The sequence below is a fragment of the Pleurodeles waltl genome, chromosome 1_1 (genome assembly GCF_031143425.1).
Source record: "Pleurodeles waltl isolate 20211129_DDA chromosome 1_1, aPleWal1.hap1.20221129, whole genome shotgun sequence".
NCBI lineage: Eukaryota > Metazoa > Chordata > Amphibia > Caudata > Salamandridae > Pleurodeles > Pleurodeles waltl.
Window position 1 is genome coordinate 551,702,662 of NC_090436.1, and position 72,089 is coordinate 551,774,750.

The window sequence follows — 72,089 nt, forward strand, 5'->3', positions numbered from 1 at the left end:
TTTCAGGTTTTCATAATGATGGGTTGGTACATTCTGGGAGTCATAGTGGTAAGATTAGCCAGTAGTTTACATGCCATTTCCGAGGGTTGTGAGGGCAATTGGGCTCAGTGGAGAAGTGGCATGCCAGAGATGGGCATTAGGTGATTTGGAGAGAGGTATAGTGGGTAAAATAGTTCATTAGGGTGAGTTTAGGTGGTGCGGGAGCACGCACGGCAAGACAATTGTGTGACATTAATGTTGTGGGTACTTACCAGACTCCAGTCCCCCAGGTGTGCCTGTCAGGTGCCCAGGTTGCAGTATGTCCAATACCTTCTCCTCGTATGATGTAAACGTAGGGGGAGGAGGTGGGGGTCCACAGCAAGTCTTCTGTATGGCTAGCTGGTGCTTGGATGCCATGAAACGCATCTTCTACTTTTCTTTGCCACAACTCTATTTTCCTAGCAATATATGTTCGTTGACCCTGTGCTCCGAACAGGTGTGGCTCTACACTTACAATTTCATCCACCATGATCCTCAACTCGTCATCGGTGAAACATGGGTGTTTTTTGTGGGAGCATGGTAGTGGTTGTGTAGACGGTGTGTGAGGGTGTTCTGTGTGTAAGGGTGCAGTGTTTGGCAATTGGTGAGGTATTGGGGCTATGATGGGAATGGGAGTTGGTTGTAGTGATTGTGTGTGCTAATGATGTGTGTATTATGATTGTTGTGCTCATGTGGGGTGTATGCTGAGTGAAATGTGCATGTGTGCCTATAGTGTACATATCTTATTTAAATCTTACCTTTTAGGCTTCTCGGTGTATGTGTATGGCATTCTAGATGCAAAGGATTGTGGGCTGTGTAGGGGTGTGTTATATAGTGCAGTGGGTAGGTGTGTCAGGTGTGGAGTTTTCAAAATATCCAACATGGTGTTGTTTTCCAACAGAAGTGAGTTGAGACCGCCGCATTTCGGACCACCAATTATTTTCCACCAAGGAAGAACCGCTGTATTGATTTCTGGATTGTAATTTGATGGGTGGGATTTTGCAGGGCTGGTGATGCTGGTGGTGGAACTGCCTCTTTTCCGTCCGACAATGTCCTGGAGGTTTTGGAATATTGGCAGTGTTTTGGTAAAATTCACAGTGCGACTCTTAGTACGATTGCCGCCAACATGGCACTTTTTTGGCAGCCGCCACCACGGTGGTCTTGCCAAAAGACCGCAAAACTCGTAATGAGGCCAAATATTTGTGAACCAAACTTTATGTAATATTGACACCTAGGCTTCAAGGTGGGAGGTTAGTAAACCACAGTTCCTTTTATGAGCTGTATCAGCAAATTGAATTCAGTTTGAAAGAAAGGAAAGAGCTCTAACAAGCCATGTGCACACTAACAAGATTTGTGAAATGGAAGCATCTTAGGTGCTGGAAGTAAGGGAACGGGTGGCTGCAGCACCTTCACAATGACCATGCAAGAGTTCAAAGAGTGAATGAGTATCAAATAAAGAAAATGTAAAAAATGTTTTAAGCTTGTAATATTTAAAGACAGAGAGTAAATTCCAGGCTATGTGTTCTCACAAAATTATTCTTTTCTGGAAATTGGTTTTTAATTGTCTTTCAGTGACTGCAAAGTGAGAGGCTTTTGGAAAGGGAACTATATGACAATCTTGCTTTGGAATCAGGTGCGTGTGGGAAATGTGCTATATGTGAATGACAGTGCACTACCATGAAATGCTTTAGTAATATATTTGTAACAGTGTGCTCCAAAATACACAACTGGACACTTACTACACACATAACACTCTCCTACTGAATGGGCTTGGCTTATTTACTACTTTTTTCTGTGTGACATTTGGATTTTTCTCAATCCCAATGACTTTGGTGATTTGTAACATTGATGGCAGCACCCTCACTTTGAAAATTGTTCCAGCATCACTGATAAAAACTCTGATCATAAATAACCACATTTGTGTGGCTGAGCAATGGCAGCTCAGAAAAGGCTGGCAACAGTATCACATTCTAGTAGCACAGAAAATTAAGTGTCCTCATATTTTACCTTGATTGAAACAGGGGCTGCCCTAAAGCAAATGGAGAAGGAAAAGGCCCCAGGGCTGGATGGTTTACCTGGTGACCTCTTTCTGTCTCAACCTGATATGTAGGTTTCCTATTTCAATATGTTGGGCAATGCTATTATGAGGGGTAAGAACATTCGGCCTACCTTGGTTGGAGCTATTATTATTCCAATTTTTAAAAAGGAGAGAAGAGACTTAGGCCCACATTACAACCTTGGCGGTAAATCCCACTTACCGTTGTGCTGACGGCTGTCAAGATACCGTGGCCGTGGCGGAAATCCGCTACAGGTATTACGACCCACATCTCGTAATCCGCCACAATACAGACACCCATACAAGTCTGCCACACCAAAGGTCAGTGATAAACTGGCGATAGCAAAACCTACACCGTCACGCCAACAAGAATATGCCCACACTATCACGACCCACGAATCAACGCGACGGTCATTCAACTGTGGTAATTTATTGGCGGTACACACCGCCGCGCTCAAAATATACAAACATTTACAAAACACAACCACATTGAACAATTCAAAACACACACACCTGATACACATACACACACCACACCCACACACTCACACCATTATAAAACACACACCCACATTACCCACAACCCCTTACACTAAATTTTTTGGAAGAAGCAGAGAGAGAGACAATAGCAAACACAACACCAGCACCCACCGGCACACAACACCATCACTTATACAACATCCAGCACCTCAAAGAACACATACCAACACAACACATCACACAAAACAACAAACATAACCTCACACATTACCCACACCACCTCATGGCACCCCAAAGACACCCCAAGATTTCTGAGGAGGAGCTCAGGGTCATGGTGGAGGAAATCATCCGGGTAGAGCCACAGCTATTCGGATCACCGGTGCAGCAGACATCCATTACAAGGAAGATGGAGCTATGGCAGAGAATTGTCGACAGGGTCAACACAGTGGGACAGCATCCAAGAACACGGGATGACATCAGGAAGAGGTGGAACGACCTACGGGGGAAGGTGCGTTCCGTGGTATCCAGACACCTGGTAGCAGTACAGAGGACTGGCGATGGACCCCCACCTCCTCCCCCACAACTAACAACATGGGAGGAGCAAGTCTTGGCGATCATGCTTCCTGAAGACATCGCAGGAGTAGCAGGAGGACTGGACTCTGGTAAGTCAAATCTTTACTACTATATCCCCCACACCCTACCTGCATGCTATCACAAACTCCTAGCCCAACCCTCACACCCATCACCCGAACACCCCACAGATACCCGACTATCACAATCCACACATCCCAAAAGCAAGGCCTGCATGTTACACCAATGCATGGACACCCATCACCAAAGCATGTCCAGTACAGATACTTACCCAGGCCCCAAAATCACCAATCACACAAGGTCAAAGGCAATAAGCCAAGAACAGGAGTAGAGGGTAACTCACACATTGCACAAGATGGCACACACAGATACAATAACTATGCATTTACACCCCAACAGGACCCCTACCCAACGTCACCGGACAGGAGGTGCCAGACATATCCAGTCCCCTCACAGAAGAGGCACACAGTGACGACTACAGCTCTGCACACCTGGATCAAGATGACCAGCCCAGCCCATCAGGGACCTCTGGACAGTCGGTTCCCCTGCCAATGTCACAAACCACCACTGAAACTCCTCCCTCAGGAAACACCACCACAGCACCCACCCAGCGGGCCCATCCCTCTGTCCCCAGGACACGTCAATCAGCAGTGTGTCCACCACTACAGGGACCCCAGGCAAACCCACTAACCCAAGACAATCAGGGACCTGGGGTCAGTGGCAGTGGGCACACGGTTCAGGGGACAGAGCCACAGGATAACAGGGAAGCTGGGAGGAGTGCTGTGTGACGGGGAGGACAGGCCCATTGAACCCACTCTCCATGAGGCACTCTCCAAAATCATAGGAGCAGACCACCATTCCCACGAGACCATGGGCATGGTACTGGCCAAGTTTCCGGAGACCCAGCGGCTGCAGGAGGAACTGTACCTGGGGATCAGGGAGGACTTGAAGTCCATTAACACCACCCTGGTCTCCATTGCAGGGGTGCTGGCAGACATGACCAACACCATGAGGGACACAGTGGCACTCCAACGGGCCCCTGACACTATCCTGAACGATGAACAGCCCTCCACCTCCGCTGGCGCTAGTGGACAGAAGGTCCCGCCACATGACCAACAGACCACCAGCACCTCACCCCCTGCAGAAGGAGAACCACCCCGTAAACGGTCCCTGGGATCCAGGAACAAGACAGAGAATGCTGCCAAGACTCCTGCCAGGAAATAAGACTCTCCTGATTGTCACCCTTCTGTCCCACTATGTCACCCTGACAACCTTGAACTGACATTACTCACTTCCTATGCCCCCTTGGACAATGCACCTGTGATGTCATGAGACTGGACTCTACCATGGACCTTCCTCCACCATCAACCCAGTCCCTTGCACATACCCCTATACTTATTAGCACATAAATAAACACCCTTGAATCACAAATCAATCTGGAGTCAGTGTACTTTCGCAAATGTGTTATTGCAACCTCTTTGAAAAATAGCAATGTCAATGTTCATTTCCACATACCAATGTTCGACAGTTGTTGGGCAGCAGTATACATAGCAGAAGGCAGAAAGTGGTACCCAGATCTGTGAAATGGAAAGCCAAAGTGAACTGTCAGGGTCCATTCACAGAGGTAAAAAGGCAGAATCATGCAATGTCCTACTGCAGTATGAAATGAGAGGAGCAGTGCGTGTCTCTTACATGTGTCTCACTGGAAGTATTGCATGATGATGTTGTTTCGGTTGTCTATATCTTCTTCTTCTGCCTCCTCTTCTTCACTGTCCACAGGCTCCACAGCTGCCACAAGACCAACATCAGGCCCATCCTCCTGTAGAAAAGGCACCTGGCGTTGCAAAGCCAGGTTGTACAACATACAGCATGCCACAATGATCTGGCACACCTTCTTCGGTGAGTAGTATAGGGAGCCACCTGTCAGATGGAGGCACGGAACCTTGCCTTCAGGAGGCCGAAAGTCCGCTCTATTGTCCTCCTAGTTCGCCCATGTACCTCATTGTAGCATTCCTCTGCCTTTGTCCTGGGATTCCTCACTGGGGTCAGTAGCCATGACAGGTTGGGGTAACCAGAGTCACCTGTAAGTATTGAGGGACAACTGTTAGACACACACCAACCCTTATGGACTATCCGATACCCAGACACCTATGTAAACTGTGTCGGGAACTTGGGCTCACATATTAGCCACACCCGGTGCCTCTGGAGTTGCCCCATCACATAAGGGATGCTGCTATTCCACAAAATGTAAGCGTCATGCACAGAGCCAGGATACTTGGCGTTCACATCGGAGATGTACTGGTCTGCCAAACACACCATCTGCACATTCATGGGATGGTAGCTTTTGCGGTTTCTGTACACCTGTTTATTCCTGCGTGGGGGGACAAATGCCACATGTGTACCATCAGTGGCACCAATGATGTTGGGGATATGTCCCAGAGCATAGAAGTCACCATTCACTGTGGGAAAATCCTCCACCTGAGGGAAAACAATGTAGCTGCGCATGTGTTTCAGCAGGGCAGACAACACTCTGGACAACACGTTAGAGAGCATTGGCTGTGACATCTCTGATGCCATGGCCACTGTTGTTTGAAAGGACCCACTGGCCAGCAAATGGAGTACTGACAGGACCTGCACTAGAGGGGGGATTCCTGTGGTATGGCGGATAGCTGACATCAGGTCTGGCTCCAACTGGGCACACAGTTCATGGATTGTGGCACGATCAAGTATGTAGGTGACAATGATGTGTATGTCTTCCATTGTCGACAGGTCCACCAGGGGTCTGTTTACCAGAAAATGACGCCATCTCATCATCTGCCCCAGTGGATGTGCCCTATGGAGGAGAAGGGTGAGCAGAGGGTCATACACCACATTTCACAACGGTGTTTTCAACAATTGTGATGTAATTGGTGTGTTGCGCTGTCTGTCCGTATTCCTGCACTAAAGTGATGTGACACAGTTAGTTGCCCTGCCATGTGACCCCTGAAATGGCAGCTGCCTGACCTGTAAGGAGGGACAAGGGGAAATGAGGTAACTGCGCTGGCGTTGTGCAGCGTCGCGGTAGGCGGACAAAGACTGTGGTGCAATTCGGCATTGGTTATCATTGGCCCCTAAGGGTTCCAGGAGCCAATGACGATGTATGCCGGCGGTGACGGTACGCACCACCGTGGACGTAACTGCCATTTTAGATCTGTTCACTCATTTGATACCTGACCTTCAACAGGAGAGGACCTAAACTGCAAGTGCTGCTGTGACCTGAGTCTGGAAGCGACAATGGCTACAGTGTCTGGGGAAAGGGCCCCTGCCTTCACCGCGGAGGAGTTGGACAACCTGGTGGCTGAGGTCCTCTTCAAGTACACGCTACTCTATGGTCCTCCAGACAAACAGGTGAGTACACTGTGAGCATGATGGATGGGACATGAATGTATGGAGTGGCATGGATGGAAGATACGGGGGTGGGCAGAGGCCAGCATGTGAGGATGGTCAGTGTATGTGTTTCTGGGCCAGGGTGGGAAGTTGTGGCCAATAAGTAAGAAGAACCGGACGAGGGAGTAAAATCCATTCTTACTTCACTTTTCCTCTAGGTCAGCGCCCACCAGAAAAAGGGTATTTGGGTATTTGCCGTGCCATCGCCAAGGAAGTGCGGACCCTGGGGGTCTATCATAGACGGAGCACCCACTGCTGTAAAAGATGGGAGGACCTGCGCGGCAGGAGCAAGAAGACGGCGGAGTCCTAGCTGGGGATGGCCTCCCAACGTGGAAGGGGTGCCCCTCGCACCATGACCCTCCTGATGTACCGGATCCTGGTGGTGGCATATCCTCAGTTGGATGGGCGCTTGAGGGCATCACAGCAGCCACAAGGGGGTCAGTACAGTCTCATTCAGCTGACTCTGCGTGCTTTATGAGGTTTCTGGGTGGGGGAAGTGGACTGTGGGTTCCCCTAGGCCAGGGCAAACGTGCCAGGGTAGATCCATTGTTAGGTAGGCTCAGTGGCAGTCCAACCCCAATAGTGGTAGTGGGCATCTACACGTCAGGCTCCTGTGGGTTCCAGGTGTGCATCAAATGGGTCTAGGCACAGTCCCCCATGGGCATGTGATTTTTCCCTGAACTGTTAGTGCATGGCCTAGTGCATAGGTGTTAGACCTGACATGCTTTAGGGTGGTCACCCCTAACTTTTTGCCTGCCTCCCTCCACTTTTTGGACTCTGTTTTTGCTGGCTCTTAGACTCTGCGCACTTTACCACTGCTAACCAGTGCTAAAGTGCATATGCTCTCTCCCTTTAAACATGGTAACCTTGAATCATACCCAATTGGACTATTTAATCTACTTATAAGTCCCTAGTAATGTGCACTGTATGTGCCTAGGGCCTGTAGATTAAATGCTACTAGTGGGCCTGCAGCACTGGTTGTGCCACCCACTCAAGTAGCCCCTTTACCTTGTCCCAGGCCTGCCATTGCAAGGCCTGTGTGTGCAGTTTCACTGCCACTTCGACTTGGCATTAAAAGTACTTGCCAAGCCTCAAGCTCCCCTTTTTCTACACATAAGTCACCTCTAATGGGTGCCCTAGGTAACCCCTAGAGCAGGGTGCTGTGTGGGTAAAAGGCAGGACATGTACCTGTGTAGTTACATGTCCTGGTAGTGTAAAACTCCTAAATTCGTTTTTACACTACTGTGAGGCCTGCTCCCTTCATAGGTTAACATTTGGGCTGCCCTCATACATTGTTGAAGTGGCAGCTGCTGATCTGAAGGGAGTAGGAAGGTCATATTTAGTATGTCAAGAATGGTAATACAAAATCCTGCTGACTGGTGCAGTTGGATTTAATATTACTATTTTAGAAATGCCACTTTTAGAAAGTGAGCATTTCTCTGCACTTAAATCTTTCTGTGCCTTACAATCCACGTCTGGCTAGGTTTAGTTGACAGCTCCTTGTGCATTCACTCAGACACCCCCCAAACACAGGTTGCTCAGCCTCACTTGCATACATCTGCATTTTGAATGGGTCTTCCTGGGCTGGGAGGGTGGAGGGCCTGCTCTGACACAAAGGACTGCCACACCCCCTACTGGGACTCTGGCAGACAGGATTGAACTGAAAGGGGACCTGGTGCACTTCTAAGCCACTCTTTGAAGTCTCCCACACTTCAAAGGCACATTTGGGTATAAAACAAGGCCTCTGCCCTACCACCTCAGACACTTGCTGGAGAAGAAACCTGAACCAGAACCTGCATCCTGCCAAGAAGAACTGCCTGGCTGCCTAAAGGACTCACCTGACTGCTTTCTACAAAGGACTGCTGCCTTGCTGTTGCCCTGCTGCCTTGCTGAACTCTTGTCTGGCTGTAAAAGTGCTCTCCAAGGGCTTGGATAGAGCTTACCTCCTGTTCCCTGAAGTCTCAGGACCAAAAATACTTCTCTTTTTCATTTGGACTCTTCGTGCGCTGAACATTTCGACTAACAGCTTGCTCTGCGGCGAGAAAATCGCCGCACACCGACGCTGATCAACGCGACACCTCCGGGGCGACCAGAACTTTGACGCATGGCCTCGCAAGGACAACGGCGCCCGACTTCCAGAGGGGAAATTGACGCGACGCCTGCCGTGAGAACGAGAATTCCACGCACAGCCTCCCGGAACGACACGCAGCCGGAAAACAAGCCAAAGAATCCACGCACAGACACCAGGACATCTGGTAATCCCACGAACCACAGAAAGAGACTGTCCGCGTGCCGAAAACGACGCCCGCCTTCCCCGCGTGAAAAATAACGATGCAAGTCCGTGTGTGCTGGGGAGAAATCGACGCACACACCATTTTTCCACGTATCTCTTCTTCTGCGGCCCTTTGTGGGGATTTTCCACTTTAAACCAGGTACTTTGTCCTTGAAAGAGACTTTGGCCCTCATTCCGACATTGTCGGGCACCGCCCGCCAAGCGGAAACCGCCATTTGGCCGCTCTGCGGTCACAAGACCGTGGAGGCCATTCTGGCTTTCCCGCTGGGCCGGCGGGCGCCCGCCAAAGGAGCGGAGTTGCAGGGGTGCGACGGGACAGTGAAAATCTTTATGGGGCCCAGTGGCATGGGCAGTGCAGGGGCCCCCAGGGGCCCCACGACACCCGTTCCCGGCATCCTGTTCCTGGCGGTAAAAACCGCCAGGAACAGGATGGCGGGAAGGGGGTCGGAATACCCATGGCGGCGCTGCAAGCAGCGCCGCCATGGAGGATTCCCCCAGCCGGGGGAAATCCGGCGGAAAACCGCCGGACCCGGCTGGGCGACCACGGCTTCACAGCTGCGGTCGGAATACAAAATGAAGCACCGCCAGCCTGTTGGCGGTGCTTCAGCTGGCCTCTACCCTGGGTCAGAATGAGGCCCTTTCTTTGCTTTTTAAAGACTTAAGACACTTTGGGCCTCATTCTGAGGAACCGCCATATGGCCGCTCCGCGGTCGAAAGACCGCGGAGGCCATTCTGGCTTTCCCGCTGGGCTGGCGGGCGACCGTCAAAAGGCCGCCCGCCAGCCCAGCGGGAAACCCCTTCCCACGAGGAAGCCGGCTCCGAATGGAGTGGAGTGGGAAGGTGCGACGGGTGCAGTTGCACCCGTCGCGAATTTCAGTGTCTGCTAAGCAGACATTGAAATTCTTTGTGGGGCCCTCTTACGGGGGCCCCTGCAGTGCCCCTGCCATTGGCATGGGCACTGCAGGGGCCCCCAGGGGCCCCAAGACACCCCATACCGCCATCCTGTTCCTGGCGGGCGAACCGCCAGGAACATGATGGCGGTATGGGGTGTCGAAATCCCCATGGCTGCGCCGCCATGGAGGATTCCTGAGGGCAGCGGAAAACCGGCGGGAGACTGCCGGTTTTCCTGTTCTGACCGCGGCTAAACCGCCGCGGTCAGAATGCCCTGCGGAGCACCGCCAGCCTGTTGGCGGTGCTCCCGCCGACCCCGGCCCCGGCGGTCCTTGACCGCCTGGGTCAGAATGACCCCCCTCATATCACTTTTCAGTGATATCTCTACAATTTCATATTGCATCTTTATCCATTTTGACCTGCAGTTATCCAGGTAAATATTATATATTTTTCTAAACACTGTGTGGTGTATTTTTGTGGTGCTATATTGTGTTATTGTATGATTTATTGCACAAATACTTTACACATTGCCTTCTAAGTTAAGATTGCCTGCTCGTGCCAAGCTACCAGAGGGTGGGCACAGGATAACTTGGATTGTGTGTGACTTACCCTGACTAGAGTGAGGGTTCTTGCTTGGACAGAGTGCAACCTGACTGCCAACCAAAAACCCAATTTCTAACAATAGGGTTGCTCCCTCTGTGTTGTGTCCGCCAACGGTTGTGTTGTTGCAGGCATTGACCATGTGTCTCTCCTGTCTTTCCTCCCCTTTTTGTTTTGTCACCCTGTCCTTGTGTGCATTAGCATCATCTGGTGGAGGACCATTGGCACCGGAGAAGGAGGGTGCTGCAACCCACATGGCCCAGGAGGGTGAATGTATGGAGTCTGAAGGCACCAGTGGGAGCTCCACGACGGGGACAGGAGGAGACACCAGTGACTCCTCCTCTGATGGGAGCTCACTTCCGGTGGCGGGCACCTCTGTGCCGAACAACATCAACAGGTACAGCTGCCACCCCCCTACCAGCACCACCCTCCCAGCAGCCCCTGAGCATGTTTCCCGTGCCCGCTCACCCAGGAGGGTGGGCATCTCCTTCGCCCCAGGTACCTCAGGCCCTGCCCCAGTCAGCCCTGCTGCCCTCAGTAAGGAGGCTATTGACTTCCTGAGATCCCTCACTGTTGGGCAAAATGCCATACAGGGTGTCGAGAGGCATTTGGAGCAAACAAATGCATACCTGGAGGGCATTCATTCTGGCATGGCAGCCAAACAAAGAGTATTTCAGGCTCTGGCCTCAGTACTGAGGCAGCCATTGTCCCTGTGTCCCGCCTCCCCCTCCAACTTCCACTACTCAGACCCAATACCCTGTACCTCAGCCTATCCCAAGCACACCATCAGATCAGCATGCACACTCATCAACACACAGGAGTGGACATGGCAAACATAAGCACCAAATTTCCCACAGGCACTAACACAAGCACCATCCCCATGCACACACCAACATCCACTGCCTCCACTGTGTCCCCCTCCTCGACGTCCTCCTCCTCCCTCCCAGTCTCGTCTCCACTCACACCTGCATGCACTACATCCTCAGCCACTACCTCCATCACTAGCACGCCCATCACCACACACCGCTCATGTGCAATCACCACCCCCACTACCATTCACACGTCCCCTGTGTACTCTCCCAGTGTGTCTCTGAGCCCTCCTCCCAAAGTACACAAACGCAGGCACACACCCACTCAACAGCCATCCACCTCACAATAGTCTCCAACCCATGCACCTTCACCCAAACTCAGCGGACGTACACCTCCTGCAACCACTACCTCTTCCTCCACTTCCAAACCCCCCTCCATCTTCCCGTCCCAGTGTGTCTAAAAAAGTTTTCCTCGCTAACATTGACCTCTTCCCAACACCTCCCCCGTCCTTCCCCTAGGGCCAGAATGTCCAGATCCCAGCCCAGCACCTCAGCCACGAAATCCTTGAGCACTGTGGTCCCTGCAAGTCCAGTAACATCGCGCGCAGCACACATTAGGGCAGCCAGTGTGCCACCTAGTGAGGCCATTGATCACCCTATTCCACCACCTGCCAAGGTGAAGAAGGGGCCCACATGCTGTAGGGAAAAGCGACACCAACCACCCAGCAAGTCCTCCTCCAAGACAAAAGAGGACAGTGCCAAGGTCCCAGCAGCGACTTCCAAGGTGTGGAAGGGTCACAACCATAAAGGTAAGTCAGCTCAGGGCACGGAGCCTCCGGGTGAGGGACAGGTGTCACCCCTTCTGCAAGATAGAAAAGCAACCTGTATGGCGGTGGCCACCGCCGCAACCACCGCCACCTGCACCGCCACCTGCTCCACCACCTGCACCGCCACCTGCACATCTGGTGCCTCTGCTACTGTCCCCAGCATCATTCCCAGTGGGCAGACATCCAAGGCTGCAGGAGATGTCCTGCTGTCTCCCTGACACATGCACCACCGGCAGAATCTCCACCGCAGACACCGCCGCAACCACTGCCATCTGCCCCCGACGTGCTCAGCCAGTGCCACCACAGCCGACATGAACATCATCCCTAGTGGGCAGTCATCCGAGGCTGCAGGAGACTTCCTGGACCCTGCACACACTACATGAGGCAACACAACCAGCACTGGCTGTACCAGCAGTTGGCAGGCAAAGTTGCCACAGGGTGGAGTGTGTCTCTGCCTCCATGGAGTATCATGTTACCTGTTCCCAGAAAATCTCGTGGCTCTGACACCCAGGTGAGGGAATGGGAACTGCCACACACCATGTGCAGCACTCGGGGCACAAAGCCCCCTCCAGAACCAGTGGAGAAAAGTATCCACTCACCCTATCCTTGGCAGGATGAAGCACCCTGGGCACAAAGCCCCCTCCAGAACCAGTGGAGAAAAGCATCCACTCACCCTATCCTTGGCAGGATGAAGCACTCTGGGCACAAAACCCCCTCCAGAACCAGTGGAGAAAAGCATCCACTAGAGAGACTGTGGCCTTGCACTCCCCAGGATCAATCAGTGAGCAAACCACCCACTTGAGAGACTTGAGGGACTGTGGCTTTGCACTCCCCAGGACCAATCAGTCGGCAAACCACCCGCTTGAGGGACTTGAGAGTCTGTGGCTTTGCACTCCCCAGGAGAAAGCAGTGAGCAGTGGCTTCGTCCCATCATCCGGCTGAGGTGCCCCCCCTCCACTTCTCCCTGAGATGGCTGTTTCTTTTCAACCTGATGCCCCTGCAGTGTTCTCTCCGTTTTGAGGCAGGTATCATGTGTGGGATTCGCCCATGCATTTTGGGACCACTGGTCCACGGACAATGAATGGAACAATATCCGGACTTGTGTAGTTGCTGTACATATTTGAATATATTGATCTTTTACAAACCTGTTGCCCTATCTGGATTTTCGATGATTGCACTCGTTACAATCATTTCATTTGTTCCTTGCGTTCTTCCAGAGGGTTACGGGGTGTATATGGAATGTTGATGCGTTTATTTGTATGTATGGTGTTTTGGGTGAGGGTGGGGGTGTTGTGTGTGTGTGTCACTCTCTTTTTCGTCTCCCCCTCCCCTGGGTGCCAGGTGCAGTACTCACCGTGGTCGCCGCTGCCGTCTTTGATGTTCCTGGTAGAAGAGGAGGTAAACCAACATTAGTAACGCCTGTAGTTCGGGCTCCATGGCGTCCTGGTTCCTCGTTGGGTGTCGACGGGTGAGTGGTTTCCGTTCCAAAGACTGTTTCCACCGTGCTTTTGTTGGAGGATTAGTGCCTTGTAATACAGTGGGCGGTAGATTGTCTTCCACCTGTCTGTTGGCGGTTACCGCCGCGGTGTTTGTTTCTACCGCTGTGGCAGTCGGTGTGTTAAAGTGGCTGTCTGTGTTGGCGGTTTCCGCCATGGTCGTGATTCAATTTTTTTTCCCGCCGACCTGTTGTCGGTATTACTGCCGCTTTAACACTGAACGCCAGGGTTGTAATGAGGGCCTTAGCCTCCAACTAAAGACCAATAAGTTGACTGGATAACTTTAAAAAACCTTTTTGTAGACAGGTAATGGCAAAGCTACAATCCTGGGTCTCTGACAATCATATCCTTGAGGAAGCTCAGGTGGGATTCAAGAGCAAAGTTAGTATCCCTGACCAGGGCTTTTGATTTAAGTTGCTACATTGCAAGTACATTACCCTGAAGAGGGATCATTTGCATGTAGCCTTCATAGATCTTAGGTCGGATTTTGACCTCAGTCTGAGGGATAATTTGTGGAGGGCATTGAAAGCCTATGGGATATCTGGTGATCTTTTGTGGATCCTAAGAGCTCTCCATACAAACACATAGAAGTGGAATATGGGTGGGAACTTAATTGAGATAACTCCCACCAGGCGGGGGTAAAGCCAGGTTGCTTACTGGCCCTGTGAGAAAGTAGCCTTTTTCTAGCATGGTTACCCCCATTCTTGGCCAGACAGGTTTCTTCCCTCCTGGTGCTTGAGCAGCTCAAGCCCATGAAGGCAGAACAAAGCATTTCCTTTGGGAGAAGGGTGTTACACCCTCTCCCTTTGGAAATAGGCATTACAGGCATGGGAGGGGTAGCCTCCCAGGGCTTCTATAAATGAATTCAAGGACACAGATTGTGCCCTCCTTGCATAATCCAGTCTACATGGGTTCAGGGACCCCCAGTAACTGCTCTGGCGTGAAACTGGACAAAGGAAAGGGGAGTGACCACTCCTCTGTCTATCACCACCCCCGGGGTGATGCCCAGACTTCTCCAGAGTGTCCCTGGGTTTTGCCATTTTGGATTCCAAGGTGGTGGGGCACTCTGGGAGTATCTGAGTGGCCTGTGCCAGCAGGTGACGTCAGAGCCTTCCTCTGATAGGTGCTTACTTGTGTAGCTGACCAATCCCCCTTTCAAGGTTATTTAGGGTCTCTCCTCTGGCTGTTTCATCATATTCGGATTGCAAGACTCTAGCAAGAATCCTCTGCATCCTTTACTTCACCTTCTACCAACGAAACTGCATCTGGATCCTCCAGGAACTCTAGAACTGCAACAAAGAAGCAAAGACGATTACTGCAACATTGTATCTTCAACTCCTGCCAGCAATTGCAACAGTTTCCAGGTCGTGCATCTTCCGAGGACTGTCTGTCCTCAGCCGGGCACCAGAAGAACGAAGGACTCTCCAGTGAAGCGGAGGAGTCACTTCCCTGCTTCAGCAGGCACCACTCTGCAGCAATGACTGGTGGAATAGGTCCCCTATCCTGATAAAATGCGTGGATCCAGCAACACAGGTGGAGGACGGAAGTTGTCCAACAGTCATATGGTCCAGCTGTCCAACTTTAGTGGCGGTAAGAGCTTGCCTCCCCACACAAGACAGTACCCCAGTGCATTGCATGATTTTCAGCTTCCAAGGCTTGTGTGCAACCTTTCACAAAGTTCTTTGTACACAGCACAGCTTCGGCCCCCAGCACTCCTTCCTGCGACACATTACTTCCTGAGTGGTTCTCTGGTGGCGTGGGACTCCTTTGTGTCATGCTGCATGGGCCTCCATTTCCACCTTCTTTGTCCCTGTGCTGTGGGACTCCTGTGCAGGCTGCCTGTTCTTCTGAGGGCTCTCTGAGTTGCTGAGTTTCCTCTCTTTCTCCCCCACCTGGGTAGAGGACACCCTGGTCCCTCCTGGTCCCGGGAAGTGCCATTTTCCACTAACTGCGGGCTTTGTGTATGCCAAGGCTTATTGGCAGAATCCAGCAGTGCAAACCAGACTGCAATCTTTCATCCAGCGTGGGACATCATCTGCACCAACCAGGAACCCGCATCCATCTTCTTGGGTGCAATACTTACTGTTTTTCTTCCCCAGTGGCTCTTCTTTTGTACCTTCATCAGGGTCAGCAGTGGCTCCTGTTCTCGCTGGACTCTTTAGTGTTTTTTGGACTTTGTCCCTGTCTTCCACAGGTTTTCAGGTCCAGGAATCCATCTTTGGTGTCTTGCATTATCTTCTATCAAGAATTCTGGTGTGTTCTAGGAAAACTACTGTGATTTACTCTGGTTTTCCTGGGCTCTGGCTTGGGTTCTAGTACTTACCTTTGGGGTTTTCCTACACTCCCAGCTCCTCTCTACACACTACACCTGTGTAGGTGGGAAACCAACTCTCGCATTCCACTATTTTAGCATGTGGTTTGTGTTCCCCCTAGGCCCATGCAACCTAATGTGATTTTTACTATTTGCACTGTGTTCTAACTGTTTTTACAGCTATTTCTGCATTCTAGTGGATATATTGTGTATATTATCTACCTCCTAAGGGAGTATAGTCTCTAAGGTATTTTTGGCACTGTGTCACTAAAAATATAAGCACCTTTATTTTTGTAATACTGAGTATTTACTTTCATGTGTGTAAGTGCTGTGTGACTATAGTGGTATTGCATGAGCTTTGCATGTCTCCTAGATAAGCCTCGGCTGCTCAGCTACTCGACACTGACTACCTTTCATGAATAAGGGATAACTGGACCTGGTATGAGGTGTAAGTACCTTTGGTACCCACTACAAACCAGGCCAGCCTCCTACAGGCGCCAACACTTTTCAGTTTACATTAGTCATGTGCTTATCCAACTGTATGCATGATGCAGCGAAGCTAGCCAGAGTTCCACTTCCGATATTAATGTTTGCGGATGACATTCTGCTCATCCCTGGATCTCCCTTAGGCCTCCAGGTAGAATTGGATTCTTTTTCGTCCTTTTATAAGTCGAGGTGCCTTGAAATCAATCCAATGAAAAGAAAATTCATGCGGATAAATACGTACAAGTCTTTTAAACGAATAATGAAAATTGATGGCTCCCTGATTGAACCAGTTAGACATTTTGATTATTTACGGGTTCGGCTGTCAGATACAATGATTTGGGCTCATCAGATGCAGAAGAGAAAATTGCTCTTAAGCAGAGAGCATATCAAATTATCAGGAAACATGAGGTAACTGTTGAAGGTGCAGTGTTCCAAGTTCTCAGTATATATAGAGCCACCACTTTATCGGCAGCCTCTTATGGGGCAGAGAATAACTTTATCAGGGGCTTGCTTAATCTGCCTATGGGTACACCCTTGGTCCCAATCCTATAAATCTGGTGGTGTTGTTAAAACCCCCATTGTATTGGGTGAGGATATGAACAACCGCGGAGCTGATACCCTATATGGACTCCTTAATTGATTTAATCTTCTGTGCCTCCTGGGTGGCCTCACCCGACTGAAAAATTTTAGAATGCAGTGTGAGAAACTGAGAAGGGCAGAGCTCTGGAATTTACCAGCAATAGCTGCTACAGGTGCTGGAGGGAAAGTCAAAAGAGCAGATAATGTTCTGCAACAGATTTGGTGGGATTATGACAATTAGAGTCCTACAGGGCAGTTTTTAAGTGTTGAATGTTCACCAAATTTTGAAGTGTAATTGGTACAGCCGCGGCCAGAAGCGGAAAGCCGGCGGTGTACCGCTGACTTTCCGCTGCCCATGGGAATCCGCCATGGCGGCGCAGCTTGCTGCGCCGCCATGGGGATTCTGACACCCCATACCGCCATCCTGTTCCTGGCGGGTCGCCCGCCAGGAACAGGATGGCGGTATGGGGTGTCGTGGGGCCCCTGGGGGCCCCTGCAGTGCCCATGCCAATGGCATGGGCACTGCAGGGGCCCCCGTAAGAAGGCCCCACAAAGAATTCCAGTGTCTGCTTTGCAGACACTGAAATTCGCGACGGGTGCAACTGCACCCGTTGCACCTTCCCACTCCGCCGGCTCCATTCGGAGCCGGCTTCCTCGTGGGAAGGGTGTTTCCCACTGGGCTGGCGGGCGGACTTTTGGCAGTTGCCCGCCAGCCCAGTGGGAAACCCAGAATGACCGCCGCGGTCTTTTGACCGCGGGACGGTCTTCTGGCGGTTCCCGCTTCCGCCCGCCAAGCTTAGAATCAGGCCCTTTATGTCTTAGGTCTTTTATTGATTTATATTGTATTTATAATTTGTATTAATTGTACTTTTCGTCAACTGAAATAAAGATATATATATATATATATATATATATATATATATATATATATATATATATATATATATATATATATATGTTAAAAAAACAATTCACTTTAGGGTTTGTGCTGTATGAATGGTCATCATCAATTTACTTGCACACACACAGATTTACAGATTTTCAATACATCACAAATAATGTGCTTTGAATCGACATGGTAATTTCAGAATCCAGTGTATATCTTACTGCCCCTGAGTGTTCCACAAGTATCAACACACATATGTTCTTTATTTCACCTTTGAAAAAACCTTGCCTTTCTCAGAGCTTGCTAATTAATGTTTTAGTTTCTTTTTGACTGACTTTTGAAGTGACAGGATATTGGAGGGCTAATTGATGACCCTGTGCGCCGCCAGAGCTGCACTTTTTTGGGCGCTCCGACAGCGCAGAATACAAAATCATTTCTATGTGGCCTCATCAATATGGAGTAAAGCAAGGCAGTGCATGTCGCTGCATTGCCTTTCTCTGCTCCAGGGAAGCATTCCAGGGGAATTGTGGTGGGTTTTCCCATGCAACACCCATGGATTTTGACACATTCCCAGATTTACGAGAGCCTGTAAACCCGGGGTTGTGCTAAAATCTTACGCCTCCCCTGGGCAGGCATAACAAAGAGAAATATATTTTATTATCCACATTTTTTCTCTTTATATGTGTGCTGCCTTTTGCAGCACACATAGAAAGGGGAACATATCTCTGTGGATTGTTTCAGTGCAATAATGCCTGCATTGATGCATGGCTGGCAGCGCCGGTGGAAAGGCCAGAAATGCACCATATTCCATACATTCAATGCTTTTCTGCCCTTTTACTTTGGTGTAGGGCAGCGCAGCAAGGTGATCCACATAAATGTGGCCCCAGGTGTCTTTGTTTTCACAAATGGTAACATTCAACAATGTCTCAATAGGTTAACAGTCTACTAATTTGAAAAATAAACAAAACAATTAATTTGAAAAAAAGAATAAGGAACCCCAAACTGTCAGTCATGAAAAGTGTATTGTCATTCCATAAGAATAAAAGAGAAGACAGCATCATAAATTCAGTATATAGTGTATGAATTCAAAGGTGGACACATGGTGCTCGTGCAAGGAGGAAGGCAAATGGCGCAAGTGAACCCATGTGACAAACATAATAAAAATACACAGCCACATGGCAAAAAGTGTTTTATAGGTATTAGGGATGAGATGGAGATGAGTAACTTCAAATTATGTCCTAAGCCAATGGCTACATAAACCTGCTGTGTAACTGTTGACGGCCTTTCGACTCTAGTCATTTAAAGTCATCATCAGGACAAGGAATCATTAGTGGAGACGATTGCTGACAAAAAAATCAAATGATGGTAACAAGAATGGAATGGTGACCAGGCAGATAAACACCAAAAGGATTCAATCAATCAACTGCTCCACAGAGAAATACCTGTGATATTTGTATAAATAGAACATAGGATGGTAAATGGCGACCCACAGCGATTTCTAAATCCTAAGGTGGGTGATGAAATGTGTGTGCCAGCCGGTCACATTGAAAAAAAACAAGTGACTAGAAAGGAGTGAGGAGAAATAATGTAAAGTATTGAAGGAATCCACACAGGCAGGAAAAGACTGTCACTCCGTGAACTGGGAGGAAAAAGGCTCACCTAGTAAATCAATGTATGTGTGCTCCTCAAGTTGAGAAGTAAATTGGGTCAGGGGAAAAAAAAAAGAAGAGAGCAGGCCAGCGCTTGGCAGGTAAACCAGTCAAAGTACACCAGCAGGCCATGATAAACTAGGGAACATGTTGCCTATAGGTGAAGAAAAAATAATAATAATAATAATAATGATTCAAGGGCCAAATCAGGGTGGTCAGGTCATATCAATTAAACAAATGTAGCTCGAATGAGGATTTACCTTAATAAAACAAAAGACAAGAGGCATCTAGCAAAACAGGATATGTTTTGTTTAATTAAACATTATGGCCGGGAGAGCAGTTACAGCATAGGGGTCAGAGGACTGTCTCTCATAGAACGTTGAAATGACCCATGATTTATACATCTCTCAGGGAGCAATAAACACATAAAACATTCTTTCCCTGAAAAAATATGTGAACTATTGCCAAGGAGTAGCAGATACAAATTCCAGATAGAGAATGCAGGTGGGCCTCGGACTGGCATGGCCACTATGTGGGCAAGTGAGTATGTGTCCAGATGTCCGGCCTGAGGTTCGCTTGGTTGCTGCATGTGCATCGTCCGGATCAGCTAAGTGTACCTAACTACATGTGTCATCTAACTTTATGATGTTTTGGGAATGCAGGTCCCTCTGGCTATTTGTGCTTTATTGGGACCAATCTCCGGGGACCATTGTAGTGTTGCTGCCTCTCTGTGAGATCTGATCTAAGCTTGTGTGTTTGGCTGTTGGCTAAGCCTTACCCCACCTGTGACCTGTCAATCACTGATCTTCAGGCCTGGGCTGCTGGGCCTGCCTGACAATGTACCTATGTGCTGGGTTTGACATAGAGTTCATGATGGGGAGATCCAACAGGGTTGATGTGACTTCATTTGTGTATGAAAATGTATCATTTGTGTAAAAAGGTGTCTGGTTGTCATGTGCCTTCATTGATCCAATATTAACACCCCCGTAGTTGAATGTTCAACTACACCATCAAAACTAAGGGGGTCATTACGAACTTGGTGAGAAAACCCGCCAGCCACATTACTAACATTCCGCAGGGCTGGCGGGGGAAAACAGTGTTTCCGCCAGCCGGCCCAGCAGAATGCAGGGCCTGTACATTGACGCTGGCTCCACATGAAATCCGGCGGCAATGTAGCAGTGTGGAGGCTGCAGCAGCACCCGTCACGCATATCACTGGGCAATGACATGCGCAACAGGGCTGTGCACTGGGGCCCCGAGGCACCCATTCCACCATCCTTTTCCTGGCGGGGTAAACCCGGGGTAAACTGGGGGAAAACAGGTACATTATCCGGCGGGCAGCGCTGCTTGCACCACTGCCCTGTCGGATATGTAACTCCGCCATCGCCAGGCTGCCTGGCGGCGGCGGAGTTACGCTTGTGGCGGTCATTCCATGAACATAACATGGCGGTCCAGACCGTCATGTTCATAACCACTGCCTTAATCTTGACAGTCACAGTGTCTGCACTTTGTTGTCCCACCTCCCTTGCTACTTGTACCCTACCCAATCTGGGAACTGAATTTTTACAGCACGTAACCCCAAAGTTTAGGAAGCCACACAAAAATAGAAACATGACCAAAATGGGCAGCAATGATATGCAGAAACTGGTCAGCCAATGGGGAACCAGAAGAACAAGTTCCTGAACCACTCCTGCTCAGGGACACCTCTCTCCTCATGCATGTCTCTCTGCAGTTGGTGCAGTGCTTGAATGGCAAGTGATAAAGTTTCATTGTCTATGTCATTGCCAGGCATGAAAGTGCACCAGGATTCACCAATCTTGGCACATACCCCTCCCTCCATTGCGGTCATCAAGTAAAAAAAATACAGATGTTGCATCACCATGAGGCGAATGGCTCTTAGTTTGATGGTATTAAGGCCAAGCTCAGTACAGGTCATCACTTTAAGCATCTCCTACCGTTTTGTCTGCAAACAGCGGGCATTTGCATTTGTCTTTAAGGTGAAGAAGGGTATAGACCCTCCCACTGTTACTTGGCCATCATCGAACAGTATAAACTCCTCAGGAATGTCTTTGTACTTAGCCCAACCAAAATAATCAGCAGCTCTTCCCCATCGAGCCTGATGCAACAATGCTGTCTCCTTCCTCAGCAAGTGGTGGAACAGTTCAGATAGATCTTCTCCGGGGATGACCAGGGTTGGGCTGGGTATGGTGATGAGGGAGCAGAGGCCACACCATCCAAAGATGAGCTGGTTATAAGTGAACTCATCACACTGCCCGTAGGTGTCCATCAGCGTGGAAGTGAACCATTGCAGATCCGGAATGTGCAGTATTGTGCCACAATTCTTGTTCATGCCCAGTGGAATGGTATCTTTGCCTCTGAAACATAAGGTATACAACCTGAGTTTCTGTACAATCAGGGGTTTGCCCCCTTCCCTTCTATCCATGTGTGCCTGTCTGCCTCTGTGTCCCAGATCTCCTGACATGGGCTGTCTATGCTGTTGTTTAACCCTCCCCTATGAGACTCATTCCCCTTCATGTCATTGAGGTGGATGGCCATGCATGGAAGCTCCATGTCTGAGGTCCATTTATTGGCAATGAAGTCAGCCCCAAATATGCTAAGAGTCACTCTGGGACCACAGATGGAAGCTGGAGTGGACATGTTTGAGCACCAGATAGGTGGTTTAGCTAAATCCAATAATCTCTTCTTGTGACACTACCAGGGCCAAACGGTGTTATCCTTTACAGCTCTCTTACTGCGTATCCTGTCCCGCTCAGTTTGGATGTCGCTAGGCTCGGTGAAAAGGTACAGTGCTGTAGTACTGGTCTCACTGCGAGTCATATTTACTATTACTCTATGGGACTCTACTCTAGAAGGTTGCATTGTAACCCTAATTCTACACAGGTAAAGATGTAGGAGGCAGTTTGCTTTTTCAGAAGCTACCTCTTGAGATAAGTACAATCTATCTGTGCCTACTGCATGTGGCATCAGCAAACAAACATACCATGACTCAGCTGAGATCTCATACCTCATGTAGTGTGAGAGGGTGCTGTGTAATGCTTGTGGAATGCTAGTTTTGGGTGCAGTGTAATTAAAGGTGACATGAATGAGGTGCCTGCGTATGTATGACAACTCTCAAATAGAATCCATTAGATCAGACTGTTTGTTGTAAATACATGGATTCAACAGTATCCCTAGAAACCAGGTAATGTATAAACGCAGTATTACAAATAACTTTGGTATCATTGCAGTTCTTGAGGTTGAAAAACACATTTCAGAAAGAGTCCTTAGGGAGGAGTGGTACTGAATCCAGCTGGGGTTATGGATGTAAAAAAGATCCTTGGAGTATGTTGTAGCTCTCGATCCTACTGAGTTTTCTGGTGCAGCCATTGTGAAGATGTTGGCCAACTGTAGGGGTGGTGCACTTAATGGCTTGGCTGCAGACCTGTTGGGCAAGAGCTATGTTTGGTATTTATAAGAGACAAACATTGTATATCTGTATGTTGCCAATTATTCCTTTGAGAATTTCTATGCTCTGGATGTATTTTGGTATGGCACTGGGGAGGGGCCTCAATTGAGATACCTGGTTCTGGATGAAATAGTTTATTTATAAACATTTCATTTTTACACACCCCTGGGTCTCCTCTTCTCCGTGCTTAACTAAGAATGGGGCGTAATATTGGAATCATTGCTGCCTTCAAGCAGTATGAGGTCTTGCATGCCATCCTATTGCTACAACTGTTGTGGGGGTGCTAACCCTGCGTTCTGCTCTGCTCGAGGCTATGGTGGATGTTCTGGACCTTTTCTGTCTGCTATATGGAATCCCTAAGGGTAAGAAGTAGGCAGAAGACATCACTATGTGAAGAGTCTGGAGCATAGCCGAGAAGTCATCAGAGTTATAACCGCATTATGGGAATGTACTGGGGGTGACTGGATGTCCTGGTGATCCCCCTTCCTACTGAGTGAATATCATGTGGTGCCTTGTTGGAACTCATGCGCGCATTGAGAGTGTCATGTGGTCTTGTTACACCGTTACACCGAGCCATGGAAGGTCTGGCTCACAATACTGGAGGACAGCTTTATTTTGGAACAACCATGTGGGCCTCCATTTGGCTGGGGTCTGTTGAGGACACTATTGCTGCTGGTGCCACATGACATATACATTTTGGTCCTGTCTGGGGACCCAAGAATGGGAACCTTTTGACTTGGTAATAGGAACCCATCCCACTTTGCATATGGGTTTGGGGACATAGGGTGCCTGCCCTTTAAGTGGTGGTTGGGGAGCCACCCTGCCCCCTCTCAGACAGACTTCCCTCCCCCTGGGGTGTGGCTGTCTAGCTACACCCTAGGGGACCAGCAGCGAAGCAGGGGGCCCATGCTCTGATGGGCACCATGAAGGACGAACTCCAGTGTGGGTTCCTCATTGACAGCCAAACAGCAGCTCGGGATGGCAGAACCTAGCGAGCACACCCGGTCGACAACCACGCATCAAACCGGAATTTCCCAAGTACAAGAAAAAGGTTGAAATCCCTAATGTTATTCTCATTTGTCTTTTTTTTTAATCCTACTGCAGTGATTTTCAAGGTGTGCTCAAAATGTATACTTTGTATTGGGGTGTTAAGGCTTACTGCACATTTGGGCTCTGTGTCTCTGTGAAAAGAATTGCTTCCCAAAATAGCTATTCCTCTCTGTGGTGGCTTGATCCATGATGGGCCTGGTTTTCCTGTTGCTGCTGCAGATGCTATGCACTGTCTAATTACCTGACCCCCGCTGTGGTGGTGTGGTAGTGAACTTATTTCCATGCTGATGAGTATAAGGTACTACTACATTTCCCTGGGCTTCATTCTGTGGATGGGAATTCTGAGGGGCCTGGCCTCGGTTAATTGATTTCTGCTTGAGGTTTGCCCTCAGCCAGCATCTGTGGCCATGTGACCCATTCTATGGCAATAGTAGCACTGTATGGCGTTTGGCTGCTGGCTCCTGTTTTTCAGCATTGTGGCCATTATGGAACCCTATGGGGTCCTGCGGTGTAGTTTCCTTCATGACTGGTGCCATTTGCATGTTTGCTGCCAATGTGGCCCCCTCAAGGGCAGTTTTACTTAGCTTATGTTGGACTAACTTAGCATTGCCCCTCTGGGCCTGTTCCTCCTTCTGATTATCTTTCTCTTGTTTCTTCTTGTGGAAGTGCAGTATGCATGCTTGTATATCTTTCCAGGGTTTAGTTTCTAGCCCTACTACGTTGTCCAAACCACATTGCATGTCAGAGGGCAGACCCTTTTTGAGGATGTTATAAAAGAAAAACACTGGGGGCCCGTATATGCCTATGAATCTCCTGTCTCCTGTCCCTACAGTTCTCTTATCCTGTCTAGGTAGTCTATTATGAACTCCCTAGGTCTCATGGTTTTTGCCATTAACCCACCTATGTCTGGGCAGTCAGGGAATTTTTCCCTCTGGGCAACATATCTGGTGCCTGTATGAATGAAATGTGGCCCTGTTATGTTCTGAGTTGGTCAACGTGACCATTGGGATGCGAGCGTGGGCGAACACCATGTTGGTCTTCTTGCAAATAATGCTGCTTAGCAGACTCTTAGCATGGCCTATTGCTAAAGTGATCTCTGTGTGATTTTTCTCAAAGCATGAAATCCAGTTCCAAGTCCTATCCAACAACGGTGACAGCTTGGCTCTTAGCCACTCTTTATCCATCTGGGACCATAGCACATATATGGTCCCTGATGTGACCTTCTGTGTTAAAAGGCATATTCTTGCTCTGGACATCTGGTTTGCCATCCACATTGCATTCCCATCTCCTCAGACACTCCTGCATGTAAGGGAAGTTCCACTTTGGATGCCCCCTCTGTGCCGGATCGAGTCTTTGCCAATTGCTATGTCCACTGATCACTTCTCTCAGTCCAGCACGCTAGTGAGTGACAAATGAGTCAGGTGAAAATTTCATCTTCCTTCTGAGCGACTATGTCCCTTGGTGTTGGTCTACCTGCGTTGTGCGTTCTGGGTGAGTAGCGGACATCCTCATCACTGCTCTTCTTGTGTGCACGCAGTGGTGTCATTTTGCTCCTCCTGTGTCTAAACTGGTCAGCACCAGGTTGTCTTGGTCCCTAATCCCCTGGTCAGCCGCTCTCCTTAGCTGCCATTCGGGTGAAGTACGGACCCCCGTCAAACGTTTGCCTTCAAACTCTAGCTCGGATTCTTCTGTGACTGGGGCTCCATACCTGCTCCCGCTCACCTCAGGTGGAGGGTGCGCTACCCTGCTCACATGTTCGGCTTCCAGGGAATGAGCTCTCTCTCTCTCTCTTGCTCCTTCACTCACACCTTTAGTGTGACTCCCATCTAGATTGACTTCTTTTCTCAGAGCTATGTGTCACCCTTCTAGGTAGGTACCTGCTCTCATTCTCACTCTCCGTGGTTTCCTCAGCTGCCTGAGAATACCCTGCGAGTATCTCCTCACTGCCAGATCCTGAAGGGAAGGGCCTTCTTCCCTCACTCTCTCTAGTTATCTCACTATCCAAGACGGCTATAAATATTCCCTTCAATTGTGCTTGTTTCCTGGAATCAGCAGTGGTGTGTGCTCCCTATGCCACTAAGGCTGGGCTGCTGATCATGACAGATGGGGGTCTAGCTTTGGGGTGCTCTTGCGCTGGACTTGGGTGGTGCAGGGAGTGTAGGGGTCTGTGGGCTTAATGATCCACCATGTCTAGACCTAGCAGCCCGCCGTTCAGTAGGGGTACCTTAAGCTCCCTTGACTGATGGTTTGGTGTATCCCAATGCGTGTATAGCAGGCATTGGGGAGAGCACTTCTATACCTACATATGGTTGGGGCGGTGTGGATAACTTGCTTACTGTTGATGGGTCAAGGTTATTGGTCTAGACTTCCTTGAAATTGACCCAGAGCTTCCTTTTTGTCCTTTTTTGCCCTGTATATTTTGTTTGTACATATGTCCTGGTGTAGGTGATGATATTAGTGTGAGTCTTAGTATGTGTACGAAAGTCCCCCTTTTTGCCATGGCCACCACCAAACTTTTTGACTGATACTGGTGGTTACTGACTCTGACTGTGCCTTGGGCACTGCCACCAATCCCAGGGCCAGTACCTCTGTGTAAAATGGAATATCCAAATTAGGCTAATTATAATTGGCTGTACCAACCTACCTATAAGTCCCTAGTATATGGTAGGGCATGTCGTTTTAGGGACCCCAGCATTGGTAGTACATACATAGATGCACTGCTGTTGTTCCCGGTGTCATTTTAAAGGCAGCCCTGCCTTGCTGGCTGCTTTTAAGTTAACTCCAAATTAGACTTTGGTGTTATACCTTATTTTTACATGTAAGTCACCCCTAATGCATGCCCTAAGTACCCTTAGGGTTGGGTGCAGTGTAACTATGAGCAAGGACCTTATAAAAGATGTGGGAACAATTTTAGTCAATGGGCTCCGTAGGCTAACATGGAGAGACTTTATTTAAAAAAAAAAAAAAGTCTTATTTTCTTTGGTAAGGTACTAAATATAGAAAATTTAGTATCAAATTAAAATTTATATTAAATCCAGCAACTTATTGAATTTAATAAAACGTACCTAGAAAGAGTTTTAGAACTCTTGCTAAAAGTTACCAACTTCAGCCCTACAATATATTGTCATTCTCTGTTTGGTCAGCCTTTGGCAGCCTGAGCCAGGCTGCCTTGATGAGGTGGGAAGTGGCCTAGGCTAAAACCAAGGAAGCATCTGTTGGGAAGAGATCTGTGTTAGTAGATGATAGAAGAGGATGGGGGGAGAGCAGCCAAACTGGACTTCAAAGGGGGGTCATTTTGGACAGCAACTGTACCTCGACTCATTTCCTGCAAACCCAGACAGCCAGGTGCCCGCTGATTAGTTTAAGAGAGGGCTGGAAAGAGATGTTTTAAGGGAAACTTAGCCACACCAGTGGGTGGAGTCAGCCAGTTCTAAAATTTAAGCTTACCACCCAGGAGCAAGGATAAATGTGGTAGGGCTGCACCCACACTTTAGATCCCTACTGGAACAATACAAGAAAAGAAGGACTGCCCTCCTGGAGCCCTGGCCTGCACCTAGACACTGCACTCAGAAGGGCTGCACCAGCTGCACACTTTGGGATTCAACAAGAAAAGGCCTTTGCCTTACTTCTAAAACCTCAAGAAGGGACTCCCTGTAGGGTACAGGCAGAACGCAGCTGACCAGAATCCCCTGCATCAAACACTGCAAAAATAGACCAGCTGAGCAGTGACCATTTGCCATTTTAGGATTTGAACAAGTTGTATTCCTAACCCCCAATGAACAACTCAGGGCTTCTGGATCCTTGGGATGAGTTGTGGACACCTAAGGAACCTTAAAGGTAACTCTGGAAGAAAATCCAGAAGTTTGGAGCAACTTTGGAATAAAACTCTATAAGTGGACCAACCCAACATCGTGAGTCAAGCTGGCCAACGTCAACCGTGACCCGGCTTGACTTGCAGGTTTTTCCTGCTGAAAAGCTCCATAGCCCCACACTTCCAGGATTTCACTAGGGGCTTTTGGAAAGGCAATCCGACTACATTGCATCAAAATCAGCTTGCTGAGGAGGGTCGTCTAATGTCAGGGAAGAAAAGCACCAGAAAAGTTTCTAAGTCTGAAGGTAAAAGTTTGACCGAGGCTTCCCGCGCAGGGTATCCGAGGAAGGCTTCATCGAGGTCGACTTCAACTTTTGACTTGATCTCAGACTAAGATTTCTGTCCTGAAAAAGCTTCTAAGTCCGAACGTAGAACACTTGCCGAGGCCTCCTGCGACACGTTTCCAAAGAGGGCTCCAGTGAGGTCGACCTCAACTTGTGCCTTCGTCCGGTCGGTGAGAAATCTTCAAAAATATGTCTAAGTTTGAAGGTAAAACTTTGACTCAGGCCTCCCGCTTTGTATAGCTAAGCAGGGCTTCATCGCTGTCGATCTCAACATTTGACTTTGCTTCAGTCGAGTGCGACCAGATGTCCAGATTGATTTCTAAGCACTAGAAAACATTTAGGGTCTCTTTATGAGTTTGGCGGTCCGAGGACTGCTATGTTGGCGGTGGCACTCTGACCTCCAACAAGCTGGTGGAGAAGACCGCCAAATTATAACATTGGCAGTGATGCATACAGGATCCTGCCAAAGCACCACTGGCATGGCCAGTGTGGTCAGATTGCCACTGTCGATTAGAGCCACCATCAGTCCTGCGGAGACCATGTTTCCACCGGATTCATTACGAGGTTGAACACCGCCAATCTAAACCGCTGGGGTCGGACCTCCAGGGAACGCCAAAGCACAAACTAACAGAATAAAAGGAGACACTCACTTCCAGAAAGCTATACTCGTCCGGAGCTGCCATGGAACCACTACTAGACATCATCCCACTGCTCCTGCTTGCCAAAAGACAACAGAATCATCTTCGATGAGGAAGACAACAACTGTAAGTACACACACTCACCTGTCACATTTGTAAAATGTATGAATTACAACTGTTATCTAGTATACCATTGGGTTGGGGGTGAGGGTTATACTCATAGTTACAGTGACACACACACACAGATACAGCAACAAATACACCCATACATACACAGCAAGCACACGGTAGCCAGCACACACATGACAATAACACACACTCATGCACGGCAACACAGTACAGGTCCAGCCCCACCAATTCACATACAACAAACAAACTCATAACAACAACACCACAACCACACAAATATGTACACATGTCAAACACCCACAACTGACACTGGCCAGGAACTCCACACACATACAATACAATATAGAACCATCTGCAATGAAACACACACAATTATACCATCATACACCCTAGCAATCGACATACACATCACACACACACACACACACACAGTACACCGAACCCATTAGGCCATGAACAATACATGCAGACTCAAACAGGCTAAACACACAAAGCCACACAGCACTACAACAAACTCATATCAACACTAACATAACACATCACCATGACAACAACAATTCAGCTACATACACATACCTATCACGCAAAATACACACATTCCCTGGGGGATAAAAGGACTGCACCCAACCTCACAGACTGCTCAGAAAATACCAGAAGCACCAAGCAGCACACACACAATCTACTGTCACACAACCAATGTCAGCCATAAACAACTCAAACCTTGGAAAGGAAAGGCTGGACAAAGATGGAATGTTAAAACCAACAACTGATTGGTAAACCTTTGTGTGAAACAAATTCAATAAAAACAATGTCCAAGGCCATAGGCCGCTCCACAGCTGTTGAAAAACAGGACCAAAGGCACAAAATGGTGCCCCTACTTGACTCCTGACTGCCGTCTAACCTCCACAGGTAGGGGAATCAAGGGGCCAGGCAGGCACCTCAGGGATCCTTGAGAGGTGGTAGGAGAGGGGCTGATTTGGGCTTAGGCTTGGGAAGGGGGTTAGGCTTGTGCTTGGGAGGGGTGGTTTAGGCTTGGGCTTTGAGGGTGCGGATCTGTTTAGGGGGTGGACTTCGTGGCGGGAAGGGGCATGGGTGCTGGCAGGGAGGTAGGGGAGTCCTTGGAGGTGAAAGGGAAGGACTTGGGGAGGGAAACAGACCTTTTAGGGGTATCACGGGGAGAGGAGGAATAGGGAAAAGGTCTAACTCGGAAAGGAGTTTTCATGGACACATCCCACCAATTCACATACAGTAAGCGAACTCGAAACAGCAACACCACAACTGCACAAATATGTACACATGTCAACTACTCCCAATCAACACTAGCCAGTCCACACACATACAACTCAATATACAGCCATCCATGGAGATACACCCACAATTGCGCCATCATACAACCTGGAAATCGACATACACATGACGCACACATGCAATACACCGACCCTATTATGCCATGAATAATACATGTAGACTCAAACAGTGCAAACACACAAAGACACACAGCACCACAACAAACACATCTCAACACTAAAACAACACACCTCCATGACAACAACTGAGCTACATACACATAACCATTACACAAAAAACACACAATCCCTGGGGGGTAAAAGCACTGTACACAACCTCACATACTGCACAGAAAATACTGGAACCATCAAGAACCACTCACACACAAATACTGCCACACATCAAATGTCAGCAATCAACAACTCAAACCTAGGAAAGGAAAGTATGGACAAAGATGGAACATTAAAACCCACAACTGGTTGGTTTACCCTTTATTTGAATTATGTTAATTAACAAAAATATCGAAGGCATAGGCCAGTCCATAGCTGCTGCAAACAGCACCAAAGGTACTACATGGTTCACAACTTGACTCTTGACTGCCATCTAGCCTCCACATGTAGGGGAGTCAAGGGAGCAGGCAGGCACCTCAGGGATACTTGGGGCTGGTAGGGGAAGAGGGTTTTGAGTTTAGGCTTGGGCAGGAGGGTTTAGGCTTGGACTTTGGAGGGGGGTCTAGGCTTGGGCTTGAGAGGGGGACTGATCTGTTTGGGAGGGGTGGACATCTTGGCAGGGGGAGGGCCATGGTTGCTTGCAGGGTGGGTAAGGGAGGCCTTGGAGATGGAAGGGATGGACTTGGGGAGGGCATCAGACCTTTTAGGTGTGACACAGGGGAGGAGGAGGATGGAAAAGGTCAAACCTGAAAAGGAAAGTTCTTGGACACACAGGGACGGTCATCTGAAGAGGGTTTGGGTGTGGAGGTTGAGGGAGTGGTTGTATGATGTGTCAATGTGGATGTTTTGGGTATGTGTTTGAGAGTGGTGTGCTGGTGGGTGGTTAGTGTCTGTTGGGTGGGTGAGTGTCGGCGTTATGTTTCTTGGGCTGAGGTGCTGGGGATCCGTGTTGCTTGGGTGGCTGTCTGTTGGGGTGGTGACTGTAGGTATGGTGGATGTGCTGCATATAGATGTGTCAGTGGTTGTGGTGTCTGTGGGTGTGGTGACTGGGGTGGATGTTTGAGGGTCTCCTGAGGTGATGTCTGCAGGTAGGAAAGGTGTGGTAGGTGGATCATGGAATTTTAGTGTGGTGTCTGCAGGTGTGCCAGGTGTTATGTCTGTGATGCTGAGGGTGGTGGGGTTGTCAGGGCAAGTTGTGAATGTTTTTGTTTCTGCAGGTGGATGCTGTCTGTGTGCGTGCCAGTGGTGTGTCTTGTGATGCTTATGTTTGTCTGCGCCACCCTTAGATGTTGAAGTTGATGCATGCCTTTCTGTTTGTGTGATTTAACTGGGTCCGGGAAGGGGGGATTTGGACTGAGAATAGGATGGTGGAGGGGGGATGGTAGGGAAAGGGTTACTGGCAACCATCAGTGTGGGGGCCAGAAACTGAAATGATCTCTGTATGCCTGCCAGTGCACCGTGAATGCCCTCCAGGAACGCATTGCTCTGTTGTATTTGAGTTGCCAGTCCCTGGGAGGGGTTTTACAATGGTCGACTGACCTACAGACCTCAGGAGATCAATAGCTTCCTCACTGAGGGCAGCAGGGCTAACAGGGGCTGGGACAGAGGTGCCTGAAGCAAAGGAGACGCCCACTATCATGGATGGGTGGGCATGGCCAACTGGGTGGGGAGATTCAGCGAGGGTGGTGATAGAATGGGGGTGGTGGAGAGATGGCACTGGGGTGGTCCCCGATGGGTCCACCACCACTTGGAAATGGCCACAGGAGGAGGGTACTGAAAAAGATGTACTGGATCTGGTCTCCCCCATGGCTCTCTCCTTGCCCGCCAGGCCACTGGGTCCCTCGCAGTCAGTGTTATCATGACTGTAGGTCCTGTGGCCAGAAGCTTCCCCACTCAGCTGTGCCCTGTCTGCTTCGCCTGCCAGTACTGATGCTGAAAAACAGAAAGACAGTTATGGTCATCACATTCAAAAGATACCACTCCCATCATACAGTACACATCAGTCAGATTTTATCCTGGTCACCAATATCCCTAGGTAGTGCGAGTAAAGTGCAAGCCATGTCACTACAAAATTTGATGTATTGTCTCTTTATATGAACATTGTCAAACACCAGCTAGGCTACCTACCTGACACCTATAACACCATGAATAAAGTAGACCAATCACATTAACCATAGCATTACAAGGTTAGTTTGCCACATTATACAGGTTCCCTATCCACAACAACACGGTCAAGCACCAATGAAGCAATAGTTTAGGAAAGTGAAATTGCTCAACACTGATCATAAACACATACTCAACACATACAAATATTTTAACCTGATGTTATGTACCAGGCTATGACACCTGTTGGAAAGTAGAGTGAAGCAATCCTGGTGTAGATAAGCGAAACCTACTTCATTTCACACACTTATGACCATACACAATGGACAGATGCAAACCTATCAGACCTCAAATTGCCATACATTACAAGTTAAGGTAAAGGAGTCAGAACACATGCCACACACACATGCACCAATAATGATGTATCAAGGATTGAAAAACAATGTGGACCAAGTCATCTAGGTCATTGGTCTTCAGACAACTAACAGCATCTGTCAAGTAAGGGGCAAGTTGACTCTGACCTATGTCTCACACACAACCACAAGCTGTCAAACAGAGTGCACCAGAAATATGGACAACTAAACTGTGCTGCAAGATGACAATCAGACCTACCCCATCATGTAATTAGAACATCTTTGGCCCACTGACTGAGTGGGTACACCACTAAACACACATCAGACATGCCAAGCCTTTCATCAGTCTGTGGAGGATTCTGTGGTCAAATGCACCTGTGTTGCTAACATGCCAGGTGCACCTACCATGATGCAAGTGCCAAGCCCAGATACACTTACATCACTACTCACATGTGTATGTGAACTACCATACCAGAACCACATAGGTATCAATGCCAACATTAGGCTCCCAAACAGCCAGGACTCATTTGCCACATCCTTCATTGCAAATGCAAGTATACATACCTATCTGCAATGTTGATTCTTCCCTGAACCTTTCAAATGATAGATGATGTTGACACATATCTGTCAAGTATGCACATGTGATTAGCTACCATTGCCAATGTATAATGCCTACAACACTCTACCCAAGGACGATGCTGTGTGGCCACTTTCCACTCACAGAGCATTAGCAAAGTTATAACATTCCTAACTTCTGATATCAACATATGTATGCCCATAGAAATGTTAGAACACATCGATGGTATCCAACATGCATTTCGTCTATTCAGATGAGACATCACAAATATATACATCCCTCACTTACCAAGGGGGAATACCTTGTAACAGGTGTGAAGATGTCAAAGTGAAGATATTAACCATGTAGGTCATGTGACATGTCAGATGGACGTCACAGCTTCACATGCTGCTGTCACTTATCAGAAAGTAAGGGAAAACTAGTGATGAACAGTATACGTCTGCCCTATGTTGCAAATAAAGACATTGCAGAGGATAGAGTTCAAAGACCTACACACCTTACCACCATTACATTGGTTGGTGGGTATCTACAATCAACAGAGTAGAAAATGGAGTATACTGGTATACATATGACACAGTCATATGTGCACCATTTTATGCAATTGTACTGAGGGAACAACATAGTTGAGTAACATGTGTCTAAATACATTTGTATGTGCACACCTGTGTGCCATAGATGACTATGGTACATCAATGTGTACACAGGAAATCTGTGCCACTTTGGACTTACCAAATTGTCAGAGCCAACATCCAGTTCCCTCACTAAATCATCTGGTAAAGGGACAAACATTACTTAGGTCTGTACTTACCCCCTTATGGCTGCTGTGCTGCCTTCAAATGCCCATCCAACTCAGGGTAAGCAACTACCAAAATGCAGGGCATTAGGGGGGTCGGTTGTCCGACAGGTACACCATCCTCATTGGGAGGGCATCCCCAGCTGGGCCTCTGAGGTCTTCCGGGACCAGCGTCTCAGGTCCTCCCACCTCTTTTAACAGTGGGTGCTGTGCCGGATGTGGACTCTAGAGGGTCCGCACTTTCTTGGAGATGGCGCGCCAAATCCCCTTTTTCTGATGGACATTGACCTGCATGGATAACATAGATAAAAAGGTATTTTATTTCCACATGTACCATACTACAACAGGCAGGGTTATAACCTGTTGGTACAACAAGCTAAACATAGACTGTCATTAACATCCCCTCCACTGATAGATGAGCATGTGCAGTCAGGCCGGATGGTAGGTGGAAATACACAGGCAACATGCATCTCCAGCACCAGATGTCATGTCATCACATATGACCAGACAGCAAACACATTTGCAAATATGCTATTTTAGGAGGAGTCTGGTGCATCAACTCCACTAACCTTGTGCAACAGTTACAAGGTGGGTCAGGGAACATACATCAAACAATCTCCACAATGTCTCAGTACTCACAATCTGTCACCAAACGTCAGTACATGACCAGGTACTCATCGCCTCCTATCACAACTTTGGCACCCTATGGACATTAAGCACACATTGTCCATTAGCCTTAGCTTCATTTCACATAGTGTACTTGGGCTAAGGAAATATTTGTGCACATGGTGCAGTTGCCTGGTCCTCTGGTGCACCATAGAGCTGTCCATACATGGGTAGGATCTCCTCCACCAGTTTCTCAATCTCCTGGGGAGAGAAGGCATGGACCCTATCGCCTGTAGGATGTGGCATGATTACTCCCAGAGGCAATGCACAACAGCTCGAGTCATGGAAGTCTTGCTGGCAGTAGTATCAGAAGTAAAGGGGGAGATAAAGTATGAAATGATGGTCATGTCCACCACAGAAGACACCGTCACCACCTGAGGACATCACCATTGACCCAAGACAGTCAAAGGCAGCAATGCGTTCCAATGGCAATATCCACTGTGGTAGTGTCTGCCTACCTCGATTACGGCTTCCGCCGGTGGATGTAGGTCACTCTTAATGTCCAATATAGTAGGTCAGGCAGCTGCCATTTTAAGGTACTTAGATGGTCGGAAAAGTCCTAATAATGATTTGTCACGAGGACAGAAACATATCTACGCAATATGTTTCAGTGCTGGCTTTGAGCGAGCAAACATGTATTTAAAATCCGATTTAATATAAATGTTGTGAGATACATGATATGTAAGTTATGTATCATTAGTGGCATACTTTGCACCCTCATGGCAATTGGATAGATGGTGTCTATAATGTGTGAAACATGATATGAATGTCATCATCACTTATTCACTGTAAGGGGATGACAATGCAGCAATATGCCTTCATTTACCTGGATATGTCCTGTGTACCATGTTTAACTATACCACATGGCATGTTCACTCATCATGTGTGACACATGTGCATTCACACTTACAAAGGACATAATGACTGATTGACATACCTTCTTGTATTCTTTCATCTAGTTACTCTGGATTGAGAAGGGTCAGACAACCTCCAGTGTACCGTCCACTAGCAGACCTGCAGACCATGGAGGATCGACATGTCATCCAAATCTACCACCTAGATAGGCAGACAATCATGGATCTGTGTCATCCATTGGAGCCAGATCTGATGACTGCAATTCGGCATCCAAGTAGCAAATCACCCATTGTACAAATCATGTCTGTGCTGCATTTCTTAGCCACAGGGTCTTTTCAGAATACCGTGGTCCTAGCTGTAGGGATGTCCCAAACTATGTTCAGTCGGGTCTTGAAGGATGTACTCTCTGCATTGTTAAAACACCTTGACAGCCACATCAGTTTTCCACAAAATGAGGATTTGGAACATATGAAGGCAGATTTGTATGCTTTGGCATATATCCCACATGTGGTGGGAGCCATTGATGGAACCCATGTAGCCTTGCTTCCCCCAAGTAGCAATGAACAGGTGTATCGGAACAGGAAGAACTTCCACTCCATAAATGTCCAAGTAGTATGATTGGCAGACCTCTACATTTCCCAAGTATGTGCAAAGTACCTGGGTTCAGTTCATGATGCCCTCATTATGCGGAGTAGCAATGTCCCACTGATGATTACACAACAGTACACAGAGAGGACCTGGCTGGTTGGTAAGTCACATAGGTGATAAGTGTCAATATCTAATGTCTGCTGCCAAATGTAAGGATATCCAATATCAACGTCTGCACACATGTAACGGTTCCTTACAGGGTATTCAGGTGGAGTCCTCCTCTACTCACCCGCCAAAGTGTGCCAAATCATTGTTGCCTGCTGCATGCCCCACACCCCCGCCCTGAGACATCAGAGCCCATAGATACCAGATGAGGGGGAACAAGCAATTCCAGTGGGTGAGAATGTAGAATTGCCAAGTGAGGATGACAGTGATGAGTAGGAAGGTGGAGACAGCCGTGTAGATCTCATACATCAGTACTGCAGCTGACTGTAGGTATGTGTTGTTCTGTATGTTAATTCACTCAGCGGGTATTTGGGGGGGCTTAGTCATGTTTATGAAGGGTCTAGTAGAACCATCAGACAGCTCATTAGTTACTTTGCAGTACGTAGCTCAGCTGTGCATGTAAAATTGTACATGTAGTTGTGACTATCCTGATCTCATTTGTTAATGTTTTTGACACTGCACAGTCAGTGTGACAATTGTATTTAGAACATGTCTTTATGGGTCTTCATTACCTTTACCTGCCAATACCTTTTGCATTACATTTTTACTTTGCAGATTTTTTCGTAAGGTCATCCTCTTGTGGTTAATTCTCAATTGTGTCACAGGCTGGTAGGATTTGCAGGTCTGACATGTGAAGTGAACATGGATAGATCCAGGTAATGTATGACATCATATTGCTGGTGTTTGAGTTCCATGCCCAGACTGTCAGGAAAGTGGGATGGTAGTGTACTGTTCTGCATGATAGACCTGTGTGCCATGTTGTCTGCGTACAATGGTGTTATATGTGTGGGCTTGTGTCTCTGACACATGTCATCCTGTGTACTTCTTTACCTTAACCTTTTCGTTGGTTTGACAATGATACTATTTTATTTGTATATAGCTGTCACTGTGTTTCCTAATTGCAGGCCACTGTGCATGTGTGTCAAGACTGACATAGGTGAGTAGCATGCCTACAGATACCTGACGATGTTAAGTTGAAAGTTCCATGACTGGGGACAGGCAGACAAGATGCACCTCCAACACCAGCTGTCATGTCATCACATATGACCATACATCAAACACGTTTGCAAAGATGCAATATCAGGTGGAGTCTACTATACCAACTTCACTAACCCTGTGCAACAGTTACAAGGTGGGTCAGAGAACATGCATCAACCACTCTCCACAATGTCACAGAAATCCCAATCTGTCACCAAATGTCAGTACATGACCAGGTACTCATTCTATTCTATCACAACTGTGGCACCCTACAGACATTAAGCACACATTCAGAAATATTGCCAATCAGCCTTATCTTAGTTTCACAAGGTATACTTGGGCTAAGGAAATATTTGTGCACATGGTGCACTTACCTGCTCCCCTGGTGCACCATAGAGATGTACATACAGGGGCAGGACCTCCTCCACCAGCTTCTCCAGCTCCTCGGGTGACAAGGCATAGGCTCTATCACTTGTAGGACGTGGCATAATTGCTCCCAGAGGCAGCACACAGCAGCTCAAGTTGTGCAGGTCTTGCAGGCAGCAGTATAAAGAGTCAAGAGATAATCAAATGGCAGTCATCTCCACCACATAGGACACGGTCACCGCCTTTGGACATCGCCATTGGCCCAAAACCTCCAAAGGCAGCAATGTGTTCCAATTGCAATTCCTGCTACAGTCTTAGGTCACTTCATAATGGCCAGTATAGTAGGCCAGCGGACTTAGGTCACTTCCTAATGTCTAGTATAGTAGGTCAGGCATCTGCAATTTTAAGGTCCTTAGATGTTCAGAAAAGTCCTAATAAAGATGCGTCACAAGGTCACAAACATATATACACCACAGTATTCAGTGTGGCTGTGAGCAACCATGAATTTGACATCTGATTAAATATATATGCAGTGAGATACATGATATGTGAGTCAGGTATCTTTAGTGGCATGCTCTGCACCATCATGGCAATTGGATAAATGGTATTAATGTCTATCATGTGTGAAACATGATATGAATGTCATTATCACTGAGACTTTCAGTGACATGCATATCCATTTACCAGTAATAATCGATGTAAGGAGATGACATTGGAGCAATAGGTCTTCATTTACCTGGATATGTCCTGTGTACCATGTTTAACTATGTCATATGGAATGTCCATGTATCATAAGTGAAATATGTGCATTCACACATACAATGGACACAATGGCTGTTCGACATACCTTCTTGTATTCATTCATCTAGTTACCCTGGAATGAGAAGGGTCAGACAACCTCCTGTGTACCATCCACTAGCAGACCTGCAGACCATGGAAGACCAAAATGTAATGCAGATCTACCACCATGATAGGTAAAAAATCATGGATCTGTGTTGTCAATTGGAGCCAGATGTGATGCCTGCCATTCATCATCCTAATAGCATACCACCCATTGTACAAGTCATGTCAGTGCTGAATTTCCTAGCCACAGGGTCCTTTCAGAATACCGTGGCCCTAACTGCAGGCATGTCCAGGCATGTTCAGTTTGGTCTTGAAGGATGCACTCTCTGCATTGTTAAAACACCTTCAGAGTTACATCAGATTTCCACAACGTCAGGATTTGGTCCATGTGAAGGCAGATTTTTATGCTTTGGCACACATACCACATGTGGTGGGAGCCATTGATGGAACGCATATATCCTTGGTTCCCCGAAATGACAAAGAACAGGTGTAAATGTTCAAGTAGTCTGTTTGGCGTGCCTTTACATTTCCCAAGTGTGTGCAAAGTACCCGGGTTCAGTTCATGATGCCTTCATCATGAGGAACAGCAATGTCCCACAGCTGATGACATAACAGTACACAGAGAGGGCTTGGATGGTTGATGAGTCATATATTTGATAAATGTGATTATCTGATGTCTGCTGCCAAATGTAAGGATGTCCTATATTAATGTCCGCACACATGTAACAGTTCCTTACAGAGGATTCTGGCTACCCAAACAGCCTCTGGTTGTTGACTTCAGTGAGGTACCCAACCACGCCAGGGGAAGTTTGTTTCAATGAGGCCCACGAAAGGGCAAGGCATGTTGTGGAGGGGACTTTCGGGCTCCTAAAGGCCAGATTGTAACTGGAGTTGTGCTATCCTGATGATCTCATATGTTATTGTTTGTGACACTATATAGTTAGTATGGCAATTGAATTTGGAACATGTATTTATGGGTCTTCATTACCATTACCTGCCAATACCTTTTGCATTACATTTTTACTTGGTGGGATTTGGTGGGATTTGCAGGTCTGACATTTGACGTGAACATGGATAGAACCAGGCACTGTATGGCATCATATATGGGTGTGTCTGAGATCCATGACCAGACTGTCAGGACATGGGGATGGTAGTGTACTGGTCCACACAATAGACTGTGTGCCATGTTGTCTGGATCCAATGGTATCATATGTGTGGCCTTGGGTCTCTGACACATGCCATTCTGTGTATTCTATCACCTTAACCTTCTCATTAGTTTCATAATGTCACTATTTTACTTATATGTAGCTGTCACTGTGGTGCCTCATTATATGCCACTGTGCATATGTATCAAGACTGACACAGGTGAGTAACATGCTTATGGACATATGACCATGGTAAGTTGAAGGTTCCATAACAGGGGACAGCTGTACTGACCTCTGTCTGTAATATGGTGTGGGGTTATTTGGGAGGTGTTGTATGGGAATGTCATAAGGCTTTAGCTGCTGAAACATTGAACCAATCTGTTTGTCTGTTTGGATAGCCAAACACTGACATGTCCCTAACTTCAGTAGTCTGTGGGGTTCTTGTTATGCACACCTATGCAGAAGCTTTACATTGTGTTACTATATTGCCCTGTGTGGTATTTGTGATGGCGTTAATCTATGTACTGGAAAGTGCACTAAAAGGGAAAAGGAGTGTGTCCATTTGTACATTTTTACATGTATCAAACACAGATTCAATGGTAAATGTGAAATGGGACTTTAAAGAATGGGTGCATTTGTGAATATCATGCGTATGCAACATTTTTCACTGTTTACTATTCAATATAGCAAAGAAATGATTCTCAACCAAGGTTTGTGGTTTAGTTGTGTTTACTTACAAGTGCACAGGTAGGTGAAAGGGATGAGATTAAATCAGATTGTGCAAACAGGGAATGGTTGAGTCATGGTAGATGTAATCATCAGGGTAGCTGCTAAAACATTTGGAGTTTCAAGTCCAGTGTCCTTGTGCCTTTGGAAAATAGAAAGTGGTGGTAAAACAGTAAACAGGGGTATCTGTCACACACAAGGGGAACAAATGTGTAGAGGTTCACTTTCTAGCAGTGGTTGAGGTCTTGGCATCTGCTCCTCCTAGATGTTTAGGTGGACGTCTGCGTTTGCTGGGGGGGAGGGTTCTTCAGCTACAGAGGCAAGGGTGTCTGAAGCATCTTCTTCCCCTAACATGGCCAATGAAAGGGGTCTGCTATGGTGGATATAACCTACTTAGGGTAGCATTAATGTCTCTCAGAACCCCTGTCAGGGAGGCCATGTTGGCATTGTGGGCCTCCCACTTTTGAATGACTTCCTGGTGGTTGTCCCTCTGCAGCTTCTTGATCTCCCCCATCATGGCAAGTTCCTGTCCCATCACGCCATGGGTCTGTTGGTAGGCTCCCAAGACTTGGGAGATGGTGTCCTGGTCAATTGTATACCTTGCAGCCTCAATCCGCTGGCCCATACCATCCCTCCCACGCACCCTACCCACCCGTGCCTATGCCCTTGGCACAGTCTGGCCACTCCCACTGGTGCCAGGTCCTTCATTGTCTGGGTTCTCTATTGGTGACTTCGGTACCTGTACTCAACTGTGGGGCACATGATTGTATCAACCATCATTGGGACACAGGTTTGGGGATGAATGATTGCCTGGGATGTTGAAGCAACACAGCTGGGAGGAGTAGTTGTAGGCAGGGTGAGGCTGACAGATGTAGACTGACCAGGTATACCATTGGGCTAGAGATGTCCTCATTGTCCTCACATCCAGGGGTGTTGTCCTCACTGAAGTCTTCATCCAGGGGGAAGTGGCTGTGTCAGGTGTCCTCTCCATGCTAAGCAAAAACAAGTGATGGACGGAATGCTGAACATTGTCAAACACTCACCCCCAGTCGTAGATCTGGGTTTAATCCATCGTTCTTTTGCTCACCATGCCACCCCAGTTTGGACCCAGCCATATGCAAATCAGTCTTGACCCTGTTCCTCATGGGAACAGTCCAGACCGAACTGCCAAGCCAGGTCCTCACTGGACCGGAAACAAGCATCCTGGGACCGGTTTCGGGGTTTCACCCCTCATCAGCCAGGCTAGCTTGAATCCAGTGGCATGGGAAGCACGGGACCCACGTCTGGGCATACCCTTCCCACTTAGGGCGACAAAGCAAAAACAACAAGTGATGGACGGAATGCTAAACATTGTCAAACACTCACCCCCAGTCGTAGATCTGGGTTTAATCCATCGTTCTTTTGCTCACCATGCCACCCCAGTTTGGACCCAGCCATATGCAAATCAGTCTTGACCCTGTTCCTCATGGGAACAGTCCAGACCAAACTGCCAAGCCAGGTCCGCACTGGACTGGAAACAAGCATCCTGGGACCGGTTTCGGGGTTTAAGCACGGGACCCACGTCTGGGCATACCCTTCCCACTTAGGGCGACAAAGCAAAAACAACAAGTGATGGACGGAATGCTGAACATTGTCAAACACTCACCCCCAGTCGTAGATCTGGGTTTAATCCATCGTTCTTTTACTCACCATGCCACCCCAGTTTGGACCCAGCCATATGCAAATCAGTCTTGACCCTGTTCCTCATGGGAACAGTCCAGACCGAACTGCCAAGCCAGGTCCTCACTGGACCAGAAACAAGCATCCTGGGACCGGTTTCGGGGTTTCACCCCTCATCAGCCAGGCTAGCTTGAATCCAGTGGCATGGGAAGCACGGGACCCACGTCTGGGCATACCCTTCCCACTTAGGGCGACAAAGCAAAAACAACAAGTGATGGACGGAATGCTGAACATTGTCAAACACTCACCCCCAGTCGTAGATTTTGCAGTTGTTGCCCTAAGTGGGAAGGGTATGCCCAGACGTGGGTCCCGTGCTTCCCATGCCACTGGATTCAAGCTAGCCTGGCTGATGAGGGGTGAAACCCCGAAACCGGTACCAGGATGCTTGTTTCCAGTCCAGGGAAGACCTGGCCTAGCAGTTCGGCTGGACTGTTCCCATGGGGAACAGGGTAAAGACTGATTTGCATATGGCTGGGTCCAAACTGGAATGGCATGGGCAGCAAAAAAACGATGGATTAAACCCAGATCTGTGACTGGGGGTGAATGTTTGACAATGTTCAGCATTCCGTCCATCACTTGTTGTTTTTGCAGTTGTTGCCCTAAGTGGGAAGGGTATGCCCAGACGTGGGTCCCGTGCTTCCCATGCCACTGGATTCAAGCTAGCCTGGCTGATGAGGGGTGAAACCCCGAAACCGGTCCCAGGATGCTTGTTTCCAGTCCAGGGAAGACCTGGCCTAGCAGTTCAGGCTGGACTGTTCCCATGGGGAACAGGGTCAAGACTGATTTGTATATGGCTGGGTCCAAACTAGAATGGCATGGGCAGCAAAAAAACGATGGATTAAACCCAGATCTGTGATTGGGGGTGAATGTTTGACAATGTTCAGTATTCCGTCCATCACTTGTTGTTTTTGCAGTTGTTGCCCTAAGTGGGAAGGGTATGCCCAGACGTGGGTCCCGTGCTTCCCATGCCACTGGATTCAAGCTAGCCTGGCTGATGAGGGGTGAAACCCCGAAACCGGTCCCAGGATGCTTGTTTCCAGTCCAGGGAAGACCTGGCCTAGCAGTTCGGGCTGGACTGTTCGCATGGGGAACAGGGTCAAGACTGATTTGCGTACGGCTGGGTCCAGACTGGAATGGCATGGGCAGCAAAAAAATGATGGATTAAACCCAGATCTGTGACTGGGGGTGAATGTTTGACAATGTTCAGCATTCCGTCCATCACTTGTTGTTTTTGCAGTTGTTGCTCTAAGTGGGAAGGGTATGCCCAGACGTGGGTCCCGTGCTTCCCATGCCACTGGATTCAAGCTAGCCTGGCTGATGAGGGGTGAAACCCCGAAACCGGTCCCAGGATGCTTGTTTCCAGTCCAGGGAAGACCTGGCCTAGCAGTTCGGGCTGGACTGTTCCCATGGGGAACAGGGTCAAGACTGATTTGCATATGGCTGGGTCCAAACTGGAATGGCATGGGCAGCAAAAAAACGATGGATTAAACCCAGATCTGTGACTGGGGGTGAATGTTTGACAATGTTCAGCATTCCGTCCATCACTTGTTGTATTTGCAGTCCTCTCCATGCTCACAATGGGTAGGTGACTTGTTGGAGAAGTGGAACAGACAGTTACAGATTGCCATGCAAAATGTGGAATCAAACTTTGACAGGTGGATATGCTTTGAGCCATGTAGAGGAAGGCTTTTTGGATCCCCTGATATGACAGTGACATTTGCTTTCAATTCTGGGGTACAGCTATATGAAATACAGGGATTTGCTATGTCATGCACATTTCTACAGGATATCGGATTAGCTTGGCAATTGGAAGCCTGTTGATAAATGATTGTCTTGGTAGCTGTGTAGCTTGATATTGTTCATGTAACCTCCCAGTTTGCAGTAGTTCAGTACTGAGTCACCAGACAGCTGCAGAATATAAAGTGGACACTGACCTGTCCATCAGCTTAAGAGTAACCATGCGACCTGGCCATATATATCAAGTTACCCCTTCTACAGCACAATGCAGATATGTGTGTTTCCCCTAGGTGAGTATCTATCAATGGGTGATTGGAGGCAAAAGTGCCATTTTAGTAAAGGACATAGCAGTAGCGGTTTGTTTCTGGTATTATACTGGCAGATACCAATAGCATTGCTGTCATTGCCCTAGACACTAAAATTGTGGGTCATTCAGGTGGGTAGAGTCACTTGTGTATTTGACATGCAGGGCTATTTTTCGTTATGGTACATTGTTGTGGTTTTCTTAATGGTAGAACAGTGCCTGGGTTGTAGTGCTGTCAGTCCCTATACTACCCACGCCATACACAGACACTGTGCCCCCAGGTGAGTTTAGTTGACATGTGGTATGGGAGAAAGGGGTATTTGGACAGTTGGATACGGGGTGGTGAGTGTGTTGGCTGTTAAGATATCAAAAGGTGATCAGTGAGCATGCAAGACAGAACTGTAAGGAGACATTTATAGTGTTGTGACTTACCCAACTTCACTCCTCCAGGTATTCCTGTCAAGTCCTCAGGATGCAGGATGTCCAAGACCTTCTCTTCACATGATGTGAACATTGGGGGAGGAGGTGGGGACCCACGTCCAGTCTTGCGGATTTCCAGCTGGTGCCTGACAGCAATGGAAAGTATCTTCCCCCTGAGGTCATTCCACCTCTTCTTGATCTCCTCCCTTGTGCAGAGATAGCTGCCTACAGCATTCACTCTGTCAACTATATTTTTCCACTTCTTCATTTTCCTGGCATTAGAGGTTTGTTGGACCTTGGCTCCAAAAAGGTGGGGCTCTACTCTAATGATGTTATCCACCATGACCCTCAACTCATAGTCTGTGAAGCGGGGATGTTTTTGTGGGGACATGGTGGTGGTGGATGATACAACAAGGTAAACAAATGGATGATGAGATGTGGATGCTGTGTTGTGAGTGGGTGGCAGATGGTATCTGATGTGTGGAGAAAATATTGTGTGATATGTATGATGTGCAGTTGTGGGATGGGTGATATTTGGGGTGGTGAGAGGTACCTATTCTATGGATCCTAACTTCGGTGTGTGGTCTCCGTCTAGCTGTGTATGCAAATTTTGATGCAAAGGAATGTGGGGTGTGTTTTATAGTGCAGTTTGTAGGGGTGTCGGTATATGGATGTGTGTCATGTATGTGGAATTCTAACTATCCAATGTGGTGTAGTATATTACTGTATAGGCTGCTGACGGCCGCTGTTCGCACCACCATTGGGTTTCCACCATGGGAGAACTGCTATCATGATTCGCGGGTCGTAATTGGTTCAGAGGATTTCTGACAGGCTGGCAGTGCTGGCGGTGGAACCGCCTCTTTCCCACCCTCAAGAGTCCTGGTGGTGTCGGCATTTTGCCGGATTTTCAGTGGTCCTGCCTGTGTAACTCGTAATACGTCAGTGTGTATGACTGCCAACATGGCGGTCTTTTGGCGGCCGCCACCGAAGGGTTCTTATCGTCAGACCACCAAACTCGTGATGAGGCCCTTAATCTTTAGAAATTCATATCTCTGGTTCCCTTTATTGGATGTTTGTTGTTTTGGTGTCATTTTAAAGATAGAAATATAATATATTTTTATATATTGGTGTTGAATTTTTATTTTGTTTTGTGTTTTAATTATTCACAGTTTTTTCGATATTAAATGCTTTGCACACCTGTCTCCTTAGTTAAGCCTAACTGTTTGTTGCCAAGCTACCAAAGGCTGAGCTACGATTAATTTATTAAGACCTTGACTGGACCTTGTGGGGGTTTGTGGCCTATTGCTAAATGTAGGTACTTACCTGCCTTTGCCACTAATCCACTTTCGAACAGTATGTGCATGTAACTCGTGGCAGAGTTAGCTAAGCTTTTTGGCCTGAATTGGGAACTAACTTTGCATGTGTTCTAGGGGTGATCTCATGGTGGTATTTGGGCAGTCTTTTCAGGGTACAGTTACTCTACTAAGTTTACATTCTTTAGGGGATTGTTAAATTCCAAGAGTTCTATCTTTCTCTGTTTGTTATGGTGTTTTCTCTCTTAATTTGTTAACTTTTCTGCAACAGGAAGTGTGTACAAGAATAATACAAGAGGCCTCTGGTAATGGGAAAGTTATTCACAGATGTATCAAAATCAAAAACATTTAACAAACAAGTGTATGAAGGGACACGATCCTAGGCAAAAGTGCAACAGCCTCCAATTTGGTGACTAAATAGCGATACTTTGGTATCAAACAACAAATTGTGCAAATCAGCACAATTTCTTCATGTATACATTAAAAATAGACAACAACACAACATTCAACGTTTAAGACAAATATAGTTACATTGATCAACCAGCATCATAGTATCAAAATAACACAATTTTAACTGGCAGGGGAAATGCTGATTAGGGCCCAAAAAATCAGGGGAACAGCCTGTCCTCAAAACGTTAGCCCTGCCCAATCCTACTGTGACCAAGGGATGCTCTGCACTGTGTGAAACTAGGGGAGCCTGATAACCTTGTGAATTCCAATTCGGGGGAAGAGACTCCAACAATTTATATGAAGAAAGAAAGGACTTGCTTTAGTGATCACAGACCCTTCTTGGTAAAACACAGCCATGCCTAATATCCAGGATCCTAATCGCTCTAGTACCCTACTCTACGAATTCCCCCTGTGTCACACACAGGGTTTCTGTGTATCATCTGTGTCATGTCCAGTGGTCCAAGCGAAGAAGCACACCTCCCACTTCTTTCATATACTACCAGAGTTAAGAAACTGGAGGCACTGAGAAAACCAGGATAGCCTAATAAGTTCGAGATGTGGGTCCTATATCATACCCAGAGCCTAAGCGTACCGATTGCATCATGCCTAGCAGTCCAAGCGAAGGGACCTCCTAAAACAAAGAGCTGGCCCTATGTCACACCCAGAGACATTTGCATACCATCTGCATCACACCCAGCTATCCAAGTGGCCAGCAACCCAAAAACCCTGTATTACTCCCAGGGGTCAAGCATACCAGCTGTGGTATGCCCAGCGGTCCAAGCGATAACCCTTCCCTATGCTGTTATTCAAGAAATGCCTTCTGCAAATTATGATTTTTCCTTACTTGCCCCAAGTCAAATGCTAGGACTAAGGCTCTGATGTAGTCTCTTACCCTTGTGATGGCGACTTAAGGATGGACCTCCACCCCAAGGATTCAGCAGAACTTTTAATCAATTGCTGCATTTGCTGACTTTTCTTATTTATGCAAATGTAAATCTGCCTGGGTAGTCTCCTTCCGTTGGACACAGTTGAGTTCTACAAAACAATCAGCTTCTATCAGGCTTGCCAAAATGTTGCTCAAATGAGGATTTACCTTAAAAAAACAAAGACAACAGGTGTCTGGCAAAACAGGAAATTGTTTGTTTATTTAAATATTACGGTCGGGAAAGCAGCTACAGCACTGTGGTCTGAGGACTGTGTCTCATAGAACATTGAACATTGAAGTTACCCATGTTTATACATCTCTCTGTAAGCAATAGGCACAAAAAACAGTCTTTTCCTTATAAAATATGTGAACTATTTACAAGGAGTCACAGATACAATTTCCAGGTAGGGAATGCAGGTGGGCCTCGACCTGGCATGGACACTATGTGGGTCAGTGAGTACGTGTCTAGATGTCTGTCCTGAGAGGACAAAGAGTTCATGATGGGGGAATCCAACAGGAGTGATGTGATTTATTTTGTGTATGATAATGCATTCTGTGTGTAAAAAGGTGCCTTATTGTTGTGTGCATCGATTGATCTGATATTAACACAACCACGGTCAAACAACTCACCGCAGCAATTTCTAAAGCTGGGATACTATCAGGGAAACGCAAACCTAGAGCAACAGTCATAGGTGTTTAAGTTGCTGAAAAAAAAGTATAAAAGTGAGAGGCTGATTAAAAAAGAACAAAATTCCAGTCAGAAAAACGCTGTGATAAAAAGAGAAACTCACCAGGTAAGCGAGACTCCCTCCGCATGTGTTGCATGTCCCAGTGATAAAGAACAGAGCGTCCGCATCTTGGGGGAGGTGCTAAATACCCATCTATGCATATGTGCATCAGAAAACACTGGGATGGCTGTAACGCACGGAGGATCCCCTTTCAGGGAGTATAATCCAATGCTGGTCAAATGGCAAGATAAAGCATCTACAAAAAACAAACTTTCCATATAGTATTTTCATGAGGGTCAGGAGGAGTCCAATCCTGGCCTTCAAGTGGAACCTATGTTTGGTTTAGATATGGTGTTGGGGTTGTGGAGTTTAAAACAGGGAGAATTCTGGATTAATGCCAGTTGAAACTAGTCAACTCTGGAGGCTGTACCTTTTGATCCCATGTTGAATCCAGACGCGCAGGCAGGTCCTAGCTGGAGCCTGGAAAGTGAACTTCCAGGTTAAGACTTAATGCAATTTTCTCTAGTGCAATTTAGAAAATAGTCAGTTGTTTGTTCTGTCTCAAACGAGGCAAATGTCTGCTTTGAAAATGTTAATGCATTCAATATGAAAGGGTCATAGCACCTGTAATTCAAGCATAGTGAATTGTGGAAGAACCAGGTGCCGGTCATATCGTAAATTTCAACTTGGCAAAGTGGTTTCTTCTGATCATAGCATGATGCTAGCTGAAAGCCTGGCATGGTAAATGGGTCCCTAACTTAATTTTGGGAAATGTAGCTCATTTGAATTTGAAGAGTTGAATAATGTATTGGCAGCTTTATCCAAACCCGATTCGAGAGTAGTTATTTTTGACTAGGGGCCCGATTACAAGTTAGGTGGGCACATCGCCAGCCCACGGCAGTCAAGAACAAGCCGCTAAATGTGGCGGCATCCCGTCCGCTGCATTCTGATGTTCCAGCAGGGCTGGTGCCGCAGTCATGGCAACAGCACACTTTGGCTTCAGTAAAAGCCTCAAGCCAGTGCCGGCCATGATGCAGTGCCGCCAGCCAGTAAGGCACACTGTGTCCCTAGCAAGTGATGTGTACCCAACCTGTGGCGATTGGGGGGGCATTTAGTGAGCTACAGCTCACATTTTGGGAGAGCGAAATCCCCCAAGGCCATTGTTGTGGCCATTTATTTGCCTTACCGCTGACTTTCACCTGACGGGGTCCCCGCCACGTGAAGGTTGGTAGTAACGCAGGTCCTGAACACCCCAGCGATGGTTGATGTGGGCCGGCCTCCATGGGCCACCTCTGCTGCCACCGCTACAGTAGCAGTAATGTCGGCAGTGGTGGCGGTCCTAAGGTGGTATCACCGTCCAACTCCTGAATGGATGGTCGTACTGCCGAGGAGGCGGTGGTCTGACCCCTGAAAACTTACTGGTGGAAGTGTGCCCGCCTAACTCCGAATTGGGCCCTAGGTCTACTGAAAGTAGTCCTCCTGGGGAATACATCTTTGGTTAACCCCTCCTTTTAGTTTCAGGATATTTACTTTTCTTTACACCTTGGCATTCAGAAGTAGATGTTGTTCGAGGACCCCTATGGACAAGGTCATCATACTGGCATCCTAACCAAAGTTCGGGAATTAAGTTAAGGTAGCAGAAAATCAAGTCAAAGGGACCTCTTTTTAGTTTTGCTCTCACATAGGAGATAAAGTTATCTTGCAGCAGGCAGTGTATTCCCCTTTCTTCTTCTGAAGTTAAGTTGGGTCTGAAACGCCAGTGGGTAAAAAATGTTTATTTTTTAAACTATCAGCATCCTATTTGTAGGTGATAGCAATTATTTTGCTTCACTCTGTACTTCCAGGCTTACTATAATTAAATGCAATTTATGTTCTAGGAGTTTGCATACTGGTACAAAATCTTGCCAAAAGCCTTTGAAAACTATCATCTAACATGAACAAAGAAAGATATGGGGCTATGTAGCCCTCAATTCTCATCCCACAAAACAAACCACTAACCAGTTGAGGTGAAACTGTGTTATAGGTTTTTAGCGCCTTTCACTGTCACTATCCCACAGATTCTTGGAGACAGTAAAAAAAAAGAAATTCAATAGCAGGTCTTTTTACTGACAAACAACCCATCTCGATCAACCACTTCAATTCATCTGGGAAGTGTGTGTGTTCCATTTGAACATTGGGCCTCACAAGCAATGTAGTTTGATTTATGAAGAGTATTACTAAGTTTTCAATTTAGCTAAAATAACAAGTATATTGTAATTTTGACATTGGTCACATTTGCTAATTTCTGATTCAAATCTAATATTTGATTTAGGTTTATGTGAATGAAAGGGAAAATTGGTTAAGCAACTTTTCTGCAAACCTGAATGTTATTTAAAATTTGTAAGCAAATACAACTCTTAGGTATTGAACGAAGATCATCTCATCTAAATTTTAAATGTCTAATGAAATCAATATTTGTCACTTGGTTCAATTCTCAAAGATCCTTAGCAGTAGTCTATCTAGCAAACCCAACTGATGTTCATCTCCGCCTAATAAATGCAATGTATTGAAGATTCAACCAGTATTGCATATTGTTATTTTTTTTAACTCTTATGCTGTGAGAAAACTGGGCTGATTGCAGAAGCCCCCTAACTTTTTGCCTCCATTTTTCAGTTTTTGCTGGTGTTTTCCTGACTCTAATGGTGCCCTGGGTACTGCTAACCTATCCCAGTGCTCCGATTAAAATGAGCATGCAAATTAGGCTAATTATAATTGGCAATATCAACCTGCCTATAAGTCTCTACAATATGTTAGGGCATGTAAGTTTAGGGACCCCAACATAGGTGGTGCCCCCGTCTGTGCACTGCTGAGGTGCCCAGTGTCATTTTAAAGACAGGCCTGCCTTGCTGGCTGCTTTTAAACTAAAGTTATATGCAATTTCGACTTTCAAATTAAAAGTACTGCCAAAGTCTTAAACAACCTCTTATTTTTACATATAAGTCACCCATAAGGTGTGCCATAAGTGGCCCTATGGCTGGGTGCTATGTAACTATAAGCAGGGACCTTATACAATTGTTTTATAAACTTATGAGGCGAAATAGCCAAAGTTGTTTTTCCCTCACTGTAGTGAATGGGTTCCTTAGGCTTAAATGGGGAGAGTTTATTTTCTTTAATAGAGTCCCAATAGGAGTTAAATATTTCAGGTTTGGTATCAAACTGATTGTTATAATAAATCCCACAACTTGCCATTGTTGGATTTAATATAACTAGTTCAGGGAAAGAGTTTTAAAACTCTACCTGAAAATCGCCAACTTCAGCTCTGTAGTGCCCTTCTCTGATTGGCCAGCCTCTGGCAGCCTGACCAGGCTGCCTTGATGATGTGTGAAGTGGCCTGGGCTGAACACAAAGGAAGTGCCTGGGGGAGGATATCTGCCTCAGCAGATTGCAGAACGAGATGGGCGGAGAGCAGCCAAACTGGTCTTCAAAGGAGGGAAGGACATTTGGAGGACCTCAGGACCTCCCCCATTTCCTGCAAACCCAAACAAACAAGTGCCCTCTTGTTTAGATTAAGAGAGGGCAGGAGAGGGGTGTGTTAAGGATTCTTAGCCAGACCAGTGGGTGGGCGAGCCAGACCTAACTTCCAAAATTCAGTTTCTGCTATTTTGGATTTTTAAGGAATGTTACTGTAGGAGACTGGCCCTCTATATAGTGTGCAAAACTAGGCACACTGTGCAGGGGGTCCAGGCAACCACACGTTGGTTTCCAGAGTTAAAAATTTGACCACTTAATGCTCCAATTTTTAAGGTAGCTGGTCAAGCAGTTAGGCTATTCCAGGAGATGTGCTAAGCATTTGTTGTACTCACAAATCCAATCATGTACCACACACACTCAGTAAATAACTCAAGACCAGAATTTATAAAAATACTTCAGACTTTTATATAATTTTTAAGACCAAAATGGTTAACATACGTTAAGTTTTTTTAGAGTTATGATTTTTCAAAGTTTTAATAAAGTTAGTCTTTCTGTGCGTAATTATGCACCATAGGAATTAATGGAAGGCCACCTAGAAAAATGCATATAAAATCACACAGATGAGTTACCCGTCTCATCTTTTGCAGGGTGGTCGATGCGTTTGGTGGGCACACTTTGTCAGCTAGAGAGTCTCACGCGGCTCCCAGTTCCGGTAGGAGCAGTGCTGGAAAGTCTCTTGGCACAGGCACAGGGCCACTTGTGAAAAGGAGCTGGTTTGGAGATTTAAAGGTGGTGCCTTTGGGTCCCCTTGGGCTGATGAGGTTGTAAGGGATTAGGGTCTGGGGCACACAGCAGGTTCTGCAATGAGGGACTCATGGCAGCCGGATGCAGGGTGAGTTGGAGGTCTTGGATGCTGTGCGCAATGGAACCCTGTGGAGCTGGAGGTAAGTCTTCTTCTGGTGGCCTTGCAGGCTGGCAAGGGCATTCTGGTGGGGGATCTGGAGTGTCACTGAGGTCCCTTGACTGGGGCTTCCTTCTGGTCCAGTTGTAGCTCTGGGTGAGCTGTTTTTTGTTGAGTCAGACGTGCACTGACTAGTACCTGGGGTATTGGCACACCTCAGTCACGGGAGGGTGCTGTGCCACCAAAGTTGGCACACTTGCAGGTCTCATCCGGGATGTCGTTAGTGTTTTATTGGGTCTGGCTGCATCTTCCGGTTACGGAGATATTGTCCGGTCAGTGAAGTGACCCTGACTGGTTTGCTGGTTCCTTGTAGGTTTCTTTAATTTCTTGAGTGGTACCTCCACTCAGGGTGGAGATATCAGGCTATTTGCAAAGCCTGGAGGTCCTCGGGGTCTTTTCAGGTCAGTGCACAGGCCAGCTCCTCCGCAACAGCGATTGTCAGGACTCTGTTTCAGCAAGCAGGGGTCTTGGAGCCTCTTCTGGTGCAGCAGGTCCTCTGTTCTCATCCTGACGGGTTATTTGGTGCTGTCTTCTTTTGTTCCTGATGAATCTGATTTCTTGGTCTAGGGGAGCCCACTAGATACTGAATTTAGTGGGCGTTTTAGGGGTAACCTCGTAGTGTCCAATGGGACATTTACCCTTGGGTGGCTACACCCACTACAGTGACCACTTCCTGTAGGAAGAGTCACTTCCCTAAACCTCATTCGCTATTTTCCTGCAGTCCAACATAGAGGAAAATTAAATGGAGGGTCCACTTCGCCTGCAAGGCGCTAGGGATGGTGCATACTCAGTGAGAGCCCTCCTCCTACCCTTTGTGTGGTTTCTTGCTTTTGCTCCCACCAATAGTGGAGTTTGGCAAAGGGGGAAGCCATCTGCTTCTAGCAGCAGGCCTGAGGGCTCGAGTTTCAAGGGCGGTAGCCCTTTGAAGCTCATTGCCAGGATAGTGCACATTCCTGAGTGAGGGGGTGTTAGCTCCTCCACCCAGGAAGGGCATTGCTTTACAAACAAGAGAGCCAGGGCTCTCCCCCAAGTGTGTATATTGGCTTTCTGGAGGTGGCATGCTGGATGGAAGCAGCTATGCCAGTTAGGTTAGCTTTTGCAGGTGGCACCTCTAGTGTGACCCCTAGTTAAATTTAGGGATACGTCCAATACTGGTACCAGTTTGGATTAATCATTCTGAGCTGTTTGATACCAAACAACCCAGGGTGCAGAGTGGCCATCATGCAGCTGGGGAACTCATGTTTGACCAGTGTCCAGTACATGTACCTAAAATGGCTACTCTGTTCACTCACTATGTCCCAGGTTTGGCAAGGACACAGTGGGGGCATATTGCTCGTGCAACTATGCCCTCATGGAAAGTATGGTGCACCCTGCCTTAGGGCTGGAAGGCCTGCTAGAGGGGTGTCTTACCTATAACATATGCAGTGTAGGGTGGACAGGGCACACAGGGAGTGTGCCATGTTGAATGTTTCTTTTTAGGTTTGCCCCAGTACACTCAGCCTGCAATAGCAATGCTTGGTGCATCTGGGTGCAGGGCCCTAGAGGGTGGCACAATCAGTGCTGCTGCCCTCATGGGTCTACTCTTACTATCCCATGCCCGGGGTACTCATGTACCCACTTACTAGAGACTTATAGTGATATTTAAGAGTGTATCCAATTGTGCCAAGCATCACAACAGATTTAGGGAAAGAGCTCTGGCCCAGGGAAACTGGTTAGCAGGGGCCCTGGGCACTACAAGTTCTAGGAGACATCAACATCAGGCAAAAAGTGGGGGGCTAACCATGCAAAAAGACGCCTCCTCTCACAGTTGGTCACTGGTATTGGTTTTGCCACACTTCCCACTAAGTGGTCATCCAAGAGGGTAGTGGCCTGCCTGTCATTGGACAGCTGCCCCTTGCTTTTCACCCCAGGATCAAGGATAAATTTGGCAGAACTGTACCCACACCTCAGATCTCTGCTGGAAGAAGATACTGGAGAAGAAGGATTGCCCTGCAGGACCCCTGGCCTGCACCTGGACACTGCACTCACAAGGACTGCACCAGCTGCACACTTTGGGCTTCAACAAGAAAAGGACTTTGCTTTGCTTCTGCAGCTCTGGAAGTGGACTCCCTGTAAACTACAGATAAAAAGGAGCTGCCCAGAATCCCTGACTCAAATCCTGCAAGAAGAGCCCAGCTGACCAGCATCCAGTGGCCATTTGAGGATTCTGAGCAGGTGAATTCTGGGAATTGTAGTCCCAACTCCCAAGGAGCAACTCAGAGCTTCTGGAGCTTTGGATCCAGTTGTGGACACTTCAAGCACCCGAAAAGGACCTCTGGAAGAAGATGCAGAAGTTTGGAGACATTTGGAGCAACTGTTGTAAGCAGCTCCATACGTTGAAGAGGTGCATTGTTGGAATTGTAGTACCAGACAGCAAGAAACAAACCAGAGCCTATGGACCATTGGCTGGTGCTGTGGACCACTTTATTGTATCAAGAAACACTTATGAAAGTAAGTGTAACATTGTTAAATTGTAGGTGGCATGAACACTGGACTTTGTCCATGTCCAGTGTGACCTTTTTTTATCCTTTGAGCGCTATTTGCTTCTAAGCACTAGAATTACTTTAAATCTTTAAAAATTCATATCTCTGGTTCCCTACGTTGGATTTTTGTTGTTTTAGTGTCATTTAAAAAATATAAATATGATCATTTTTTATAGATTGGTGTTGAATCGTTATTGTGTTTTGTGTTTTAATTATTTGCTGTTTTGTGATTTTTTAATGCTTTACACACCTGTCTCCTAAGTCAAGCCTTGACGCTAGTTGCCAAGCTACCATGGGTTGAGCTGGGTTTAATTTATTGAGACTTAACTGGACCTAAGTGGGCGATAGTGGCCTACTGCTAGGTGCAGGTACTTACCTGCCCTTTCCAGTAGTCCACTTTCCAACATATGCCTATCATGATTGTCACTTTTCTCTATAGTGGTAGACAATTGTCAAAATCTGGGAGTGAGGGAAGGCCCCCTGGTCTTGCAAAACATAGCAAAGTGATAAATACCTAAAATTTGAAAGAGGTAACTCAAATATGTATTCAGAATATATATTTTATAGAAAAGTGATTTATAATCTATTATTTTGGTGTGTTGATACTTGTCACATATACCAAACTCTAGATCAAATTTGATAGTTATGTAACACTTACTTAAATTCCAGCAGGAAAGTTTCAATATTATCTGTGATTGCTCCCACTTGTACAGCTCTTTCATAATCTGAAAATTGTAGAAAGACACTTTGCAGTAGTGTGCTATGATAATGTATTAATGTTCAGCTCAGCTAGATAAATATCTTATATTTAAGCCAGAGCTTGAGTAGCATTTTATTCAATGTATAACTTTTCATGCATTTCATGATTGGAACTTTCCTCTGTAGTGGTAGACAGTTTTAGAAATCTGGGAACTCAGGAATGAACTTTAGTTTTGTGAGTGTAATTTGGACCGTACACAGGAGGAGATAAATCCCAACAAATATTTTCTTCAGGAATAATAAAGTCTTGGTGAGGCATTAATATTTTCATTTTTGCCTCAACATTTAACAAATGAAGATGAATTGGTGAGGTTACTTTATGGCAAAGTAAACAAATGCCACTTGCGTAGTAATATGCATGTATGTGATGTGGCAATGGGCACGGATGCTCTTTAGGGAATTCCTCTGATCTTGGATCACATTCTGTGGAAATCCTAACAGTCACCATTTTTAATTTTGAGAAACGATGTCTAAAAGCTCGCCTGATGAGGATGAAGATTTGCTGCACTGTGAAGCTTTTTGTTATGTCAGAAACAGAGACTGGACAGTGGATAGCACATGAATAATGGTTAAGAATATGTTGAAGATAATTCCACATACGTCTTCCAACTGCTGATTGACAGAGTCCATAACTGGATTCTCTAACAGCGAACAATTATCCCCTTCTGTTGGCTTTCAGCTTTAAACAGTTATTGTGTACAAACTTAGCCTCAGGCGCTCTACCCGAGGTCGGCAGTATCTGGACCCAAATCACAGGAAGAGAGAAGATAAATGCAGATATTTTACTTGTGGTCGTGGGCGAGTCTTGGGCGCCATTGTAGCACTGGGAGTTTTCAAAGCAACTTCTCAACTACTGTACACCTTTTCCTCTCTTTCATATGAGCCCAGACCTTCGAGTCCTGCAGTTCTTGAAGTCTTTAAGCCTGGGTGTGAAAGTGAGTTCCACCAAGGCAAATTGTCAGAGTACCTGGCTAATGGGTACCCCCCCCACACACCCCATAGGGAAGCCTAGTTCGTTGGCTTCCTCTGCTCATTGATCATCACTATTCTCGGAGCCTGCAGACAGAGTGAGAATGAGTATTCCTGGAAGGAGTCTTTATGTCACAGAATCTCCTGGTAAAGATCAACTTCCCCCATCCAATGCTGAGAAGGAATGTAAGTTAAAACCTCACTGTATCAGTGGCCTTGGTGTTGGAGGCACATTCTTGTTATTGAAATCATAGTGACAAAGGTATAAATTGCTTACCATACCAACCTGATAGAAATAAAACATTTAGTGGACCACTCCTCCCAATAGTAGAATGACACAACCTGCTTTAAAATGTCTCCTTGTCAGATGAAGATCAGCAGTGAAACATCATGAAGATTACTGACATAACGAACTTGAACAACTTAGACCTAACCTTCTTGACCAAAATCTGTCAAAACATCCTCTCAAACCAAGTTAGACCTCCTTGTCTCAGCAGAGTATTTTAATATCCATCATTAATAGAATCAATAATATTGGCAGTCAGATGGCATGGTTAGCCAACAAAACTTCATAAATTATAAAGCCCTGAAAATGATCACTTTATGACTTTGGTCAATAGAAATAAACAGGGATAGACCTAGCTGGTACTAAACTCAAATTCAAAGAACAAATAATTTACTTTTTCCTAAGTACTTCTACTTTGGGGTGATCTAAATGAGTTTTCTGTTTCATTGCTGTCCACATTTTTATCCAATTAAAACCCCACTCAGCTGGTTGTGATTCCTCACACACACAAAAGGCTTCATATTGGACATCCTCATTATGAAAGGATTGCTCCTTAAGTCTGAGATCCCGGTCCTGGTGGATAGATCTGATCAATTCCACATCCTCATTCTTACTTCATTCCTCTAAAGTAGCGACTCGTGGACATCAGGAAGAACGAAACATGGGTCAAAGACCAATTGGTCAGAGAAGAATACTACATCTACCACTTTAGTGTGGCACGCAGCCTACTTAATACATCATATATCAAGATTGGAATCGCGGCTAAATTTGCGGAGTCCATCACATGGATCTTCCCACAATTACCTAATAAGGTGAAAACCTCGAAGCAATTATATTCTACAAGGGTTCAAAAGGTTTGGAACTTTATCTCAGTGGTCATTAGATAATCCCACCTATAAATCATTTAAAAGACAGTTATCCCACAGTCAGCTTCTACCTTTAAATGCCTCTCGATGAATGGGGGTGGGGGTGGGGGGTGGTAAACTCCTGTAATCCAAATGTTTAGTTTTGACACAACTGCTAATATTTTTGTACCTTTGTAAATATAGCTACTCGTTCCTTTTCATCACCTGCGTATTTTATAATTAGTGTGCCTCTTTCACTGTCTCATGAAGCTTAACCTATGTTACTGTATGATATGTTTTTAATGCTCATGTCCACTTCATCAGAAACCGCGAGTAAAAAACAGATGAACATTTTCAATGTTTAGAAAATTCTGAAAATATTTTAGTCAGCGAGATGTGATCTGAAATCGAGCAAGCAGTGAGCAATGATCCCGGGGCTTAGGGCGGCGTTGATAGGCACTCTGCCCGCGTGAGAACAGATACGTATTATGAAATAGTATTATTTGCTTTGAGCTTTCCTGACATATAAATCTCTGGTTTCCAGAGCTGTACAGCCAATATTTAGTACGAAAAAGAAAAGGAAGTAGAGAAATGCACTTGTGGCCTGGGGCAGGTTGACAGGTGTCAGAAGTCCGTCATTTAATTAGAAGGGTCTTAGCTGAGCGAAAGCGCTGCTTCGCTGTTTCCGACACATACACGGCCCTGCACCCTGAAAGCCACCGATGAGAGCTTAGGAGGTGGATGTATCAAGACTTGACAGTTCCATTTTGAGGAGATTACAGTTTAGCAGTTATTTATTCTACCCCGGGCATGAGTTTGAAGGATAAATGTTCTTTGCATAGACTTTGTAACAATAAAAGTCGGCGCTGTCAAAGATAGTCTAGCGTGCCTCACATTTCATTTTATTTGCTGGTGGATGACAGTTAATTTGTAAAAGCCTGTAGCCATGAACATAGTGGGGAATGTGTCCTACATTGAATTGAATGTGCCATTTGCTTGCTGGATTTAAGTTGTAAATTATGCACTATTCTACTAGCTTAGTACTGAAATTTAGCATTGACTGCAGTGACAAGATCCCTTCGGGCTCCAATCTCAAAATAGCAAGTGAAGTTTATATTCAAGAAACACAAAATAACAAAATATTCTTCATTGTTACAGTCATCCGCCCCGTTAACATTTTTGAAATGTAACGATAATGACACGAATGGACGCAGAACTGTCTTGTTATGATACCTGGAGACGCAGTAAATCATACACTGCCCACAATAAACGTGCCCATGATGGCTGAGTGAGCCAATTTCGGCTCTTTAACGGTTAAGAAGTGTTCAAATATTGCCACAGACGTGAATCGAAACTTAAGTAGGCTAGGTGATGTGTTAGCAGTAATAAAGTCCGGACCAGAGTGTGAAGTGGAGGCGTTCCTCTCTTATGTTACTTTGAGAGTATTAATTGTGACATAAACGTTATGTCTACTTCACTGGCATCCTACTGATTTGCGAACTTGCACATTTCTGTTTCTCTCTTAAGACTTCATTACACGCACAGAAAAAATATATTTACTTATGAAATTTCAGGGGCGGGTCCTTCGCAGTGGCAGAGGAGCGTTGCCTTCCTGGCCACGAGCCAGGAGATGAAAAATAAAAAGATAGTTTGCTATCGTTTTAGCTTTCATCTGCTGGCTCAGCCAGCAGTGCAGGGAGGGGCGGGACCATGGGAGGTGGGTGAAGGGAGGGGGAGAAAGTGCACTTAAGTGCACATGTGTGTTTCAGGCCGGCAAAACTCACATGTGCACTTAGGTTTCTTCAGTCCGGCTCTGTACATAGCAGGGCTTGAGAAACTGCAAAGACCTCAGGGTTGTGTCCGAGCAGCACACTGAGCCGCTCAGACCAATCCTGACGCTACTTTCATGCTATGTTTACTATGAAAGCAGTGCCAGGATTGCTGGACAGCCTGTGCTGGTGTCCCAGTGAATGCTGTCATATAAACATCAGGAGCAGAGGAGGAACGTGGCAGGAGGCGGTGGGAATGGCGAGAAAGGTAAGTGTTTTTTTTGTTTTTTTTTCATTGTTTCCCTGTCTCCGTCATCCCCGCGTCCACCTCCTTGACATGTGCGGCGTCCGCCGCTGAATTTTAGATTTAGAGTACAAGATTACTTATAAGGGAGGCCTGTTGCTAAAGAAACCAATGGTGGGCTAGACTAGGCAGTTAATGCCAGCATTTTGGATGAAGAAAAGACAAGTTTTTAAGGCTTTGAGGAAAGACAGAATTTGCTGGATGGTGCAGAAGACGATTCCTTCAATATGTAGCAGTCCCATACAGTGTAGTGTTGTACAGTGGAGTGTCATTATTTGTGAGAACACAGTGCATGGTAGAGTGGTTAGTTGTTAGTTAGTGCTGTCTGGTTAACAAGCTGAAAAGAGTGTGTAATGAGGCCAGCTATTTATAATAATTTAAAGGTGGTGGATAAATTGTAAATGAAAGTTATAACTATAACTTTAGAACTTTTAAAGTTTGTTTAAATTTGGTTTTTCTATCTATCTATCTATCTATCTATCTATCTATCTATCTATCTATCTATCTATCTATCTATTTATCTATCTAATAATATAATGTCATATAATATAATATAATATATTATAATATAATATAATATAATATAATATAATTAACTATTGGCAGTAGGCAGTAGGTACTTATAGTTAGGACCTAGGTTTCAATTGAAAAAGCATTTTTTGACTTGGCTATATCTTTGGTGCCGTTTGATGAGCCTTAATGAAATTATCCCCAAAAAGTGTGCCCAAGCGCCTTGTTGTACATAGAAAGTTTCTAGGTGATCTGACAAGTGCGTTTTCCATTTTACTTCCCATAGGGATTTTGAACATGACTACAGCGCGAACCGCTGAACAGAATTACATCAAAGTTGACAGAAAGGTAGCTTTTGGTCCAGAAAGAAGCCTTTTTGTTATTTGGTGTAAATCCATTCAGTAGTTTTTGAAATAATGAAAAAAAGTAAATTTGTATCTATGGAGGCATGTAGGCTTAATGAAGCTCGCGCTCTCGTGCAGAGATCTGATTGGATACCAACACTTCAACCAAGAAGTGTTGGCAGCCATTTTGAGACTCAGCTTAAGCTGAGTCAAAAAAAAAAAAAAAAGGAAAAGCGGGTAGGGCACCATTACCCTACCCCTCTAGCCTTGGTGCAGGGGTCCCTCAGGGGCCCCCACCTCCTAAAGCTTAAAAGTATTTTTCTTAAAAAAATCACAGTGAAAATTGTGGATGTTTGATTCAAGTGTTGCTTTTGACCCACTGGTAAAGTTCTTGGGTTATCACTCAGTAGGTTAAAGATTCAAATCGTGGTATCTCCTGGCAGTGTGTCTGTTTATTTAAGAGTGTTTTGAATGGTAAACATTCCTTGTGATGAAACATTGAAGTATTTTTTCCATGGCAAAATCTTTGGGTTGAATGTCATAGTAATGTTTGGACACTGCATAATCAGGAATAACCTGTGGTGTAGTGGTTAAGGCCTTAGACACTCACACTGAAGGTTGAGATAGCAAGTAGAGGTGTGTCTGTGGTAGTTTCCATGCTTGAATTTCTTTTCAACTTCAAACGTTTAAGGTCCAAAGTCCAGAAAAGCTCTCTGTATGATTAAGTTAAAAAAAATTAGCATTCACTTAAAAAAACAAAGGTTACAGTGATGTTATAGTTATGAAATCGAATTAAAAAACATAGAAATTTACTTAAAAAGCTAGAGGTTACAGAGGTGTTATTGTTCGGTTCTGAATTTACTCCCACAAAACCATAGAAATTTATCAATTACAATTAGAGTTACTTCAAATAACTATAACTTGTGCCCTCGAGTAACTGTAACTCACGCCCTCGTCATGCACTGCTAATTACCCCAGATATTACAGCACTCATGACAATTTCCATAACGTTATTAAAAATATAAAAGAACCATTAGCAGCCAAATTATTGAGGAAAATACTATGGTGGTCATTTTGACTTTGGCGGTAAAAACCGCCTACTGCCACGGTGACGGCCGTCAAAATACCGCCATGCAGCTACCAGCTGTCTGGCATATTTTGAGCACTGTCCGTCTTCCACCACAAGAAGGGTGAAAATCCGGCAGTGTTCATGGTGGCGGACGGTGGTAAGGTGAAACTGCTACCACCACCACTGCCACGCCAGTAGAATGCCGCCAGCCGTACTATGACAAGTAATACGGCCTGGCGGTTTTCTGCTGGAGGGGCGTTGCTGGTGGTAGCAGTGCTCCTTCCCGTTCCCTGCCGGAAGACCTCCTTGTGCAAGGTAAGTCGGGCTTCCGACGGGGCAGGAGGGTGGAGGGGTGATGTGTGTGTGTGTGTCTGAATGTGTGCATGAATGTGTGAGTGAGTGTGTAAATGCGTCTGTGTGTGTTGTGTTGTGTGCATAGTTGTATGCGTGTGAGTGAATGCGTGTAAGAACGGTGAAGTGAGTTTGTGTCTGCATGTTAGTGTGATTGTGTGTAAGAATGTGTGTGAGCATGTCTGGAAGTATGCATGTCTGAATGCATGTATGCCAGTGTGAGTGACTAGGTGTATGTGTGGTGTGTGTCTGCAGGTGTGCGCACGTATGGAAGGTGGGGGGATGAGTGAGAGGATCAGAGGGGATGGGGGTGAGTGAGAGGATCAGAGGGTGTGGGATTTGTGTGTTTGGATCAGGGGTGAGGGATGTGTGTTTGGATCGGTAGTGGGTGTGTTTGTTTGGATCGGCGGTGGGTGGTGTATTTGGATGTCGGTTGGAGGGTTAGTGTGTGTAGGAGGGGCTTTGGATGTAGAGGGCATCTGGTGTGTGCTGAGGGATGGTGGAGCTGCCTACTGGTGACAGGGAAGGAATTCCCTGTCACTGGTAGGGGCTACCGCCATGGTTTTTGTGGCTTTGCTAACACCACGAAAACCATGGTGGTAGGCAGGCTCAGAATGCCCCCGGCCGCACTGTGCCAGCTGCTGGGCTGGAGATTGACATCTCCAGCCCAGAGGCTGATACTGCCATGGTGGTATAAGTGGAGAAGTAGCGGGTTGGGTGCAGCCAACCTGCCATTCTCAGAATGTGGCAGTCTGTACTGCCAGACTTTTGGCGGTACTACCGCCAAAGTAACACTCACTACCAGGGTCATAATGACCCCCTATGTGTAGGAGGCTGGCCCTCTATGTAGTGTGCAAAGCTAGGCACGCTGTGCAGGGGGTCCAAGCAACCACACGCTGGTGTACAGGGATAAAAACTAGATCACATACTGCTCTAATTTTTAAGGTAGCTAGGTCAAGCAGTTAGGTCAATCTTGTAGAAGTGCAAAGCATTTGTTGTGCTCACAATATCAATCATGCAACTCACACAATTAAAGTAATTACTTGAGATCAATTTAATCAAGTCCTTCAGATTTTTATGTAGTTCTTAAGACCAAGATGATCAAAATTATTTAAGTACATTTTGAGATCTGTTTTTTTGAAGTTCAATAAAAATAGTTTTTTTGTGCATAATCATGCACCATAGGAATCAATGGAAATTCACCTTTAAAAAAACATTTAAAATCACATGGTTGCTTTACCAAGTTCTTCTCTTGCTGGTTGGTCGAGTTCATCGGTGGGCACACTGTGCCAGCTGCAGAAGTTCAGGAGGCTCCCGGTTCCAGGAGCAACAGTAAAAGTTCTGTGGTGCAGGGCTGCTGCGTGGGACCACTTGGAAAAGGTCTGTGCAAGTAATTTTAGATGTGATTCTTTGGGGCCGCCTTGGAGTGTTGAGGTTGCAAGGGGTGAGGGACCCTTAGGGCACAGCAGGTTCTTCGTTGCAGGGCACAGGGTGGCTGGGTGCAGAGCGAATCAGTGAACCAAGAGCTGTGCATACAGATGGCCTTTGTTTCTGGAGGTAAGTCGCTTCAAGGGTAATTTGCAGGACAACGGGGGCACTCTGGTGGGAGTTCCAGAGTGTTCCTGAAGTCCCTCAACTGGGGCTTCCTCCTGGTCCATTTTCAGCCCCAGGCCAACTGGTTTTTCTGGTGTAGCTTGTCAGCTGACCATTACCCACGGTATTTTAGGCCGGTTTGACCACTGGAGGGTGCAGTGCCACCAAACTTGGCACACTTGCAGGATTTGTCCTCACGGTCATTAGTGTATTGTTGGGTTCAGCTGAAACTTATGGTTCAGGAGTTAGTGGCCGGTCAGTGAAGTGACCCTCACTGATTTGACGGTTTCTTCTTGTTGCTGAGTGGTACCTCCACTCTGGAGGGAGTTCTTGTGTGATTTGGAGGTCCTCTGGGGTTCTTTAGAGTGTCCAGCAGCTCCTCAGTGGTGATTGCTGGGTCCTGGGTGCAGTTGGCAGGGTTTGGTGCCTCTTCTTTGTTGCAGCAGGTCCACAGTTCTCGTGCCTTGGATCTTCTTTGTGCTGGTCTTCTTTTGTTTGTTGAATGTGATTACCTGGTCTAGGGATGCCCACTAAATACTGAATTTAGTGGGCGTTTTAGGGGAAACCTGGTAGTGTCCAATGGGACACCTACCTTTGGGTGGCTACACCAAATATAGGGACCACTTCCTGTGGGAATGGTCACTTCCCTATCCCTGATTGGCTGTTTTCCTTCCATCTAAGATGGAGGAAAATGAAATGGACTGCCCACCTCGCAGACAACACCTTAGGTGTGGTGCATGCCAGGTGGGGCCACTCCGCCTACTCTGTGTAGTTTCTCGCTTTTGCTTCCACCAAAAGTGGCGGTTTGCAATGGGGTTCTGCATCTGCTGCTAGCAGCAGGCCTGGGAGTTGACTTTCAAAGGCGATAAGCCTTTTGAAGCTCGCCGCCAGAGCAGTGCACATTCTTGAGGGAGGGGGTGTTAGCACCTCCACCCAGGAAGGGAATTGTTCCACAAACCAGAGAGATGGATCTCTCCTCCAAGGTTTGTAGATTGGGTGTCTGGAGGTGGCAGGCTGGATAGGAGCAGTCAGAAACCTTGCCAGGGTAGTTAGCATTTGTAGGGGGCACCTCTAAGGTCACCCCTGGGTACATTTAGGGTTAAATCCAATACTGGTACCAGTTTGGATTTATCATGCTGAGTTGTTTGATACCAAACAACCCAGGGTTCAGAGTGGCCACCATGTAGCTGGGAAACTCGTGTTGACCAGTGTCCAGCACATGTATTAAAATGGCTGCTCTGTTCACTCACTATATCCCAGGCTTGGCAAGGATACAGAGGGGGCATACTGCTCATGCATCTATGCCCTCACATATAATATGGTACACCCTGCCTTAGGGCTAGAAGACTTGCCAGAGGGGTGTCTTATCCATTGTGTATGCAGTATATGGTGGACAGGGCACCACACAGGCAGTGACCCATATCAAGTTTGTTTTTGAGGTTTGCACCAGGACACTCAGCCTGCAGTGACAGTGCTGGGTATGTCCGGATGGATGGCCCTAGAGGGTGGCACAATCAGTGCTGCTACCCTCAGCGGCCTACCCTTAGTACCCCATGCCTTGGGTACCTAAGTTCCTTTTACTAGGGCCTTTTAGTGTTAGCTAAAAGTGTGTCCAATTAACTTTACAATGTTTTAGGGAAAGAACACTGGCACTGGAAATCTGGTTGGTAGTGCCAGTCCAGTCCAAGTTGCAGCCAAAAGCCAGGAAAAAAGTGGGCGGGTACTGCAAAAAAGTGCCAGTTTCCCACACAATGCATAGAGAAAGCATAATATATAAGCATAATTTATAGTTACCTTAGGGCACTAATTATAGTTACTTTAACAAAACTATAACTATAACTGCTAAATTTCTATGGTTTTGTGAGAGTTTTCCATGTGTTTGTGAGAGTGAATTAAGAACCTAACTATAATATATATATATATATATATATACATATATATATATATATATATATATGTATAGCGGCAGTAGTTATCGTTACGACCCAGTTTTTCTATTAAAAGCGTTTTTTATTTTGCTAATAACGTTTGCACCGTTCGATTATTCTTCACAAAATTATCCAAGAAAATACAACGCTCACCTCAGCGTGTGTATGGAAAGTTTCGGAGTGATCCGTCAAGCTTGGCCCGAGAAAAAGGGGGGGTCCCAAAACACTTTTTCCCCATTCTTTTTTTTCCTAGGTATTTTGAACAGCGATAGCGCCTGAAAAACTGGACGGAATTACACCAAATTTGACAGACATGTAGCTCTTGGTCCAGAAAGTGACCTTTTTGTTATTTGTTGTAAATCCGTTCAATAGTTTTAGAGAAATTAAAGAAAATCCAAATTTGCATATGTAGGGACCCAAAGGCTTCGTGAACCCTTGCGATCTCATGCTGAGATCTGATTGGCTGGCAACACTTCAACAAGGAAGTGTTGGCAGCCATGTTGGGACTTGACTTCAGCCAAGTACCAGAAAAAAAGTAAACAAATAAGAAAAGGGGACAGAATAGCGTGATTGTGACCCTTTAGCTCTGGTGCTGGGTTCCCAGCGGAATCCACCAGGGCAAAAAACATTTAAAAAAAGAAATGTCCAGAGTCACGGCAGATCTACGGATCTGCAGGAAGCGTGGGCTCTCATGCTTGTTTTACTGGAGCCCACAGGTTGGGCAGGTCCCAACCTTATTTACATTTTCAATGTAAGGGTTTTCCGGTCCCCACACAGTTCCGGGGGCAACTACCTCTCCTGGGCTCTAATCAAATTGAAAGTGTGGGGGGGGGGCACCTGACTCCCCTGCAGCCCTGGGGACTGCCCCCTTCCCAGGGTATTAATCAAATCAAATGCCAGGCACACATTGAAAACAAATGTGGGGGGTGCTCAGCCCCTCTGCTGCCCCTGGGACTGCCACATCCCCAGGACACACATCTAATTAAATGCTGGTGGGTGCACGGTCCCCCAAAGCCACGGGGACTGCCACCTCCCCAGGGCACATACCTATTTCAAAGCGGGAGCCACGCAGCTACCCCACAGCTCAGGGGACTGCCACCTCCTGGGGCTAGATGCAGAGTTGGAGGGGGCCACACGAACCCATCTAGAAGCCACTGATGGCTCTGGAGGCCTCCCCCCCTAGGGCTGGCTCCTGCTGTGTCCCGGGGTGCAGGAGCTGTTTGCTTTTGCTTAGTGGTACCCACATTTGTTCTGAGAGGTGTCTTTGGCCCCCCCCCTCCGGGACAGATTTTTGGGGGCCTAAGGACTCCTTTTCTTTATTTCTAGGGTGCTCCACCAGTTTCTCTTGGGGGGCCTTCCCGGACTCTTTCTTTTGGTCATCCCCGCCAGTTCTAGTTTTTGGACACCCAAGTTCTAACCCAATGATCAGCCTTACCCCCAAATTCTTGTGGGGGGAGACAGGCCCCAAATCTACTAGGTACTCGTGTAACTTTGTCATGGACACAATAATGCAAAAAGGCGATCTTTCGTCATTAAGTTATACATCCTTTAATAAACATGTACCTTGTTCCCTTTTAATCAACCACCTAGTATTTTTACTGAGAAGTCCACAAATTCTACCCAGGACTGGCTCTGGTATTTTTGAGTCCCCCTGAATTTTACGTGGTATTCCTCAGTGCTAAATCCAAAGCCCTCAATCAGGGTACCCTTCATGAGGTCATAGGATTTAGCATCAGTTTCACTCAGTGCCAGAAGCCTATCCCTGCGCTGACCTGAGAAAGATTCCCATAACAGAGTGCTCCGGTGCTTCTTTTGGACATCCCTCCCGATGCACACTCTCTCAAAGGCAATGAAATATTTCTGGATTACATCTCCTTCTTGGTAGGAGGGGCAACTCTTTTTTGAGAGTCTTAGATTTTAAGATTTCTCTTCCTCCCTATTTATTAGTATGCTGCCACCAGAGATGGGTCCACACCCCAACTCTTTTCTTTGTTTCTCTATTTCCAAGAGCTGACTGTAGGAAGGTAGCCTCTTTCTAGCCTTGTTACCCCCACATTTGGCCTGTTTGTGAGTATCTGTCAGGGTGTTTTTACTGTCTCACTGGGATCCTGCTTGCCAGGGCCCTGTGCTCATGGTGGAAACCCTATGTTGTCAGTGTGTTTGATATGTGTCACTGGGATCCTACTAGCCAGGACCCCAGTGCTCATAGGTTTGTGGCCTATATGTGTTCCCTGTGTGGTGCCTAACTGTATCACTGAGGCTCAGCTAACCAGAACCCCAGTGTTTATGCTCTCTCTGCTTTTAAAATTGTCACTGCAGGCTAGTGACTAATTTTACCAATTCTTATTGGCACACTGGAACACCCTTATAATTCCCTCGTATATGGTACCTTGTTACCCAGGGTATTGGGGTTCCAGGAGATCCCTATGGGCTGCAGCATTTATTTTGCCACCCATAGGGAGCTCAGACAATTCTTACACAGGACTGCCACTGCAGCCTGAGTGAAATAACGTCCACGTTATTTCACAGCCATTTTACACTGCACTTAAGTAACTTATAAGTCACCTATATGTCTAACCCTCACTTAGTGAAGGTTAGGTGCAAAGTTACTTAATGTGAGGGCACCCTGGCACTAGCCCAGATGACCCCACATTGTTCAGATCAAATTCCCCAGACTTTGTGAGTGCGGGGACACCATTACACGCGTGCACTACATATAGGTCAATACCTATGTGTAGCGTCACAATGGAAACTCTGAACATGGCCATGTAACATGTCTAGGACGATGGAATTGTCCCCCCCCAATACCATTTTGGTATTGGGGGGACAATTCCATGCATCCCCGGGGCTCTAGCATAGAACCCGGGTACTGCCAAACTAACTCTCTGGGGTTTTCTCTGCAGCTATCGCTGCTGCCAACCCTCAGACAGGGTTCTGCCCTCCTGCGGCCTGCTCAGCCCAGTCCCAGGAAGGCAGAACAAAGGATTTCCTCTGAGAGGTGCCCAGAGCTCCTCCAGTGTGTCCCAGACCTCTGCCATCTTGGATGCAGAGGTGTGAGGGCACAATGGAGATCACAGAGTGGCCAGTGCCCGCAGGTTATGACAGAGACCCCTCCTGATAGGTGCTTTGTAGCTAATCCTCCTCTGAGGGCTATTCAGGGTCTCTCCTGTGGGTTTCTCACCAGATAATGAATGCAAGAGTTCACCAGAGTTCCTCTGCACTTCTGTCTTTGACTTCTGCCAAGAATCGACTGCTGACTGCTCCAGGACGCCTGCAAAACCGCAACAAAGTAGCAAGAAGACTACCAGCAACATTGTAGTGCCTCATCCTGCTGGCTTACTGACTGTTTCCTGGTGGTGCATGCTCTGAGGGCTGTCTGCCTTCACCCTGCACTGGAAGCCAAGAAGAAATCTCCCGTGGGTCAACTGAATCTTCCCCCTGCTAATGCAGGCACCAAACTTCTGCATCAACGGTCCTCTGGATCCCCTCTCATCCTGACGAGCGTGGTCCCTGGAACACAGGAGCTGGGTCCAAGTGTCCCCGACAGTCCAGTGGCCTTTCTGTCCAAATTTGGTGGAGGTAACTCCTTGCCTCCCCACGCCAGACAGTATTCCTGTGTACTGCGTGAGCTGCAGCTACTAGGGCTTCTGTGCACTTTTGAAAGACTTCCTTTTGAACAGCCGAGCCCAGGTCCCCAGCACTCTGTCCTGCATTGCCCAACTCGCTGAGTTGGACTCTGACTTCGTGGGACCCTCTTTTGTTGTGCCGAGACAACTGTCATGCTCAGATCTTCTGAACGCCTGTTCAGGTCCTTCTACGGGTGCTGCCTGCTTCTGCATGGGCTCTCTGTGTTGCTGAGCGCCTTCTCTGTCTTCTCCTCCAAGGGGCGACCTCCTGGTCCTTGCTGGGCCCTGGCAGCACCCACAAACCTCAGCTGCAACTCTTGCAGCTAGCAAAGCTTGTTTGCGGTCTTTCTGCATGGAAACAACTCTGCATTCTCCAGCACGCCGTGGGACATGTTATGACTGAAGAAAAAGTTCCTGGCACCTTCTATTGTTGCAGAATCTTTGGCTTCTTCCACCCAGAGGAAGCCCTTTTTCACCTTCATCTGGGGTTTAGTGGGCTCCTGCCCCCCCTGGACATTTGCGTGACTCTTGGACTTGGTCCCCTTCCTTTGCAGATCCTCAGGTCTAGGAATCCATCTTCAGTGCTTTGCGTTCAGTTGTTGTCTTTGCAGAATCCCCTATCTCGACTTTACTGTCTTTCTGGGGTAGTAGGGTAACTTTACTCCTACCTTTCAGGGTCTTGGGGTGGGGTATCTTGGACACCCTTAGTGTTTTCTTACACTCCCAGTGACCCTCTACACACTACACTAGGTCTGGGGTCCATGTGTGGTTCGCATTCCACTTTTGGAGTATATGGTTTGTGTTGCCCCTAGGCCTAATGTCTCCTATTGCATTCTATTGTGTTCTACAGTGTTTGCACTACTTTTCTAACTGTTTACTTACCTGATTTTGGTTTGTGTGTATATTTTGTGTATACTACCTACCTCCTAAGGGAGTATAACCTCTGAGATACTTTTGGCATATTGTCACTAAAATAAAATACCTTTATTTTAAATAACTCTGAGTATTGTGTTTTCTTAAGAAATAGTGCTAAGTGGTATAGTAGGAGCTTTGCATGTCTCCTAGTTCAGCCTAAGCTGCTCTGCTATAGCTACCTCTATCAGACTAAGCAGCTAGAACACTACTAATCTACTAATAAGGGATAACTGGACCTGGCACAAGGTGTAAGTACCATCAGGTACCCACTATAAGCCTGGCCAGCCTCTTACACTGACACTCCAAGGGTGGTCTCTTGTCAGCCTGGCAATGTCCAGGTCTGTTTCTGTGGGTGCTGTAGAGCTTCAGGTAGAAGAGGAGCTCCCCTTATCCCCATTATCCACAGGATCTTCTTCATCCACTGCAGATGCATCATCTTCTCCATCATCTCTCTCTCTCCTTAATCCACCCACACTCCCACTCAGACAGTTACACACCCATTTACAGACCCACTCATATTCATGCACCCACTCACAGACACACTCATGCAAGTTTTTAATTGTAGCCACTATTCTTCATTCTTGCCCTATGGTAACTATAACTTTTGCCCTCACCATGGACTGCTAATTACCCCACAAATTACAGCATTCATGATATCTTCGATAACGTCATTGATAAGGTCACTGTAACATTTGCAATAAAATTATTGATCAGATACCTGTTCATGGTAAGGGCGCATGTTACAGTTGCCTTAGGGCACAAGATATAGTTACTTTAGATAACTCTAACTAACAGGTAAATTTCTATGGTTTGGTACATTTAAAATGTGAGCCTAACAATAATGTCCCTGTAACCTTTATTTTTTTCAGTGAATTTCTATGGTTTTTAAATTCCGCTTCCTAACTATAACGTCCTTGTAACCTTTCATATATATATATATATATATATACACCTCCATCAGAGAGTGCTTGTGTCCACTATCTTTGTTTAAAAAGGAGTGGACACATGTAATATGGCACTGTTTATCTATACACTTTGTGGAGTGCATCAGCCCAGGTATATCAAAATTTCATAAAGCGCAGGGCAGCAAGACAACTTGGATGGAAGATGGCAGAAATACACTATATTTATTTACCAAGACACATTGCATTCCTGCTCTCTCCCTGCACTGGCATAACTAGTGCTGCTTAGTGTCAATGCAGGTACCCTTAGACTCGGTGCAAGGATGCCATGTTATACCCTGGATTACATGGGTGTAGAAAGAAGGGGCACCTTCCTGCACACAAATGATCCTTTGATGCTTTTTTTCTCTTTCTAAGTGTGCTGCAGCAGAATGCACACACTTAGAAAGAGGAATTGAGGAGGAATAAACCTATTTCTCCTTAGTGCATGCACCTCTACTGGGAAGGTGTAGCATTGCTAAGCTTTTACAGTTTTACCATTGATGGAATATTTGGAAATGCACCAAATATTTTACATGGGTGGATGCGTAGGAATATCCATTATCAGTCTCCACCCATGTAACTCCTTCCCAGCACAGAGTAACACAAGGTGGCAACTTGTGCTGCCTTGTTAGATTACTCCAGATTTACCAAACCATGTAGGGCCAACCAAAGGTTGCTTTACATGGCTTGGTCAATATCACTTAAGAGTTTGCTTTGCCATTCTTCCAGCTTTCATGGTGCAAGGGCAACACAACCCCTTAATAAATCTGGGCCCTGGTATTTGGGGTAGTGGTACATGGTACCAGCCTGACAGAGAGGGTATAGGACTGTAGGAATG